Source organism: Nuphar pumila, chromosome 4 (assembly GCF_984573655.1).
Source record: "Nuphar pumila chromosome 4, dmNupPumi1.hap1.1, whole genome shotgun sequence".
In the NCBI taxonomy this organism is placed as follows: Eukaryota; Viridiplantae; Streptophyta; class Magnoliopsida; order Nymphaeales; family Nymphaeaceae; genus Nuphar; species Nuphar pumila.
In genome coordinates this window covers 139770670-139842758 of record NC_143252.1, presented here as the reverse complement: position 1 = coordinate 139842758, position 72089 = coordinate 139770670, and the positions used below count along the sequence as shown (strand labels likewise).

The 72089-nt window shown below is 39.6% G+C and overlaps 3 protein-coding genes across 3 annotated transcripts in view; 2 read left to right on the top strand and 1 right to left on the bottom strand.

Moving 5' to 3' along the window:
* Positions 1-320, top strand: part of LOC149841313 (transcription factor MYB92-like) — a 1369-nt gene extending 1049 nt beyond the window's left edge. Inside the window, exon 3 of the mRNA XM_090005242.1 lies at positions 1-320. This exon is cut by the window's left edge and continues 416 nt beyond it. Coding sequence (XP_089861368.1) covers positions 1-320 — 320 coding nt within the window.
* A 22231-nt stretch (positions 321-22551) lies between these two features.
* LOC149841312 (tobamovirus multiplication protein 1-like) lies at positions 22552-34208 on the bottom strand. Its single transcript, XM_090005241.1, has 11 exons — positions 34035-34208; positions 26785-26875; positions 26643-26695; positions 24282-24374; positions 24127-24198; positions 23969-24041; positions 23767-23812; positions 23607-23670; positions 22920-22973; positions 22753-22830; positions 22552-22644 (listed from the first exon to the last, which is right to left on the bottom strand). The coding sequence occupies exons 1-11, from the start codon at positions 34206-34208 to the stop codon at positions 22552-22554; spliced, it is 891 nt and encodes a 296-aa protein (XP_089861367.1).
* Positions 34209-52514: 18306 nt separating this feature from the next.
* Positions 52515-70843, top strand: LOC149841311 (putative RNA-dependent RNA polymerase 1). The gene is made up of 4 exons (XM_090005240.1): positions 52515-53063; positions 62312-64149; positions 68668-68818; positions 70025-70843. Exons 1-4 carry the CDS (start codon positions 52515-52517, stop codon positions 70841-70843), a joined length of 3357 nt encoding a protein of 1118 aa, XP_089861366.1.
* The last annotated feature ends 1246 nt before the right edge of the window (positions 70844-72089 follow it).

The following is a 72089-nucleotide window of genomic DNA, read 5'->3' as shown; positions in this document are numbered from 1 at the left end:
AATTGGATAATGCTGGTTCCTCTCTTGCACTTGCTCCCTCACAGAATCTTGCTGACCAAATAGCCCCCACCTCTGTACACAACCTAGAACTCCCACCTAATCTTGATTCCTTTAATCTCAATGATCAGGATTCAGGTTGCACACTCATTAACCAAGATGACACAACATCTAAATCCCCATTGTTGCCTCCTCTTCCCTTTGGCTCCGCCGAGAACACGATCGGCAACAAAGCCGACATCTCAGGCAATTCCGGATATGGATCTTCTGTGATCTGGCCTGAATTCTTCCTTGAAGACCCTTTCATTCATGAGATTGTTTGAAGGTGTAGTGTGAGGGATGCTTCCACTACAACATTTTTTTTTCACCTTTGGATCTCCCTTTTCTATTTAGCCTTTTGAGAGTGCACAGTTTGGTGGCTTTGCATTGATGATGATCATCTATATCTTTTACGTGTTGATACTGCATTCAGGAAAATCACTTGTATATACTGATAAAAGCAGACAAGATTATGTATAAATGGTCTGAGTTAGATTTGGTGCATGATTATTTTCACAATTTGTGTATTTATGATTCTAATGAGTGTTAGAGTATTGTTTCCTTATTTTCATCAACTAGAAGCATATGATAGAAGAAAGGGATAACCAAGAAAAAAAAGTAATATCCCAAACACAAAACAGTTGAATCCCTTGGTTAGGGCAGGGAAACGAGATGAGCTGCTCGTGGCTCGACTCGTAGAGAGCTCGTTCAAACTTGTGAAATAGGCTCGGCAAGCCAAACATGAACGACAAGTGTTTGTTGGCTCGTTAACTAATAATAAATATATTCTACATATATTTTTAACCATACAGTCTAGATGGTTGAAGCGTTTGGCTTACAAGTTCAAATTCTATTACTTACAGCCTTTGAAACAATACATTTATTTAAATGAGTCAGTTCGAGCTTGGCTCAGTAGGTTTAGAATCCAAATTCTATTATTTGTAGCATTAAAAAAATTTCTTTTTTTTATAAAACAAGCCAGCCTATACTCCCCTTATAAGTTCCACTTCGACTTACCATAAGTACAAGCCGAGCTTCAACAACCTTTGTTTGGTTAGACATTTTGTTTACCCTCCCCTATGTCACAGGAACTCACCATTTTGGTGGCATGCTCCTGATGATACGCTCAGACACATGGACACAAACAGTGGCACGAACGAACAATATTTTATTATTTTAAATGTTTTATTTCAATAAAAATACATTTTTAATATTAAAATATCGAAAATTAGTTTTATTGATTAAAAAAATCGTTTCCTTGTCTCTTGTTTTTCAAAACAAAAATTGAGCTTGCGAGTCGAATCCTCATCGTATCCACATGTATTTGTGACATAGACCATCCCAGTTCTTACTCTCTAAAATTAATTCATGGGACCAGGTGAAAAAGGAGTAAAAGACCAACTAAAAGGGGGTTCATTATTATGGTATGAGCAATAATTCAAGAAATTGGCCATAACTAGTGAAAACTCAACCAATTAAAAAGGGATGAGGGGTCTTACGGAGAGCACTAACAGCATGGTTTCATTGGAGATTAGTTAGTTGATGGGGAAAATTCGGTTGTGGTTGGCGAGGAAAAGGATCCGAGTTAGGAATGTGGGGGCGAGGGAGATGATTCTTGTTGGGACTTTTGGAGTTGACTTTTGCTGGTCATGTCAAAAGAGTAACGTAGAATGATGGAGCAATGATATATAAGGGAGGGTACCAAATATTATTTGGGAGTAGGGGATTCTCCTTTTTCTTTAATATTGCATTCGTATCTTTTACCCTTTGTGTTGGTCATTTTTCTATGGAGAAAGGGAAAGGAACAACGTTTATTTCCTCTTGAGCAGTTGAGACCCGTTGTTCCTTTTGAATCAATTAATTGACGAAAGTCTCTCTTTCTCTCTCTGCATGAGCCCAAATAATTTTTTTTGGCTTTCAAAATGGGATCTATCTGGGCTTCGATCCGTTAGTCGTCTACATTGCCCATCTCGTTCACCGGAAAATCTTTCGCTCCGTCAGTGGCGGCACCATCTCCGTCAACTTCAATTTTCGATGGCCGCTCTAGCTTGCCCGATGGTCCCCTCGTTTCCCGCTCCTCTCTGTCGCCATCGTCTTTGGTAGGTGCGTCCGAGGACATTGAAAATCCTCTCTCTGATGATTGCTCTTCTGGAAAGTTGTGTTCTATCCTTTCGTTTCCCCAGGCTCTCGGTTTCCAAGGGTTCTCTGAGCCTTTCTCTCCAGTCGCTCCTACCCGAGGTGCTTTGATGGCGCATGGTGATGTTGGTACTCTTCTCGAAAACCCTTTACCTTAGAATCCACCCTCCTTCATTTTCCCACGCAGGTAGCTTCTCGGCTCTCGATCCTTTCAGCTGCCAAGAGCCTCTTTGGTTGATGCTATCGAGGTTGTTGGGAATCCGACCCATAATGATGTCACTCCCGCCCAACAGTCTGCCTCCATCTCGTTTCCCCATGCTCACATTTCCTATATCTCTTCTGTCAAGCCGGTTGTGCCTTTTTCAGCCTGCGCCTCCACCCATGCTCTCATTTTGCACAATTTTATGGCAGCTCCTGAAGACGTGTGTGGTTCTCGTAAGCATCAGTTTTTTGGGAACCTTCACTACATCATTTTCCTATTCAGGCATTTTGATGGCCTGACAGTTCACGTTATGGTTTTCAATGCCCTATCCTATCGAGCTATCAACTGCTTGGTGATTCGCATGTAATCTCCTTTCATCCTATCTCCCACAAACTCCATGTGTCGTTAACCTTCTTCGCATCTGACGGTCAGCCACAGTTCTTCTTGGGAGTCGGTTACCTTTACCTCTGGAGACTCATCTCTTACGAGTGCTCTTCCTCCAGTAGGGCAGAGCCTTCTCTTTTCTCCGCTGAGTATCAAAGTTGATGAAGTTGCCCAGCTTCTCGATGTTTTTCTTTCCTCGCAACAGCTACTTCATATCTTAGGCATCATGCTCGCATTTGTTGCCGCAATCTCCAACCTTCTCCCTTCCTCTACGACACCCCAATCTGGGGTCGCTCTTGAGACACCGACTCTCTCTTCGTTTCCTTTACCTGGTGTTGGGGCGGTGTCCTCCCTGAGACACCATTGTTCTGCCCGTCGAGGGTGTCATTGCAACCCGCACCCCTCGACCCCCCTTACTGGTGGTTCTCCTCGGTGTTCAGCTAGAGCTCGCACCTCTTAGAGTTTTGCTAACTTCTAACCATGAAGGCTCTTTGCTAGAATATCAGAGGACTGAATTGTCCCGCCAAGCGTCTGTTTCTGGCAAACTGGATTCGCCAAGAAAAGTCAGATCTCATTGCCTTATGCAAAACAAAAATAGAAGCAGTCTCTCGCTTTGTCGTTTCTGAAATATGGAGAGGGGCAGACTTCTTCTTTAAGCTCGCAGTCCACTATGCTGGTGGTATTCTTATTCTCGAAAATCCTTCTTTGGGCATCTCCCAAGTCGACGATGGCTTGTTCTCTCTTTCAATTGCCCTTTCCTTGAATGTGGGGGCCTCTCCCTTGGTGGTCACTATTATCTATGGCCCCAATCGTCCTCCCATTCGTTCAACATTATGGCCAGATTTGAGCAAAATTATCAGTTTTTTGAGAAGTTGCACCTTCTTATGGGAGACTTTAACTGCTTGTTGTCTATTCATGACTCTAATTCTCCCATTTCTTCGCATACCTCTATGTGGGGTTTTCAGGATTTTGTCTAACATCACTAGCTTTACCCTGTTCCTTTTGTCGGCGAGCCTTTCTCGTGGTTGAATAGAAGGTTTCACCCGTGGTATAGGCTGTTCAACCGAGTGCTTGTTTCCCCCGATCTGCTGGAGATCCTCCAACTTGCTTCCTCCTTCTGTCTTGGACCATAGTCAGGTCGTCATTCATTGGGGGGAAGGCTTTACCACTGCTAGGTCTTTCATCTTTGAAAAGTGGTGGCTGAAGGAGCCGAACTTCGAATATGTGGTCTACCTTTTTTGAAACAAGCCTTCTACTGCGATCAGAGCTACCGTCCAGTGCCAAGAGAAGCTTTTTCGCTTGACCCGCGATATCAAAGCTTGGCTTCTAAATAATAATATCAGTAAATTTCAGCAAATGGACGCCTGAGAGCAAGAGTTGTCTGCCATTCATCATTCTATGTCTTTTCTAGAATCCCTTTCTGATTCGACCCTTCAAAGCTTAAAGGCTAGATCCACTGAGCTTTCTTTGCTTCTACAAACTTGGCGAATCAATGATGAAATTCGATGGAAACAACGGGCGAGGGTGCATTGGCTTGCGGCTGGTGACGACAATACTAGATTCTTCCACTCCTATGCTTCGCACTGCCACAAGAAGAACGTTATTCCCTCTATCTCCATTGGAGGAGTCAACTTCTCAGCCGACAATGTCTTACCAGCAGTTTCTCACTATTTAAAACCCTTTATACTGCCCAGACCTCTGCCGATGGCACTATTGGTCCTTGTATAGTCTGAGTTATTGATCAAGCTCAAGCCAGAGCTATGGAATTAATCTAAGTTTGCTGATGCTGAAATCATTTCGTCTATCAACAGTCTTTCAGGATGAAAAGCTCCTGGCTACGACGGCTTTCCCATGGATTTCTTCTGTATCTTTTGGTCTTGCATTCAGCATGATGTTATCAATGTCTTCGTTGAGTTCCATCGCAACTGTCGGCTGACAGTTCACATGCACTTAGCCATTGTCTCTCTCATCCCAAAGGACGTGGCAGTCTCTAAGATCTCGAGGTTTAGTCCGATTTTGATTTTAGGTGCACTCTACCGTATTATTGTTAAGATTTTAGCCAATAGGCTCAGAGTCATAGCTGCTCAAATCTTCTCAAACTCCCAGTTCGCTTTTATCCCCTATAGGCACGCAGATTCATCACTCATTCATCTTGACCTCAGAAGTTCTTTACTCTTTGCACATCAGTGGCCAACCTTTCTTTTCTCTCAAGCTCGACTTCCATAAAGCCTTTGACTCAATTTATTGGCCTTTCTTATTTCACATACTAGCTAACTTTGACATCGGTCATTGTTTCTCTAGATGGATGTGCGGGCTGGTTTTAAATGCTCACTCTTTGATTAAGCTTCACGGAGAAAGAGGTAGGCAGTTCAAGCTTGAGCACGGTATTTGGCAAGGCTGCCCTCTCTACACTTTGTTATTTAATGCCATTGCCAAGGGTCTCGTAGTATTGTTCAAGAGGACTGCAGATAAAGGCATAATTGATCCCATCAGCATCCAAGATTTTTTCCATCATATTCTCACCTATGCTGACGACATGATCTTTTTCAATCGCGCTTCCATACAACAGATGTTGAGATTTAAGTTCATCCTTCACCTTTTCCTCTCTCTTTCGGGTTTATCCTTTAATGACAGTAAATGTTGTCTCTCCATGTTCAATGCCCCCCCTTCATTGCTAGCCGCCGAAAAATTGATTTTTAGCTACGCAACTTCAGATTTACCTATTTCCTATCTGGGTCTCCCTTTGCAAATAAAGTGCATCCCCTCCGCCACTTGGACTGCTACTATCCAAAAAGTCCAGACCAAAATTTTTTCCTGGCAAACTTTCTACCTTTTCATCGTCGATCAACTTACCCTTATTAGGCACGTCTTGTCGATCTATCCCAGAATTTTTTATGTTCATGATTCTAATGCCCTTGGGTGTGGAGAAGAAGTTCTCTCGTTTGATGGCGGATTTTCTTTGGTCTGGCTGCCAACCTCGGACTAAGCGCCACCTGATTGGATGAAACTCGTTGGTGTTACCAAGGCATATAGCTGGTCTTGGGATCATTGCTCCCAGACTAAGAAGTATTGCTCTCATTTTGAAGCAATGCTGGATGACACATCGTCCAGGCAATCTGTGTGCTCCTCTGCTCCATGCTAAGTATGGTTCCCTTGAGTCGAGCCACTATAGTCGTCGTCCTAGCAGGATTCATATCTCGCATCTGCGTTGCATATGGCTTAAGGCCATGTCTTTCATCTTCACACAAGATGGTGATTTCGGACCTGACGCGCAACTTTTGCAATGGGCAATTGCGCCTAGCGATGCCTTTTGCACCCAAACTCTTTATCGGTCTCTTCTTCCTCCTGGGGTTGACTGGCTTCCTGAGTGCCTTTTATGGGCTAATGGCCCAACTCCTCGCTCTTGGTTCTTAGCCTGGTTAATTTTGCACGACAGAGTCTAGACGAACAACTTTCTAAAGAAGGTGGGTTTTCAATATCCGAATAGGTGCGTCTTTTGCCAAGTGACGAAAGAATCCACCTATCACCTCTTTTGGGCCTGCCCAATCTTTGTGGATCTCTTTAAAAGTACGTGGAATCAGTCTGAAGTCATCGTGAGACATGAATCCTTTGCACTCGACCTTCTGTGGGGCCCATCGCAGGTTCACAGTTGCAAGCGGTGGCGGCTGATCTGAAGAACTTGGCTTTTTACTTCCTGGTGGGCTGTGTGGATGACTCGCAACAATGCGATCTTTCATCAAATTTTGGTTGCCTTAAATAAGCTCATCCATTGCATCTTGGATGCAATTTTGCACCTTTCTTCCCATGTTATCCACCCCCTTCAGCCGCCCTCTCTTCCTCAAGACCATGGTTGATCTCTGTGTTCTTCTTTTTCTCTGTTTTGCCTTCATGTTGTCGGCCCTTTGTTTTGGGTCTGTTGTTTGCTTGCGGGCTCAACTCTTTGTTGATCCCCTGCCTTAGTAATGTTGATGTTTCTTTCGGCTCTTTCTCTCTCTCTCTCTTAAACATTACCTCTCTCTGGTAGGAGCAGCTGGTGCACGTCACCTTGTGTTGGGACGTTGCAAGTTCAAATTCCATTAGTATCCTTGTATAACTGGTAGGTGTCTGCCTAACCCTAGCTTGTCTTTCAAAAAAAAACTCTCTCCCATATGAGTGTGTGTCTTTGAAAACACACACAAAAAAAAAAAAAGAAGCAAGTGCACCTATGGAGCTACAAGTGTAGTCTAAACATGACTTTCACAGGCTCCGCTTATATGGTAGAGGCGACTTGTGAAAGTCATCAATTTGATGGGATGTCACGAGTTCAAACCTCATGGGGAGGCATTCTTTGCAACAATGCCGAAGCTTTGTGTACTCTCTAGTAGGCAGGGGAGACTTTCAGGGTTTACCAACATAAAGAATATAAATGTGTGGTTGGTGATGAGGGGTTTTCCCTTAGTCACATATACACAACAATTTTTTTTTTCTAAATAACAAGGAATGCACTTAGGATTGAATGGAACCGCATTGGGCTCATGCATCTTTGGTGGTAAAACCCAAGAGTGAAATTGGCCCTACAATTGGATTCCTGGTAAAGTCGTGGGTACACCCTCTCATGGTTCGATCTTCAAACATCCCGAGCCTCGGACTTTCGACCCCCTCCCCAAGCTAGGATGACCTATACCGCACCATGGGAACATATATATACAGAGCAACTCAAACAATTCTATATACAGTGATTAATGCCATACAATGTGGCCACTGGACCTGACATTAGCTTCAAATATTAAGCCATGTTTTAATGCAAAAAAAGAGGAAAATACTTGATGGACGTCCCCATCGACGACGGAAGCAGATCCAGTGTTCGGGGCAGAACATTTTATGAAGTGTTCTGCTCAAGTAGGGGGAGCCTCTAGGCTTGGAAAGAAGCTTGAAATTCTCAACCTGGTCTACTAAATCTAAGGCCATGGCCTCAAATAATTGGTGACTGGTCATGAAGTTTGTCTTTGGTAGACTTACTAGGAGTATACACGCGCACGTATGCATGCACACATGCATACATCATGTGCATGCACACGCACATAAATGTGTTTTGAGTATTCATATATTTAATTGCATGTATATAACGTATGGAGTATGGTTTAGTGATTGATGTGGGTGAATCCCAAATAAGGTTTTTTGTCGATCTTGGAAAGATGGGTTCAATTCAAATAGGTCATGCTCGTCAACACTGTAAAAGAAAACAAGATATTTGTTAGGTGCAGTCTTGCCAATTAGAGTAGGGAAGCAATTACCTAACCCTGCCCCATGGTTATGTCATCGAATCTTTATTAGGGTGATTAAATGGGTCGATACCTCTCACCAGCACCTTAGCTTAAATAAATATGTATGTGATGTCACAAGGATTGGAAAAGGGAGTATGGGTGATACAATTAGAAATATGACTATCAGCTTTCTTCCCGTCGAACACTTCTAACGATTAACAAAACCAAGCTACCTGCAAGTTGACCCATGATAATGGGTTTCTTTCTTGACTATATGCTACTATTTGATCCTGGGCCTTCAGCTTGATACATGACCCTGCTTACCACATGGGATACCGCCACGGTGGTGGTCACATCTAGACTTAATTGCTTAAAGGCTCGAAGTCTAGACTTTGAGCTGATTATGAGGGGATGGATGATTGAAAGCCACTGGGCAGAATTGGTTATCACCTTGAGAGTTTGGAGGTATCAACTCATGATAATAGGCCGTTTCTCTTTAAATTTCCCAAGCTTATCTAGGGTTAGGCAGAATCCCATCTGATTCATTGAACAAATGATAAACCTACAAGTCATGGACATTGAGATTCCAATGTTAAATTTTGTCTTTCCAAGTTTGATCAGATCCAAGCATGCCAAAAATAGCTGTTTTCCTACATTTTAAGTTCTTCCTCCAACTTCCCACAAGGGCTCTGCTCATCTGGTAGGGTTGGCTTATGTCAGCTGCCCTCTGACAAGCTTTCGCTAAAAGGCGCTGGGTGGCGGGACCCCTACCGGCTGCTGGCGAGGGCTGCCCTGTTCCCTACCCAGCCGGGTGGGGAGCTCCACCCGTGGGTTCCCAACACGGTTGAGGTCCCACTCGTAGGTTCTGGTTCACCCATAGAATCGGGTACTTGGGGTGTGGTTCACAGACCCAGAACCATATTCGGGTAATGTGGATTTGAGTTTGACCCAAGGCCCACTGATCCCTGCCCTGTTGGACCCTATTCACTATCCAGGTCCACCGGATTGAGTCCAACCTCTCAATTTTTGCTTAATTCTGGCCCAATACCCACTAGCTCAAACCTTACCTATCATATCCTATACTATTTTGGATCCAAGTCCAACCCAAGACCCTTTAGAACGACTCCAATTGAACCATTCAAACCCAAACACCACGCTAAACCCAAAACCCTTTGAAAAATCCTTGAAGTTCCCATTTGACACAGGTGAAATCAATTTGGATATGATATAACCTTAATTGGATCTAGAAGCATTTACAGTTGTACCTTTATACTTTGGCTCATATATTGCAAGAGAATTCATTTAGCATTGTTCTACACCAGCCACCACAGTGCAGCAGACTCTAGATATTCTCCCTATATATTTGGATCATTGTCAAAACGGGTCTTGCAACCATCGTCTTCTCTACAACACTGCCTAATAAATCCACATGTTGAGATTGCATCATCTTGGTGATTCTTATCAGTCGAGCAGAATTAAATGTATAAGTGGGATCCAGACTTGAGGAAAAGTCTTCCCTAACCTAAGAAAAAAATGATGCATGAGCGGAGCAAAATGCAACATCCATTTGGATGGATCTAGTTCTACTTTGTTTTTTATTTGAGTACTATTTATATTTGAATCTTTTAATGTAATGGATCCATCTCCAATCCAAAATAGACCTAGGGTTGTTTGTGTTTCCCTATAAATAATCATTATAGGGTTCTTTTAGGGAGGTTGATTGGATTGAGACTTGTTATTTCTTTAATTTTATGCATTAGTAATTATTTGTTTTTTACTAATCTTGCTTTGGTAGGGTAGAATTGTAAGAGTATCATAACTTAGTTATTTCTTCACAATTTTGGTATCGGTTTTACGTCAGAACGTCACCAAGTTGACAGTAGTAAGTCATGAGTTTGAAACCCACAAGGGGCATCCCTTACTACAAAATGAAACTGTGTGTACTCTTGGGCAGGGAGAACCTCAAGGGTTTCACCAACCGGAGGCCAGTCAATTTGTGGTCAGTGATTGGGGGTGGGGGTTCCCTTCTCCTGTCTTTGTGAAAAACCTTTCATGATGTCTCCCAAATTTTCAACTGCTAACCCGGCGAGGCCCAAGTACATTTATCAGCCTAATCAAGTCTAATAAATCCATCCATGCATGTCCAAAATATATACTTGATCATCATCTCTTGCACATTATTGAAAGTCCCATTGACCATATATACAAAACATAGATATTAACATCAACAATAATTAATTTGCTATGGGTTCTCATATTTCTTAATGACTTTAAACAGAAGTAGCTGTTCTATGCTTTGCAATTCTTACATTTGCAATAATCCCCATGGTAGCCTTCCTCCTTAACTCTCTCTCTCTCTCTCTCTCTCTCTCTCTCTCTCTCTCTCTCTCTCTCTCTCTCTCTCTCTCTCTCTCTCTCTCTCTGCAATATCAGCCATCTCACAATCATGTTCCAAATAGATTTAATGTCCTGAAAACATGGACTTGGATCTTTGGAAAACATATCTCACCTAGTTGTGATGTGGTAATCCAACCTACTCAGTCTATCATGATAGCCTTAATGTAGCAACAGCTCAACGAACATTTGCAAAATAGTCAAGAAAGCTTGAAAATGAACCCTAAAGCTGCCTTTTGCCCATTTTTTTTTAAAGGAAAGCTGGGGTTAGGCAGACCCCTACCAGATAATTAACTCTTAAGCCCCATGTGACAGAGGGATTCGAACCTGGGCGTTCAGCTTGGCACAGGACCCCGCTTACTACATGGGATAACACATCGGTGGTGTACTCCATGTGTTTTGCTTTAACATTTGCAACTTGCATTTGTTTAAGGTCACCATCATACATGTGACCGGATTTTTAATCATTTTTCAACTTTTTATTTTCAATAATTTCATTCAAAAATGCTTTTGACACAAATTAAAAAAGAAAACTTTGAAAAAAAATTATTAATGTTTTCAGCTCGAGCTGATCCCGGCATAGGCTGTTCAAGCTCAGCTCGAGCTCGAACCGAGCTTGAACAGCCAGTTTTTCTTCTCGAGCCGCGCAAGCTATCCGAGAAGCTTGGCTCAAACCTGGTTCGTGTACATCCCTAGTTGCATTTGTTTAATGTCACCACCTTTTCAACTTTTTATTTTCAATAATCTCATCCAAAAGGGGTTAGCGTAGTTGGAAAGGGCCTTGTCTGTAAGACAGGCAGTTGGGGCTGCAATCTCAGGGGCGCTGTGAGTCCGGATCGAGTGCAATATGATTGCACAAAAATGTGTGCATTAAGGACCCATCACCCTCCATCAGGTCTTGGGTCCCACACCTGACAGTTCCTGTCCTCAAGATGGAGGGTGATCAGGTGCTTAATGCACAAATATTTGTGCAATCATATTGCATCTGATCTTTTCACGGGGTGCTACTCCCCATGCATAAGCCTACGCCCATCATAGGCCCTTTAGGCGAGAATCCTAACCACAGAGTTTTACCCTTTGGAGGGTCGAGCTGAGCTCTACTTGCTACCCTTGCAGAGGTTTGTCCATGTAATAAATCAAAAACAAAAAAAAAGCAATTTCATCAAAAGGGCGTAGAATTAACAAATTGATCATGCATTTTGATAAGATTTTCTCTTTGAAAATATAATAATATGTCGTTAATTGGGTCAATGGTGGTTCTAGCAAAACTGGTACGAGTGTTGAGTAAATCGAAAGCAATATACTGTAAATTATTAAGTATAATCATCGTTTCAATAGTATAAATAAAAGATAATCAAGTATGATCACAAATTTCTGACGTCTTAACATTATGTTATAATGAAGTAATAGGTGATAACTACACAGGTAAGCTATGCTATCTTCTAGGTTTCAATGCAACCAGGGGCAAGAAACATAGACCTATACCACATGACACAGCATGACATGATCCACATTATTTTAATATTTTTAGTAGTATTTTCAGCAAATAAAAATGTATTTTTATTATAAAAACATCAAAAACATATAATTTTTGCTAAATAAGAATAAAAAAAAATCTCTGTCCTTGTGCCCTAGTTTTAAAAAAAATAGGACTCCGTCTGTTTGGTAGGAGCAGTTTGTGCAAGTCACCATGTGACTGGACGCTGCAAGTTTGAACCCTCCGTCTGTTTGGTAGGAGCAGTTTGTACAAGTTACCATGTGATGGGTCGCGTCCAAACCTAGCTGGTATAGCTCATCTACTGGAAAGGTGGCATCAATCCCCCTGCTTGATCATCAAGAGAAAAAAAAAAAGAGAGTCGCAGATCTGTGTCAAGCCAAGGGAAAACCTGATCATGAACCCTTGCGGCAACAACCAACAGGTACAACCCCCCCCCCCCCCCCCTTGCAGCAACAACCAACAAGGGGTGTTGCAGGTTCAAAACCCAAGTGGGTATGTTGAATAATAACTGGTGGAGGTCTGCATAACCCCATCTTGCCTTTGAAAAAAAAAAAACAGTAGAACTCTCAAGGCCATTCCCGACCCTAGGAGGTACACCTATCTTTGGTTTGCACACAAGTGAGTAGGCTGTGGTTGGAACTCAGAATGTGGGGTTAATTAGCACTATAGGGCGTTTTAGTCTCTTAGATACAAATGGGTTAATTCCACCCTATGCCATCCCTTATCTTCATAGTTCACACCTCTCTTTGAGATTTCATTGTTAGCAAGTTGTTTTGTTCAAACCATTGATCAAAATCATTTAGTGAAGATCAATATTTAAATAGCCGAAATCCCGCTTTTGTGCAGGATTTTTTTAGCAATTCAAAAATCAGTGGTTGACAAAACACAATATTTTGTGATTTCAAAAGTTTGTATTTTTCTATTGAATAAATATACGATCAAAGGGTTGATTCTTACTAAATCGGCTATGCTGAATCCATCTATAGAGTCGGATTTGATCAAAACAACTTGGATCATAAGATTTAAAGAGGTACAAAGATGAGGGATGACATAAGGGATGAGCGGAACCGAACTGGTCTTAGATGCCATAATGGAGTTTCAAAATATTGGGAATTGCTAGATCAGTATGGCTTAACCAGCTATTTTGGCTTTGACCACCTTGACCATTGACCAAAACTATTACAAAGCTAGCTGTTTTCTGGCTGTCAAAAGTGGTAAACAAGGCCAAGTAGCCTAATTATGTGCAACATATATAGGCCCTGGGGGCGAGGGTCCTAGCCTCATAGTTTTATGCCTCTGGGATGATGACCATAGGTATGGCAGCTGAGCTAGCGCTACCAGGTCTTTAATCACAGAAGTGGTTTCTTCCAGTGAAAAAATGGGGCATAGACCATACACCGTTGACTAGCGACCAGAACAGTTAAGGGCATTTCTATGGATCCTTAAACTCTTTTTTTTTTAATAAGGAAAACCCCTGGCTCAAGTGGTGGGACCGAATGAAAATGAAATCCTACTGTATAGCCCACCTGCAAGTGGCTAAAACCAATGTTGTCAGTATCGGTATCGGCTTGTTTGGCCACTGATTCAGCTGTATCCATCGATACTGATATTCAAGTGAATTGTTTTGTATTGGCCAATATATATATATATATATATATATATATATATATATATATATATATATATATATATATATATATATATATAGTAACTAGAATATGAAAACTAGAAATATGGGCATTTCCAACACTTTTTTTGCAAAACCAATCATGTGCTTGGCATGGTGAATTTGCTAGGAATCAACCATTGGATCATGTATTTTTGATGAAAAAATATGCTTTTGGAATGCTTGAATATTTATGAAAATCATGAGCCATTGATTTTAAAATCTTAAAACAATCATGTTTATGCATCAAAATCGGATGATTTAAGAGCGGGTTCTTATAAAACCATACATGTAGATCACATCTTGATGGTTAGATTCAAGAGATAAAAGAACAAAAAATCCATGAAAATAGTGGTTCACATTAGTTCTCATGTTTCCAGTTCATATATATATATATATATATATATATATATATATATATATATATATATATATATATATATATATATATATATATATATATATATATATATATATATATATATATATATATATATATATATATATATAGGATAACTTAAATAGGTTTACTAGTATGAACCAAGATTTTCATAGGTTTTTTATTTTTTTCAAAAATTTACTGTATGGATGTGATCTAGATGCTTGGTTTTACAGAAATTGAATCATCCAATTACGATGTATAAGAATGATCTTTTAAGGGTTGAAAAACAATGGCTTAGAATTTTCATAAATATTAAAGCATAAAAAATTATATTTCTTGATCCGATTACGATGATCTGATAGTCGATTCCTAGCAAATGGATCACGCTGAATGCATCTACAAGGTTAGATTTGCAAAAAAGACTATGAAAATCTTGATTCATACCAGCAAATATATTTGGTTGATAAACATATTTCAGTTTCCCTATATATATATATATATATATATATATATATATATATATATATATATATATATATATATATATATATATATATATATATATATATATATATATATATATATATATATATATATATATATATATATATATATATATATATATATATAACGTGACACATGTTAAAACAATTAAAACAATTTTAATATTTTTATATTTATTAAAAAATAATCGATTCAGGGTGAAGTGTATCGATTTTTTGCCTGATAACATTGGTTAAAAACCCCTGGCCAACCTCCTCACTCACTAGGGAGACCGCTGCTCGGTATAAAGCTTTAAGCTTAATCTAGCTAAAAACTGGCCAACTTTTATTTATTTTTCCTTTATCTGTTTTCTTCTTCTGAATTGTTGGTGTTCCTATGTTGCCGATCCTACTTTATTGTCCATTTTAGCTTAATAAAGTCCTGTTAGAATTGTGAAATAGTGGCTCTTATAGGTCTAACCTAATTGTATCTTGGGAAGTCAGTCATCAAGCATATTTTGCACCCTATTATATTCTAAAGAAGTATTTCACAATGTGCATCTTTGCCCTTTTCAATGTGTTATGTTGCAACAATTTTCTAACACATCCCTCACCAGAGATAAATATGGCATTGAAGGTACCGTGGACCTCATATGTAGTCACTGAAACCTCCTCGTCATTGATTGTAGATTGTCAGGTCCTTGAGGTTCCCCTGCTCAATAATAAGTACACCTACTTCAACCTTGTGGCAAGGGATGCTCTTTGTAGGTTTTAGACTGTGGTCATCCCATGCTAGGTGACAAACAATGGTTGCCCCTAGCCACGAAGGCAGAGCTTTTATGGTTAGGGGACCTTGGGGCAAGGGACCCTGAGATAGTTTTTCTGTTGTAGTTACAACTTTTGATTGCAAGAGAAAATCATGTTCACCCCAAGAGAGGTTGGCGCATTGGGTATGGGCCTTGGCTATCATACGGGTAGTTATGGTTCAATCCCTGTAGGCGTCACCTCTCTGCAGAAGCCCCTTGGGGCAAGGGTCCTAACCATAGAGTAAACCCTTGGGGAGGTCGATCTATGATCTACCCATTCCCAGGCCTTGGGTTTCTCCTTGTAACTAAATCAAGAGAGAGAGAGAGAACCATGTTCTTTTTTGCGTGTAAACATTGGCATTAGACAAAAACTTTGTTGTATTATTATAGCGACAAGGAAAACCAAGCAAACATACAAATATGATCATAGATATGTGAACATGTGATGTGCCATTGATCCTAGACCTTTGTCACATGAATTGTGCAACCACTATTTCCTTCCCGTCAATGAAAAAAGATGTCATTGGTGTATCTTTTAATAGGACATGTTTGATGGCGACGAAAAAAAAATGGCGATTGCCAAAAGGGATCAACTTTCTTTTACCAATTTCTCTTATCCTCATATGGGACATTTTGTCCGCGCAATCAAACACACCCTAAGGGCTATTTGCATTTCTGGATTTAGTCATTGTTGAAAACACTTGTCATACATATTATTGGAAAGTATGCAGATCTGTCAATATCACGTTTGATAAGTCCTCCTGGTAAGACCTTCACCAGAGCTCCTTGAGTTCGTTGAGCAGTTCTAGCCACATTGTGTGTGTACAGGAGGCTCAGTTCGTTGAGCAGTTCTCATCACATGCTGTGTGCACAGGAGGTCCGTATTGCAACCTGTTTGTTTGAATGAAATGCCTTTTAGAAGAGTTGGGATTAGGTTAGGGTTGCAATAGGTTCGGATTACTTTGGAGTCAAATTGGATTGGATCCGGGACAGCCAAAATTTGCAAAAACCTCATCCTGAATCCGACCCCGTTTGCAACCCTAGATCAGGTCACAAGTGAGCTCAGAAGGTAATCCAAGATACCATCAGTGCTCCTTTGGATGTCATTGATCTCAAGATGAACAGCATCCAAAACCTGCACGAATGAGAGATGCCCATCACTTGGATGGGTCTTGGTTTTTTCCAGATTTGTGTTTCGGATGAATGGCATCTGAATGGTTTAAAATGAACGGCTCATAGTGACCCTTATTCACTGTTTGATGGGTGTCGTTCATTTTAAGATGAACGGCATCCAAGGTGCCTCTGACTGGTGTGACTGTCAGCGGTGCCACTGACCTGATCTCCTTTCCTTTTAGAAGGTGATCCATGTTCACGGAGTTACCGGTACCACCTGACACAACACAAGTTCGACATGCAAGTTTGAATTGTTTTTTTTTTTTCAAAAAACAGGACATAAGGACACTTCCATGCATGTCATGCATATATGAACATGCGTGTATTTGCATGTATTTCCATGAATGCCCCCATGCATGTATGTTTACCTATGAATATATGTCGATGCAAATATTTGTCATGCATGTGTCCATGCATTGTGGTGTTGGGTTAGTCCATGCATTGAGGCAGGCGCCAAGGATAGTGTAAGAAATGCAAACTGATCAGAGCCAGATCAGCTAAATACAGTCAGGTCAGAACAGTCAAAAATCATAAAAGTGGCATAATCGATCTGGTCCATTTTTATCCCTAGACGGTGTTCATTGGTGGATTCCACAAAACCCACCTCAAGAGGTGGGTGTTCTATTTCTGTAAAACCCGGAAATTTTATAAAATTTTGCAAATTGGGCCCGGATCCAAATTACAGATCCAAGACCCATAAAGGGGTTTTTCGCATACATTTACCTCGTAAATTTGATATGTACGTATAAGTACAATAATTTTAATTAATAAAATAATTCGGAGAATAATCATTCAATAGGGGTGCGTAGATGGGTATGAGATCCATATACCGGATCCATATATATATATATATATTTATATATATCTAAATATATATATATGTGTGTATAATCATAAATAAATAATATTAATATTGGTAATACTATAGAAATATAATATACATATATATTAAGTGGACTCGAGGATCCACAGTTGGACCCACATGGATCCGACTTGCGGATCCATATTGATGGGGGTTAAAAAAATTTATGTATAATGTTAAATTCGGAATTTTATAAATAATTAATATTAATTATAAGAAAATTTTGGAACAAGGGGGTCGGACCCACAGTTGGATCCACCTGGATCCAGCTAAGGATCCGTTACTATTGACGAACCGGGTCCATTTTGATAATGGACCCAGCGTCGCGGGTACAGGCTGGGACCCGGACCCGACCCTCTTGATTTTAAAAGGGGGAAGGTAGGTTTTATTAAGGCAACCCGATAAGGGTTGCCCGATACCTTCAGCCAACGTTAGGGTTCTGGGAGAACCCTAACCCTGATCACAGAAACAGCAGGGGGGTTACGCAGGGCGTAACCGACCCCGCGCCCCTCGGCAAAGGGAGAGGGCTTGGGGCCGATAAAGGGGGGAGTGGAGAGGGGGTCTTGCCCCTCTTCACTCAGCCTTTTCTCTCGGGCTCTCTCTCGTTTCCCCCGTCTCTCTCTCTCTGTCAGTGTGCATCGAAGAGGAGGAGGTCGCCGACGAGCAACCAACAGCCATCAGCGACTGCAGCGAGCTCCCCGGTCACGGCAACAGCAAGAAGCGACGTCAGTCGGTCCTGTTTCACGTCCCCAGCCTACAATCACCGGAAGGATCGCCGGATAAGGTACGGTGCTCCTTGGAATCGGGGTGAGGAATCGAACATAGATTCGATTCCATGTGGGGGTTTGAGTGTAGGATTTGGGGTTATGTCAACCCAAAACCTAAAACCCCAAATCTATGATTTGGGGGTTTCGGATTTTTCCTGATGAGGGGTTCGAACACGTGTGTGTGTGTGGAGGGGTTACCGTCAGTAACAAAACAAAAATTTTGTTTTGGGGGTTTTTATCTTTGTTATTTCGGCTGAATGGTTGCTGGAAATCCACCGTGAGGGGAGGATCTGGGGTTTAGGTGCTTGGGGAGCCCCAAACCGTGAACCTTTGGTAGTAAGGTGGTTGTGCTTTTACATACATATCTATTTCAAGTATGCCTTGTGTGGTTCGAAATTTCTTTTGGGATTTTCGATTATAATGTAGGATCTGTTGGGATTTCTATGTAACTTTTATTTCCAGCCTGTTGTTATGCAAAAATCTATATCTCTTTAATGATTAATTCTCGATGTTTAGCATTTTTTTTGTGAGTTTATTACTTTTCTGTATTTCAATATGCTGTATGTCATAGTGTGGAAAGGGCTAAAGATATTTATGCTTTTTTTTTTTGGTTTTTGTATCAGATCCTTTGTTTTTAGTATAAAACTTATCCTTCATTTTGTGCATACAGATTTGATACATTCTTGTTTAACATATCAAATTTAAAAAGAAAATATTTGAATCTGTGTAATGTTCATCATTCAAAGATGATTGTTGTGATATTCTCTTTTGTTGGAATGATGTAAATGACTGTTGGATGTGGGAGATATTTTTCTGGAGGTTGATATTTTATGTAGGTAAGGGCGGGCTAAAAGATGAGATTAAATTTTAGAGTACAATGTAACATTGAGTCATAGACTTTGAAATTGGCAGCAGGTTTGTTGAAGCGTGTAATGTTGGAAGTCTTGATGGGTTAGGGGAACCCAGAACTCTTTTTAAGTGTTAATAGAAATAAGTCTGGTCCAGGTGTCGTGTGTGTGAATAAAGCAACAACTTGTTCTATATGTTGGCTATCTTGTGGAATCGTCAGTCGTATGGTGTAATAGGTATACTGATATATATACACGAGGATAAATGTAAATGATAACATATGAAGACTGAGATCTGGATTGACATCTTCAGGATTTGGAAACCAAATTTAGTTACTAGGAAACCTCTTTAACTTGGATGCAGCAAGGATGTTGGTTGCCGACTTATGCATTTACAATATCATTAATTAGGGTTATTATAAGATGAGAATTCATTGGTAAATTTGAAGTTAAATCATGCTACAATGAGCAATTGTATTTGATGTTTGGTCTTATTGGACATGCACAGGAATGTTCCAATTCTAGGTATGAGGTATTTATGTGGCTGGTCCTATTTGGGAACTAGCAATGCTGTAATATTCCTTAAGTCGAGGAAATGGATCATACACTATAGAGGTAAGGCTACAACTACAAGGTTGCGACAGTGCTAACAGCTGGGTTGTGATCAAAACATCTATTAACAGGATGTGTCTATGGCATATTTGTGGTGAGCCCAGAACTAAAGGACAATCACATGAATTAACCGCAACATTGAAGAGTGACTTTGGAGGGCTAGCATCCTTTTATCTAAAATTGGTGATGAATAAGCACATTACTTATGTGATGCAAATTGGTGCATCTAAATGGCAATGTCACTGTTGTGAAGAAGAATACCAATCAAATCCATAGTGTTGCTGTGTATATTTTTGTAAAGAAACTATAAGTCACTTTATGTACAGAAATTCTTTTATAAGTGTTCATTTGACTACAGTAGTCTTAATCAATGGCTTTATACTCAGTGTCAATATTAAAGAAAAACTATTATGCTTGCATTGCATTTTTGGCTGCTTGCAGTACTGTTTCCAACCATGCATCTCTTTCATAACAAATTAAGTAGTTGTAAAATACTCTCTTGGAACTTACTTGGAAGCATACCTCTTAGCACACTAAAGTCAAAGTTTTTAGAAATACTAGCTAATCGTGTTAGACCTGGCTCCTTGCATACAAGTGAATGAAAATGCTAATATGCTTAGACTTGATTTGTTATGCTCGATTTGGATATCGTTGTCTAGTTGTTTTCATGGGCATGAGCAATCATGAAACTAATGCTTTATTGCTTGAATCTACATGCATGGGTGTTCACATGATATAATAAAATTAATCAAGGGATGACAACATATATTTTGGTATAAATATGTGAATCCTTGCACATGAATCTTTGAAACCATGCTTGTGAGTGTTGTTGTTTCATGTCCATGGTTATATTGGCATATATGGATGTGCATTGGGATACACTTGTCGTGGAGATTTATGTTTTCACTTGACTGTTATGACTATGGTACGCATGAGTGTGAGCATGATTCAATTATTAGTAAGTCTTCTTGAACATGTACACTTGATTTATATGTGAAATGGTACATGTACACTCACACCCTTAAAGAAACCATGGATTGGTTAAGATCCATATGTGATGTAGGTAACATACACATATTGTAATTGCATATGAATGAATTATGACATGCATATGTTTGGGTTTATATTTGCATGAATATATATGCTTTTGGCATTTTGGCCAAGTGTTGTAAATGAGACACTACTTGGTTTTATTATGTGATGCACCGATGGCCTATGGGACCATCACCAGCCTGGAGAGCCGTGGGTTGGGTTTTCTTTTATATATGTTTTTAGATGCATCACTTAAACCACATAAGATCGTTTGCACTTTACTACACTGTTCTATGTGTTTACACAGGCTGGAGTCCCGAATGGGTCCCTGCAAGGGAGGATGCGGGGTTTTCACTTTACTTTTGCATATAGTGTTGCAAACTTAAAGAATGAACTTTAAATGAAAATATAAAGAATAAGAACAGTGTAATATACATTCTGGGATATCTCATCTGGAGTATGAGAATCTTAGATATCCGGTCTTGGAGAGACTGTGAAGATACAAAAACTCTATGTGCGTTGTTGCCCCTGAACCCGATATTGAGGTTCTTCTCCTGGTCACGGTTTTAGGGAGAACCTGCCACTTTACCCGGGAGTGGTGTGTTAGTCACAGCTGTGAGTTTATGGTACCAAGGAAGTGGCACTTGTGGGCGTGGGGTGTCCCTTGTGTCCCCGACATTAGATGTGGAGGTTTAATGTTCTGATGGATAGTGTTGTTTCCTGATATCGGTCGAGGGCTAAGTTGGAACCCAGTAATAAAATATAAATTGTGTGTTAAGCTACCCTGGGAACCTACTTGACCTCGGGGTTTGTACCCGTTTGGTGTATCCGCGGGCCACGGTAATTAAAAAGAGGAACTTAAGGATGTATGCATCTAATAGGGCATGCATATGGAAAGATGAAACTTAAATGAAAGATAACAGAAGAAATCATGCATTGCACATAATCATGCATTTTTCTGTTATGCATTAGATCATGCATGTTTGAATCATTCTTGATATCATGACATCATTTGGTGGTAGCATACGCTTTACTTTGTGAAATCATGCTGAAAGGTTGGTTATTTAGTTGTTGATATATGACACTGTTTACTGTTATTGATTGGTGAGTAAATGAAATCATTGGTAGTTATGGAAATTTAACTGTTGAAAATTTTATATCTGCACTCACTCAAATCACTGCATGAAATCTTATCCATGTTCTTTCTCTCATCTGGTTTCTTTAGAAGTAGCTGTGCTCAGAATTTCGGTTCTGACACCCTACTTTGTTGGTTTTTCACAGGAAATGGTGAACAGTGAAGTTGGACATGCATCTGGGGATGGATGAGTTATACTTGGACTTGTCAGCTTCAGTAGAGGATATTGTGGCTCTTTCTTTTGTCTTTCAGTTCCTTTAAATTCTGCAATTGTTACTTTACTTTCAGTTGAAGAAAACCTTGTCTTTGAAATTTTATTACTCATTAATAAAAGAGTTTTAGTTGGTTGATATGGATGATAATTGCAACTTCGTTTGTGGTGGATGGGCTATCCAATGGAAAGTGGAACTGTGAGGACCCCAGATCTCTGGGAAGGTTTCCGCAACTCTTTAGAAAAAAAAATTTCCGCATTTTTAAAAGGGTCTGGATGTCGTTACAATTTCTGTACTGGGGAGGGTGTTGGAGGTGCCAACACCCTTCCTATTGCTGTTGTTTGGGTAAAACATTGCTCCCAAACACAGCTGTGCATCACGGATTCCACAACCCAGATTCAATGCATAGCTCCCAAACACACCCTAAATGGTGATAGATGATCCACCAAATCATGGTGAAACCATGACACAGCTGCTACACCGAATGGAACGGGAACCATCAACACTTACAGAAACCAGATTCTTATTAATCGAACATTGCCTCCACCCAAATAATGTAGTATGACTTGTAACATCAGCTCAATCCTTGCACTGTATTCTGAACTTGAATGATACATTCAGGTACGAAAGAACAGATTACGGATGACCAGGATAAGATCACTCCCCTCTTAAAACTCTGATTCAATTGATAGGGTGATATCGATCAGAAACACGTTTTGGTGGCAGCTTCCGTAGGATGAAAAGAACTATAGCAGATGGAAGGATCTCCACCAACTGCCAAAAAAGCATTAACAAGGTGAAAACAAAAAGTGATGAAGATGCACAATTGTAGATGAAGATTTGCTAGTGTGCATGCCAGAGAGAGAGAGAGAGAGCAGCTACCATATAATAGACAAAATTGAGGATGGGATGGTTAAGCACATCAATTTCAGCATTTTTATCAAATGCAGAAAGTGCAACCTGCAAAGCAGAACATGGTTGTTAACCCATATGCTGTGGAGCATCTTATGCAGACTTTATAGACCCACAATAACTTAAAAAAGGCTTACCACAAAGCATCTTATCAAAAAACATGTGCAGCATATGCTCGTCACGAAACCAACCTGCATTTAACAATTTGGACAAGTTGGACATATGAAAACAAGAGAAAAGATGAAACAGTAAAAGAGCTAAATTTAAGCTTGTGGAAAATATATATAGTTCACTGTTCATGGTGAAGATAACATAATCCATATCCTTCCAATGGTTAGTAATCAAGTCAATTCTGATCACAATCAAGTATATAACCGATGAACAATCATCCTATCATCAAAATCATAACCACTGCAGTTGTACGGAATATAAGAATATTCTACATGATAATATATCAAGAGAAAGCTGGGGAGAAAATCCTGCAGTTAGATCCAAGAGCTGATGATACAGCTTTTATCTTTCATTTTATCTGGCATCCATGTGATCCACCACCAGCCAGCCAAAACCATTGACGACCATCAGTCAACTCATCATCATGCCCAAAGTGCACGTGTACACACACACACACACACACACACAGGGGGTGCCAGGAGCAGAAGTGTGGGAACAGAGGCTGAGAATAAATTCCAAACTGAATACTGCTTGTTTACAAAGCACTGACATTATCATCATATGCAGTGAATATGAGATATATAAAGTCCTTCCATTCCTTTAAAAGTGAAATGATTCAAGATATTCATTGGAGCAGGATCTTCAATCAAAACCTCATTCAGCTTCTTGCGACGCCCTTTAGATTCAATCGGAAAACGCCTCAGCATGATGAACAACCTAGATACCAAATTATTACATTGTAAATAATACGTGAAGACAGAACCTTGCATACTAACATATGGAGGCAACTAAGAATTTTGTTCATGGTAGTACCTTCCACCATATATCATGAATCCCACAGCAGCAAAGAAAGAAACAACTGTGATATATTATTCCATATCAGTTACAAAATCACTTAAACAGAACTACGGTGTTCCTCCCAAGGAGTACACGTTACATGTTCTCAAGGCAGAAAATTTGAATTGTAGGAACACGCCAACTTTACAAACTAACAGATTGAAGTTATAGTGATGACCTGCAAAGAATAGTTTTGTCATCTCCATAGCAAAAGCTTGCTGACTTAGTTGCACATATATCCATATTGAAACCTGCAAAAGAGACAACAAAGAAATAGCTTGCAAAAGCATTACAATAATAGACAAACAAAAGTAACCCTTCACATTTATGTCTAACCTGCATGGCATACATAAGTCCATTGATAATTAAATAAGCTGGTCTAAGACCATCTATTGGAAAGCCCCTTGCCTGAAATATTCAAACTGATGGCATCAGAGTTTTCAATTCATCATATGTAAAAAGGGGCCATTACAAATAGTGGTGAGTAATACCTGGTAATATATCTCTGCCCAAAATAGTACAAGTAATGTATATGTTGAGAAAAAAAGAAGAGCTGGAATATCTAGAAGAGCCATCTCAAGAACCTGCATGCCATAAATATTTTTTTTTAGAAGGAACAGAACTAAGTTCAGAGGAACCAAAAAAAAAAGAGAACAATCTCATGCATTTACTGATGCAATGCAATATGAATATTCAAAACCAGTCATGCTCAAATGTAATCTCATGCATCTACTGAAGCAATGCAATACGAACATTCAAAACCAGACATGCTCAAATATAATCTCATGCATCTACTGAGGCAATGCACATAAACATTCAAAATTAGTCATGCCCAACTGTGCATCCATTGTGTGCATGGGAGACACCCAATCTGACTTCCATGCATCAATGGCATACCCCGTTATGCTATGTCACATGGGTACGGGTATGGATGTGGGTACAGGTACGGAGGGTACAACACGACAATTTCAAAAAATGTGGGTAAGGAGACATTACTATATATATAAGAGATGGAAAGAGTTTGGGTTTGGATCCATATATGATCCAGACCCAAACTCTTTCCTCTCTTATAAGATATAGGAAAGAGTTTGGGTCTAGATCCACATACGATCCAGAATCCAGATTCAAACTCTTTCCTCTCTCCATAAAAGAGAGGAAAGAGTTTGGATCTGAATCCACATAGGATCCAGATCCAAACTCCATAAAAGGGGAAGGTGCCTTCCCCCCCCTCTCTCTCTCTCTCTCTGTGTGTGTGTGTGTGTGTGTGTGTGTGTGCATGCCCTTTCCCCCCCCCCCTCTCTCTCTCGTATTGTTGCAAGAAGAAGAAGAGGAAGAGCGCCCTAAGAGGTACTCTCTCTCTCTCTCTGGCAGATTGGAAGAAGGAGGTTGAAGAGGGTTTTCTCTCCCTCTCTCTCTCTCTCTCTTCCTCTTCCTCTTTTGTCTTCTTCTTCCTTTTCCTCCTCTTCCTGTTCCTCTTTCGTCTTCCGCTTTCTTCTTCTCTCTCTTCCTCTTTCTTCTTCCCTCTCTTCCTCTTTCATCTTCTTTTTCCTTCTCCTCTTCTTTCTTTTTTTTCTTCCTCTTCTTCCTTTCCTTCTCCTCCTCTTTCTTTTCTTCTTCAACTTTTCTTCTTCTTCTTCTTCTTCTTCCCTGCACCAACATCATTTTTTTTTGGTTTGGGTCAAGATTGGACCCAACTAGATCCGGACCAGCATGTACCTGTGCTGCGGCCGGTAAAGGGACCTGTGTCAAGCCGTGTCGACACGGGTACGGCTGCCTGATTGCCGTGTCTATGTGACATAGCCGTTATGACAGCATATAGTTATACAGAGCATCAATCTTCCAGTAGATTGGGATTCATTTTACATAAAGTACCAGCACATGGCCACACATCATAAACTTCTGATGAACTGCAATCTAATCCACAGGAAACCTTGCAGAAGAAGAGTGAACATCCAATGAACTAAGACAGAAATAGCCACTATAGCCTCTATTTTTAATTGCAGAGTCAGAAAACAATGTCCTCAGTTTTTCCCTTCCATAATCTACCAAAACAGACCAATGCACCTTTCCACTATCTTGTTTGTTATTCACGTAATTGGCTGTCTACACTTCGTTTTCTAGCAACAGAAAAGAAGGTTCTAGAGGGCACAGCATCTAACTTAGTACTAATATTGCTCTTAGCTAACTAAGTTATATTGTACAGGACATACATATTTCATATTTATAAATACATTATATACATTATGAATAATTGTTTTATTATTCATGCCTACCAACCTTTTTATTATAGTAACTTTCCATAGTCTTCAGTTTCATGTACTTAAGGTCTGCATGAATGAGCTTGCAGGGTATGCCTGCTACAAAACACTGATAAAGGGAACAAATTCAGCAAACCCCAGATTAATCCACCCAAACCCTGCACACACGACACCTCCAGCTTATGGCTGTTTAACAGAATATAGCCAACATTTGCATTATTACATTCAACTGCCTACTTTTTTCTAAAGGCTTCTAAATATCTGACTGAGGTATAAACTGACATTTTTGTCCTTTTTTTATAAAACAACTCATCTTGTGGTCTTCTTAAACAATTCAACAATGATGCATTTTAATCACTTTGTTTGACTACAAAGTCAACTGAGTGATTTTAGGACCAAGTGTGTATTGGATACATAAATTACAAAAGCAGGCTGCTAAATGTAACCCAAACATTAGACAGCTTTCTGTAACTAGCTCATAAGTTAGGTGGTATTTTGTAAATTACTCTTGAAATAGAATAGAATATATTTTTCAACACTAGCTCAGCATCTATATAAAGAAACTTACTTTCATATATACCTGGAGAGCCTTACCTTTGGTTTAAGTAGAAACACCCTTCTATGCAGTCCAAAAAGAATAGCACGCACTGCTCAAAACAAAATAGCACCATATAAAAATCAGAATAAATGAAAATAAGTTGGGAAGTGCAAAAAATATATTCTGAATTCTGCTTACTTCCATTCACAACGAAATTCATTAGGTGAAAAACTTTTTGTGTTGTCCACCCATACTCTGGAACCCTCATTTGAATGCGAAAGAGTTGTACCTGAGGAATGGAGCAGAGTACAAGCTTGATAAGCAGATTGCATGATAACAGCAATTCCAGGCAGAAAGTCTGCAAGATTATAAAACAGATCCTGCAAAAGTATTTCAACTACACTGCATTGTTTAAACATTGTTAAAAGACTAAGGTCACAATGCTATCAAGTTCATAAAGGCATACAAGTAAACAGTAAACAAATAAGGAATGGATGGCCATACATATCTTCACACATTCGAGCTAATTCAAGAGTCAAGACTGATTGCCAGACTACCTTACTTTTTTTCCAGAAGAGATTGGCAGGCTAACAAACTAATAAATGGTTTAATCAAATACTACCGTGTACTAATGTACACTAAACAAGTAGATCACTGACTTATTAGCATCCATGTTCCATTGAGGGTCGATGTTGACTGTTTTTGTGTTTGCCATAGGCCATGACTGTTGTCCAATGTTTCTGGTTTCATTCATATCTTCCTAATGAAGATTAAAAAGGAAAACATCTACTTCACCTTAGAAATAAAATGCAGTTGCCCAACTCCATATTAAAACATTTTCTTCACCTTAAAAATAAAATGTAGTTATCAAAGTCCATACAACAACTACGCCTTCATCCCAAAACAATTGGGGTCGGCGATATGAACCAAAAAAGAAAATCATTTTGGGTCTTCCACATGAATCCTTCTCCTCCAATCATTTCTAACCAATGCCATGTCCTCGGTGAGGTTCAAAGCATTCATATCCTTTCCTATCACCTCCATCCATGTCTTCCTAGGCCTACCCCGACCTCTTTTAACTAATATATTTTCCCATTTCTCCATCCTTCTAACTGGTGCATCATTAGGCCTTCGCCGAATATGTCCAAACCACCGTAAACGATTCTCTCTCATCTTATTTTCAATGGGTGCAACGCCTACCTTCTTACGTATCTCCTTGTTCCGAATCTTATCTTTTATTGTATTTCCACACATTCATCTCAGCATACGCATCTCAGCTACACTCATTTTTTGAATATGATGTCTCTTGGCAGCCCAACATTCCGTACCATATAGTAGAGCGGGCCTAATAGTTGTCCTATAAAACTTTCCCTTCAACCGCAATGGCATTTTACGATCGCACAACACTTCAGTTGCACTTTTCCATTTCATCCACCCAACCTTTATCCTATGATTTACATCTCCATCAATTTCTCTATACTTTTGAATGATAGATCCCAAATATTTGAAACAATCATCCACCGGTATTTCTTGCTCACCAAGCTTCACTACACTCCCATCACTACTTCGTTGCTTACTAAACCGACATTCCATGTATTTTGTCTTACTCTTACTCAACTTAAAACCTCTTGCTTCCAATGTCTGTCTCCATAATTCTAACTTAGCATTAACCCCAGCTCTAGACTCATCAATCAAAACAATATCATCAGCAAACAACATACACCACGTCACATTTTCTTGAATTGATCTCGTAAGCTCATCCATCACTATAGCAAATAGGAAAGGGCTTAAAGCAGATCCTTGATGTAACCCAACCGTTATAGGAAAATTGGTTGTTACCCCTCCACAAGTGCGGACATTGGTTACTACTCCTTCATACATATCTTTAATTATACTAATGTACTTAAGAGAAACACCTTTCTTCATCATTGTCCACCAGAGAACGTCCCTAGGTACTCTATCGTATGCTTTCTCCAAATCAATAAAAACCATATGCAAATCTTTGTTCCTCTCTCTATTTCTCTCAATAAGTTGTCTAAGAAGATGTATAGCTTCCATAGTTGATCTTCCAGGCATAAAACCAAATTGATTCTCCGATATCATGACAACCTTCCTCAACCTAGACTCAATCACCCTCTCCCAAAGTTTCATAGTATGACTCATGAATTTTATACCACGATAATTTGTGCAATCTTGTATATCACCTTTATTCTTATATAGAGGCACCAAAGTACTTTTCCTCCACTCATTAGGCATCTTATTTGTCCGCCAAATCTTATTAAAAAGATTTGTCCACCATTCTAAATCTTTCTCTCCCAAACATTTCCAAGCCTCGATAGGTATACCATCTGGGCCAACTGCCCTTCTTGATTTCATTTTCTTCAAAGCCTCTGCAATTTCTTTCTTTTGAATCTTGCGCATGAAGTCACGATTCATCTCATGAAAAGGAATGGACAAGTCTCCAAGATCCTGAGCATGCCTTTCATTAAATAGCTTATCAAAATAATCTTTCCATCTCTCCTTAATCTCCTCATCTTTGACTAAAACCCTTTGTGTTTCATCTTTGATACATCTAACCATACCCAGATCCTTCGATTTCCTATCTCTCATCTTTGCAAGCCTATAAATATCCTTCTCGCCCTCTTTGGTATCCAACTTATCATAAATCTCCTTATATACCTTATTCCTCGCGTTCCGAACTACAGTTATCAAAGTCCATATTCAAATAAAATCAAGGAGTGTTCAAAATTTACAGTGAGAACCCAGAAGTTTGATTATATCCTTCTCCCACATTGAAGGTTCATGATTTTAATTCATTCCTGTTTGAGCACTTTGATTGCACACTGTACATTCACATGCTTGCTCGACATGAAATACATAGATGTGTACTGCTTACTCTGACCATCATGGCCACTGACCAACTTGGGCTCAAGCTGGTGTGACCATCTGGCTCATAGAGGATTTTTTCTCCCCTTGAATGTGATTGAATGCTCAGGTGATTGGATGTTCGTATCCTAGCTATCTAACTGGCAAGGCAAAGTGGAACAGCCAGAAAGATCATTTTTATCAATAATGGGCATTGGCAACTAAAAGAGACCAGCTTTTGTCTTATTTCACCATTCTTTTCTATTTAAAGCAAAACTATCAATCACTCCACATTTATTTGTCACTGCTAAAGGGGTTACATCATTATCATCATCATGATCATCCCCTGCCCCATCCAAATGTTCCAGCTTTGTGAGTCGCATTCCTCCATTCATTCCTATGTGCTGTCAAACAAGATTGTTTCTCATTAATTCAGGCCACTTCTAACTACCTCTCTCCTGATCTTTACTGGCACTCAATCTCCCAAAACAAACAAAAAATTCACTAACTTTTTAATAATTTTACATTGATTGCAAAAATGAAATTGCACACCTAGTTGAGCTTCATAAGTAAAAAAATCTCTAGAGAAAGTTTGTATCTCAAAGAAAGAAGCACATTTTCTGTGAAGACCACCCACCTTGTGATACAAAGCCATAATGGAACCCTTCACCCTCTCAAAACACTTTCACGTAAGTATTACACATGCTTGCATAGATATTCATTTTGTTCCAGAATCGTATCCTTTCTATATAGTATTCTTAATGAAAAAACTCTCATAGAAATGTTGTTTATCTTCATCTTATTCACACTCCAGCAAAAATCTCCTTTGACAAACATTACCCAAGGATGACGAGTTCCTATGAGACATACATGTCTTATATAGGTTAAATCATACACAAAAGCAGGGCTGCACGTAGCAACTATTGCAAATTAAGTCCATGCAAAAGCTTTTTTGTAAATTCAGGTCATAGTTTTAAGAAATAGTCAAATCTGTCTGAGATCTTAATCTACAGTAAATTGATTGAAAAGATACTATTTTTAGCTTTTTAAACATATTTCCAACTTTGGTAACATGGAAATAAATACAGACACAAACACATATATGACACACAATTGTAAATTATATATAATGAGGACTGCCCAACCAAAGGAAGGTCCAAATTCTACAACCAATGATGATTGGATGGTTTTCCTTGTCAAACAAGGGATGCAACTAGATTCTACACACTTTTGGGGAATCCATGGGGCCCAAATTTGTTGTAGAATATAGGAAAATAGTTTACCACATCTCAAAATGGCAAAAGGGGGTTATTCCATAAGGACTCCTTTTTCGTCCTTGATCGGAGGAAATTTGTAGAAATATGCTGAACATAAATTTGAGTAAATATCTATCCCACACACTCAATTGGTGTGCCCTACACCAATTAGAATGAGGTTCCTCACCATTCTTGATAGAAAAGTCAAAGCAAACCTATCAAAGCTTTCACTAATTTTCTTATAAAATGCTTATGGTGCATTTGATTACCTTAGATGCCATGTTTACCCATGCACTTTAAAGCAAATGTGTCAGAGCTTTCACTTATTATCTTGTAAATTCTGCAAGCCACATTTGATTACCTCAGATGTCATGTTATGCGTTAAGCAAAATAAGATCAGATTCTTCAGATCTCAAATACATTTTCTGGGACAGAATTAGGGATTTTTGTCCCACCTACCAACATCAGAACTTTTTCTTTTGATATTTACAAGGAAAAACTGCCCCCAGGATCAGGACCTAATTGCGCTGGCGCTGTTTGTCATACATACGATCACTGTCCTGGCAGCGTAAAACTCTGTGGGCTTACCCCTTGCCACAAGGGAGTCGCCACGCTTCGGCTTGTGCAAGGGATGATATGCCCATGGAATTTGAATCTAGACCGCCTGCCTAGCGGGCTAGGTCCCATCCCACTACGCCAAACCCCTTTGGGGCACCAGCACCAGAACTTGAAACCATGGTTTAGAGTTCAAGGGTTCCAACTTCCAACTAGTGTTCCCTACTCTAGTGTAAATCAAATACCAGATTTCAATCCTAAAAAATCAAAGGTAGTAGAATGTTGGGTTTCCAAGTATGGCTGCTCAGTGTAGGCCATAAAACTCATAATGTTTGAGCAAGAGGATTCCAATTAATGTTCTCCTACACTAACGTGCACCAAGATCTAGGTTTCAAAGATCCCAGGATTAGGGATCCTAAGATGTCAAACCATAATGACTTAGGACCCATAGTAACTAAATGACCCCCTTAATTATGTCTTGGAAGTTTTAAAGGTAATAGCCAATTGCAAAGTTACCAAAAGCTTCTTAGATAGGTGGCAAGCGTGCTTCCCAAAAACTCATTTTAAAAGTGTGATACTCTCCGCTTCCAAAACCTAATGAGAATCAATTTTTTATGCTTCTCCTATGTTTCTCATACTCTTTGTCCATGCTTCTTACATGCTTCTCTCACATTTTTTGTTATGTTTTTTCATGTGAGCTTCTCACTTCCTTCTCATGTGCTTTCTCTAAATTGGTAACCATCATTTTGAGATTTTAATAAAATTTTAATTCTTACACTAAAAATCATGAAATTTAAAAAAAAATTGTTTTTATTTGTTTCCCATTTTATTCCTATTTTGTTTCCCACTTGATTTCCGTATCGCTTCCTTTTCGATTCATGTTTCTCTTTCAAATTGATCCCTTGCTTCTTGCTTCCTAGAAATTTTAAAATGCTTTGCTTCTTGCTTCCTATAAATTTTTAAATGTCTTGTTTGTCACTTATGCTTCCCGCATCGTTTCTCACTTATGCTTCTTAGTATGGCAACCTTGGCCAATTTGTATTACTAGAACAGAAGAATGTCAGCTTTATCAAGCAATTGCCTATTTAATCTTGTAAGGTTGGCAGTCAATGATGTTGTTTTTACAAAGAGAGCAAAATCTCTATATAGCTTAAATCGGTAGCTTTAACAAGGAATTGTCTCCATGTCCTAATTCTATTACACTAAATTACCCAAAGCTACTATTTTAAGTGCATATTTCCTTAAAGGAATTCATAAAGTAAGAAATAGTTGGTAACCTGTACTTGTTGAAATAATTTAAAAATAGTATTAACTTTCAGAAAACGCATTGGACATCTTTCACTACAGTAATACTAGTCATCAATATAACAAATCCCATTCATCATTGGATCTAGTCTTTGTAAGATATCCATCTATATCATGGATATCAACTTTTATGCATTTCCCTATTCATATTCCTTGTGAATTTTTCTGATCTGTATTTTCCAAGGCATGGTGAGTTATTGGCTTTTGTCTGACAAATACGTGGCCATTTTATTGATGTGTATAAACTCAGCTAGTTCTTATCTTGATAGAACTAACAACTATGTCTACAACAAACCTCAGTATCCAGGTCTCTCCTATATCAATTCTTTACCTTGAGAGGTGCACAATCTAAGTTGAAGTTAATGAATGCCAAATTGCTAAGCCATTGACTTGAGTCCTCCCTCCCCTCCTCTGAAGAAATTGTGCTGTGTTCTGTTGCTGAGATCAGAAACACACTTGAGAAATCCAAACACTTGGAGGGCAGAATGCATGATGTGAGCAAAAAATAAATATTCCTCCAAGATCATATCCTAGTTGCATGAGATCAACACAAAATCATCACGTTATTTGAAAATTAGAAGCTTAGATATTGCAATCTCACAGATAGTGGATTTCATGCATGCCATCAGATCTGGATTTACCTTTACTAACTCATGAATTCTGAAAAATGAAGGGATCAGAAACACAATTTCGAACTCAATAAATTAGAACCCGCAAATCAGAATGGGAACAAACTTCTAAAGAAGGCTGTTACTCCAGAAAACGGAATCATAATAATTTTGGGTGGATCCTATGAGTTCATTGAACCAGGCACCGAATGCCACTGATGCAATGCCTAAAGGAAAGCCTTGGTGACAGCAATATTCAGAACTCTGAAGAATTACAACCAGAGGGACCTCATCAAACACTTGTGCTCGAGTCCAGCAATACAGGACTTCGTCGTAAAACCCCAACCAAAAAACGCACCACTGCAACTCACACAACCAACAAAAGCCTCCACAATTCACGACAACAAACACCTCCAAGATTTTTTCAAGTTCCGAGATAAAATCCATAAAAATAGTACTACTCGGCACCAAAATCGTCCTCATTCAGAGGCCGTTGCTTCACCAAATTCTAAAACAAACAATACAACTCCGGAATCGTACTCGGTTTCCTCAAATCTCTTCAAGAAACTGCATAAAGCATCATGTTACAAACCCATGCAAGGAAATTGTCCAAGAAACAGCAGAAAAAACCCAAACTTAAACCACAGGGAAGCTCAACACGAACGGGCAAGCCTCGGCATTGTTCATCCAAAACAAAGTAACAGAAAAACTCCCAAAAAACAAATGAATGAGATACAATTTTGCGATACATAAACAAGAAACAAGAGAGAGAGAGAGAGAGAGGGAAGGGAAACTAAAGCCGCGAGGTGGCGGCAACGCCGCGAAAGAGAGAGGGAAAAAGGTTTTCGTTTTTCGTTACTAGGGCGACGAGGGAGACGAGGGCGTAGGCGACGCAGAGGGCGAAGAAGATGCCGTCCTGCCACTCCCTGGAGTTGTCGATCTCGTCCCACCAGTCGCTCCCTCCCCTGTAATAACTCCTCCCCGCGGGCACTCCGTACTCGCTCCATCGCCCCAGAACCCTCGAGAGCACCATTCTGAATCTGAAACCCTAGAAACGAAGAAGGCGAAGAAACCCTAGAAAGGGAGGAGAGGAGGGAGGAAGGGAAGGGAGGTGGGTCGCAGGAATGGTCCTCTGGGGAGAGGAGGAGGAGGAGGAGGAGGGGAGGGCGGGAAGTAAGGCGCGCTGTGACACTTGGTGACCGCGGGAACGAACTGTGCAGTCAAAGCCCTCTCGCCACGTGGCATAATGACACGTCATCATCTCACGTGGACATCCATACACTTTTTTTTCATGACTACGCTGATCGTGTCTTGGCAAGGCTGTCAACGTGTCTCGTATGTAAGGTGTACCCGACCCGAACCCGAATTGCCGAGTATAAGCGTGGAAAGTGTCGATCCGAATAATATTTGGATTGACCCGAACCATAACCAAGCAATATGTGAACTGGGTTTGGGCCATGAAATAATATTTGGATTGATCCGAACCATAACCAAGTAATATGTGGGCTGGGTTTGGGTCATGATACCTGACTCTGCTTTTTTCTGTAGATATCTGATCCAACTTGAGTATTTTATATATTTTTAATGAATATAAATCTTTAAAATTATGTGGGTCTGGGTTTGAGAATTCATTTTTATGACCCAACAAAGCCCGACTCAAACCCGACAATTTGTTATTGAGGCAGGATCATGTGCCATCACATGGCACACTTTGAAGTGTGTCGTTGCACCTGATGCCCTTCATTTTTTGACTGACAATCAAATGGAGGGCAGCTAAGTACCAGTCAAATAGAGTGTAATATGATTGTACAATTTTTTTTGCATTAAGCACCCCCATCACCTTAGGGGTGGCAAAATCTGACACGACCTGCCAACTAGCTTCTTAGCCGGGTTCGAGTTTGGCTTAAATGGGTTCGTATCATAAACGGGTTGACCCACCTAACCCATTTATTAAATGGGTCGACCCACCTAACCTGTTTATTAAACGGGTCGGGTTCATGTTAAGGGTATGCCAACCCGGCTGACCCATTTAATAAACTGGTTAGACGGGCGGGTCAACCCGAACCTGACCCGCCAACCCATTTATCCGACCCTGATCCGTCGAACCCGACCTGCCAACCCGCCCACCAACCTGTTTACCCGAACCCGACCCGCCAACCCATTTACCTGACCTGACATGTTTATTAAACGGGTTAACCGTGTCGTGTCGAGTTACCCGTTTAATAAATGAGTCGGGTTCATGTTTGCCACAGCCGACCCGTTTAATAAATGGGTCAGGTTCGTGTTGAGGTATGCTGACCCGCCAACCCACCGACCCGACCCGCCAAGCCGACCCGATTGCCACCCCTACATCACCCTTAGGAATGGCAGTGGACCGGGGGAAAGCGGGGCCCCGCCCCGTTTGGACCGGGGATGAAGGCGGGGATGAAGGTTAAAATCCATCCCCCTCTGGGGGTGGAGGCGGGGATGGACGTGCACTTTTCCCCGCCCCGCCCCGCCCCGTCCCCGCCACGATCCCCGCCCCGACCACTTTTCCCTGCAATATCCCCACCTCATCCTCGTTTGAACCGGGGCTGGAGGACATGAAACGGGGATGAAGGCGGGGGTGGAGGATAAAATCTTGAGGCGGGGTGGGGGTGGAGACCTTGTCCCCCGCCCCGCCCCGCCCCGCCCCGCCCCGCCCCGCCCCACTGCCATCCCTAATCACCCTCTATCTTGGGTCCCACACATGACAGGGCCTGTCCTCAAGATGGAGGGTGATGGGGGTGCTTAATGCACAAATATTTGTGCAATCATATTGCACCTGATCTTTTCACCCCAGGGTACTTGATCCTGGCTCTTTGTTATTTGGGTGAGTTCAGTGTATCCTGATTGGTGAAGTACCTGACCTGTTGACAGCCCGATGTTTTTCAAGTTGCCAGCTTTACATGATGTTCCGTTTGAAACGCAGGATAAAAGTAAAACCTCTTTGAGACAAAGTGGTGCCAACGAGAGGTTGTCCAATGTTTGATAAGCATATGAGTGAATTCGGTTTCGCTCATCTCTCATGTCATCCCTATTTTCATATTCTTCTTGCTGCTTCGTTGATTCAAGTTGTTTTGATCAATCCAGACTCCACAAACATCGTGAAGATCGACATTTAAATCACTGAAATCTGACTTGGGTGCAAGATTTTTTGGCGATCCAAAAATCAATGCAGAACACAAAATTTTGTGATTTAAAAAAATTACATTTTTCAGTAAAAAATAATCCAATGGTAGACTCTTAATAAATTGGCCATGTTGAAATCATTCACAGGGTCAGATATAATCAAAACAACCTGCATCATAAGATTTAAAAGGGATATGAAGATGGGGGATAACAATAGGGGATGAGTGAAAACGATTTGCATATGAGTGGGGGTATAGAATGGCAGTTTGGTTTTTGTTCATCTCGTGTCATCCCACATCTTCATGTCCCCCCTTAATCTTATTGATTCAAGTTGTTTTGATCAAATCTGGTCCTATAGATGGATTCTTCATGGTTGATTTTAGTAAGAACTGACCTTTGGATCATGGCTTTTCGATGAAAAAGTATTATTTTTTAAATCACAAAATTCTATGTTTTGTCAACCGTTAATTTTTTTAATCACCAGAAAATCATGCATACAAGTTGGATTATGGCGATTTAAATGTTGATCTTTACTAAATGAATCATGAAGATTATATTTGTGGAGTCAGATTTGATCAAAACAACCTGCATCAATGAAATCCCCATGGAAGGTTATGTTTAATCTCCAATACTCTATCTGGGCGTTTGTGCAGGCGGTTCCCAAGCAGGTTGCAGGTGACTGTAACATCATTGTCGCTTACCGCCACCCGTTCATCCAAATCCATGACGGTTGCTCAACCTCGACCAGTGTCGGGAAGTTGCATCATCGCCACCAACGGGGGCTCCCCATGGTTGGTAGGAGTTGTCAGTGCATGTCTCCATGTGGTGGGACGTTGCAGGTTCAAACCCCAACGGTACGTTGAATAGTAACTGGTAGGGGTCTGCCTAACCCTAGATTGCATTTCAAAAAAAAAAAGTTGCATCATCACCGAAGCGCCATCCTACGTGTCGTGTGAGGTCACGTGCCAGCCTCCCTTCATTATGGACGCTCCATCTCCATCGCCATGCTATTCTTGGTGCATATATATGGGTGTAAAAATTGCAATGTATCACTTCATATGATGCATAGTTGTAGGATTTAAATTTTGTTGAAGAACTTGTAGATATGTAATTGTTGTTTGGTGTAGTAAAATTGAATATAGAACCATGCATCACAACCTGGATGCCAATATTATTTTAAGTTATAACATTTTCTTACAACTTTGCAGTGAAGGTTTATCATGATATCTCATGTTAATCAAACTGAAATCTCGACATCCATTTGTAGTAGAGCAAGTTACATATTTTTAATCAACCAATATTTTATATAAGATTGAAGTATAAGAAATTAAAAACCCCTTAATTATGTGTTGAATATCGAGGTGATTGTATTTTGATTGAAGCGACTCTTTTTTACCAGGTTTTAAGTACATTGTTTAGGGCCGTTATCAAAACTTTCTTCTTCCATATGTTTTGTTACATTGCTTCAGTCTTATACTTGTGTTCTCTATTTGAAGGCTAAAAATTACATATATAGATGAATGCAAAACGAGATAACTATTTATGGTCTTGGGGATGCCATTTCATAAGGGTGGTAGTGCAACAACAATTGCAAGAAAGAAGAAAAGAAAAAGCAACTCATTTTGGTTCACAAATCTCTAGGAAAGAAGCAATGGGACATGAGATTGTGAAGGGAACTGAACAAGGTTGATAATGGCATATGAGCTACATCTTCTTTTCTTTTGCATCTTCATGAACTATAGAAGAGTGCTTCCTATGTATTGTCAAGTTTCATGTATTCTTTGTTGGAACCTTAGTGAATGCTGGTTTGGTTTGTATAGATGCTCCTAGACAATAGATTTTGACCTTCTTTAATTTCATATGATTTCTTGGCTAATTTTATCAATGTTTCTGATTTCTTGGCTAATTTGTATGTCTGGAATCATTTATGCTTTTTTTATGTATTTTATTTTTTATAATTTTTATTTTTAGTTTTAGGTGCCGGATTCTACGAATCTGGATAGTTCTAATGCACTATAGGATTGTTTTGCGGCACTAGAGGGTGTGTGGGGTACTCAGGATAGTTTTTTTTTGGATTTAAAAAAACCAATATCGTGAAGGGTTTTTGAAGCAAAAACATCATTTGGATCGATCTTGGATCTTATCCAAGATCCAAATCAACCCAAACCCTAATTGGCACTACTTTGGGTTGGATGCATATAGCCCTTTTTTGAATCAGTTTGACCGTAGGAGGTCAAAAGGGGTTGTTGGAGAAGCAATGATAGCCATTTTTGAAAAGAACCCATGCATTGAGCAAGTGAGCGGCGACTTGGGGAAGTCCACCTCCCTTTGTGCATGATTCAAGCAAGTGGGGGGCAGAATTATGACACTTTTTTGAAGGCTTAAGAGCCTCATGATGGTCGACCATGGGCTGGTGGCTTTTGTTTTGAGAAAGAAAAAAAAAAAGAATTCGAAAATGGAGTGGAGATGAGAGGTTTGAAGGTTGAAAGCAGTCTCAGTATTTTAGCCGTATCTTCCACGATACTGGTCCAAATTGCATGATCTTTAGCTTTTTCGAAAGCTAAGATCCTGATCTACAAGTTTGGTTTTTACCACTTGGCTTGATTCGACTCGGTTAAACCGGTAAAGTTCATGAGAATTTACCTACTAACGACATCCAGGATTTTTGTCAGGAGAGTGATCTTTTGATAAGTCATTCTTGTAGTGGTTGTGACAACTTGTTCGTGGTGGCTGAGATTTTGGCACTTTTGTTTGTGGTTCATTTTGTGGCATCGGTTGCTTCCCAACGATGGTCATTCCAACTTCAAACCGGATACTTGCGGGTTCTTCATTTTGCTTGTCTATTTTTTTTATCGCATGTAACGTGTGTTGGTCATTTCATCTTGTTGTAAGTGTGACTAGTTCATTGTCTCTTTTGAATGCATGATTAGATCATTTTTATGTTAAAAATTAGATTATTCAATCAAGCTAATTCCCAGAATATTCAGTGTGATTTGGAATTCATTGTTACAACAAATTTTGTGAAATGTTGTCTCAGTTTGTCAGCAACCCCTTCAAAGAAATGATCGTATCAACCTCGATTCAAATCTGATTTGGACATTCTTTAGCTTCTCAAAAACCTAAAAAGATTGTATCCAACTTTGTAGTTGAAACTTTTATGAGATTTATCCATTTGAACCTTTGAAATTGACTGTCAAGGCGTCAAACTGTCAGAAGTCCATTATTTCATTTCTGTTACAAAACTTTTGAAATAGTGTTCGGTATTTTGCCGTTATCTTAAGATTCTCTGCATGAAATTTAGATTTTTTAATTATGTAAAAAGCTATGATCTAAATCTACATCTTTCATGTTTGGATATCTCGTTGAATCATTGTATTTGTGCTCCGAAAATATTGATTTCTGCTATTGTTATTTTGCTTAGAACTTTTGGTTTCATGCTCGTTAACTATTACTATTTTATAACTTCAAAAATTCATAACGGGTTGTAGGAATATCAAAACATTATGATTTTTAGTGTTCTGAAAAGGTTTAGATCTGACCTTTGTTTCGTCAGTTGTGAGTTTTCACAAACTCTAAGGTTTGAAGGGTCAAAAATTCATTCAAATAGTCTGTCCCTGGAATTCAATAATCTGTGTTGGACTTGTTTAGCAGTCCCGGTTCTGAGTTCGTGGAACTGACATTCCTGCTCTGAATATAGTGTTTTTGGATTAGTTGGAAAGTTGTGCGAGTCGCGCACGACTTTCATTTGAATTGCCTCTATCGAATCAGAGTGCACAGGTCCCTAAAATCTGTTTTTCAAAGTTCTGTTCAAACTCTGCATCATATAAGCTTCCGCGTGCGTTTAGATCCTGGATCGTGGATCGGTGTGTACCGAGTCTACACTGTATCATTGCATCACCCTTCCTTGCGTCTGTAAACAAGCATTCTTGTCAACAGGTCCCATCATCCTATAAATATCTTTAATTTTCCAACCCTCAAGAATACATCCACCTGCAATAACAAAACAACACCTTAATTCTTTACATCTAATACAACGACCTCCGATGCGCACAATGTTCTGAAAAATCCGCTCAACTCAGACAATACCCCCCATATAGGTTTGTCTAACATATCATGGAATGCTAGGGGTATCAATCGTTGCATAAAGATATAACAATCATGGCTCTTCAACCCATATAACTGTCCATCGTCAATCTTCACAGCCCGAGCAATGTTAGAGACATATCCATATGGAAATCTCAGTTGTCTCAACCATTGACATACATGTTTTATTTGATCAGATCCGAGCACGTACTTCACCTTTGGTTTCAGTACTTTTCCATTATACTCTTTGAGTTCCAATTCTGGTCTTTTACATATTAATTTTAAATCCATACGGGCCTTCGGATTATCCTTCGTTTTTCCTTTAATATTCATTACTGTATTGAACACATTATCAAACACATTTTTCTCTATATGCATCGCATCCAAATTATGTCGTATCAATAGGGTCGGCCAATACGGTAGTTCCCAAAAAATAGATTTTTTCGTCCAATTGTGATCCTTCCCAAATCCACGGAAGGGTGTAGGACTGCGGGCATCTGTTAATACATCTGGAAAGTATCGCAATCTTCTTAGAATCTCTATGCCGGACAATCTTGAGGATGGACCTTCCGTTTCAGTTGTGCCTGCTTTAAATGCATTCTTTTGACGTCGGAACAGATGATCGCTGGGTAGAAATCGACGATGGCACTCAAACCAGCAAGGCTTCCTTCCATGCCTCAATCTAAAAGCTTTGGAATCCTCCATGCAGTACGGACAAGCCAACCTTCCATGTGTGCTCCAACCAGATAACATACCATATGCAGGGAAGTCACTGATTGTCCATAGAACAACGACCTTCATGTTGAAATTTTGTTTTTTTTGGGCATCATACGTGGTAACACCGTCATCCCACAGTACTTTTAATTCATCAATCAATGGCCTTAGATATACATCAAGATTTTGGCCAGGTGAGGTCGGACCAGGGATCAACAGAGACAAGAAAAGATTTGGACGTTTCATACACAAGCTTGGTGGAAGGTTGTATGGAGTTACAAATACTGGCCAGCATGAGTATGGAGTTGATCTACCCCCAAATGGATTAAATCCATCTGTACATAGACCGAGTCTAACATTTCGCACTTCCATTGCGAAGTTCTGATGAGTACGATCAAAGTGCTTCCAAGCTTCAGCGTCAACAGGATGCGTGATCTTGTTTTCATCGTGTCGAACTTTATTTGCATGTCATCTCATGTGATTAGCTGTCCTTGAAGACATATACAATCGCTGCAATCTACGAGTGATAGGAAAGTAGCGGAGCGACTTGTATGAAACTTCCTTTGATCTCGTGCTACCATTGCCTCTTGTCTTTGGCTTGAACCGAGGATGCCCACATGACGGGCATGATATGTCGTTTTCCTGCTCTTTGAAATACAACATGCAGTGATTTAGACAAACATTAATCTTTTTGTAACCCATACCTAGAGCGTTGACCATAACTTTCGCACGATAGAAATTTTGTGGCAATTTCTCATCTTTAGGCAACATACTCTTCACAATCATGCACAAACGGTCAAAACATGATTGACTCAAATTATACTCGGACTTCAAATTCATTAGTTGAAGAACTGCAGACAAGATAGTGTGACTCTCACAACCGTTCCAAAGTGGCTCATCAGCATCTCTAAGTAAATCATAAAATCTACTAGCTGCATCGTTTGGTGATTCTTCATCTATGGCAGTTCTTACATCACTAGAACTCATAGCAGAACCCAGTTCTGTTCCTGCGGCATCAAATATCAAATTCGTATATGGATTATCGTGCACCACATTCACCCGTGCATCAAAATCGTTTCTAAATTCTTCTCCATGAAACGTCCAGTTTTGATAATCACTCACAAAACCCTTCCTGTATAGGTGATGTCTAACGCCATGAGGTTCTACAAATCGATTATTCTTACAAATCTTGCAGGGACACCTAATTCGACCTGTGGGATCTACTGTACTGACATTTGCCGTTGCAAATTCAATAAAACTGTCAACACCATCCATATATTCATGCGATAACTCATTGTCCACTATCCTACTGTACATCCATTCACGGTTTGTAGTCATTTTGTCGTATGATGTTGCGAATAGTATCCTAATCAGTTAAAAGAGAACCATCAGAATGCTATGATGAAGAAAATATCAAATTTATCATGCAATATATGATGTCATACAATCACAAGAATTATGATGCATGCATTGATAACTTAATATTTTCATGTGCAAACTATTCATGACACGATACATTCATTTGAAGCAGGCTTTCAGTATACAATTTCACATGGTAGACATAATCAAATTGAAAGTAACTACATATAAGCATGGATACAATCACATCAAACATTGCAATACATCGAAATAATTCATATCAAACAAATCTCAAATATGTACCTGCAGCAAACACACTTCAATATCCCACTAACTACTACCATGCCTAGCATGGACTCCGTACTTCAAAAATAAGAACACTTCCATATTCATACATTAAAATCATGCTCAGCATGATCTCCGAACTCCAACAAAGCAGTCCTAGATATCAACAACTAAGTGAGTGTGTGAACAATAAAGTGTTACATTCAATAAATTAAATAACATGTGATGCGCTTGCATCACTTACTCACCACGGGTATTTACCCGATTTGCATTGTTTTTGTCACTTACTTACCACGGGTGGCGGGGCACAAGCGAGTTCCGTTGAGAAATCTGCACAAAAAAATGATGTTTTAAAATGAAGTCACCATGAAAAAAAACCCTTTCAAACTTAGGACAATAGGATTCTACCAACTCATCCTTGGGCGGATATGGATCCACGAATATCATATTTGTAGGAATTATGACTAAATTTGCTAATGGGCAGCGCCGTTTGAAAAATGAGGTGTGGAGGGGCCCCACTGAGCATTCAACGGGGCTCAGCTCTTGTGGAAGATTAGTTGAGGTGGCTCTGGCGATTGGAGGCACATGTAGGTGACTCTGATGAGGCTCCGACGGACATGGGAGAGGCTCAGAAGGCTGTGGATGGAGATGTGTGAGGGTTGAACTCAAGCGCAACGAAGGAGAGGGTGCAATGGGAAAGGGCTTTTCCTTGCCGGGGTCGACCCCCTCACGGGGTCGAGCGCCTGCCGGGGTCGACCCCCTGCCGGACATGACAAGGGGTTGACCCCCTGCCGGACAAGGCAGGGGGTTGACCCCCGGCCGGACACGGCAGGCGGTCGACCCCCTACCGGGGTCGACCCCCTGCCGGGGTTGACCCTGGCCGGACATGGCAGGGGGTCGACCCCCTGCCGGACATCAAAAGGGGTTGACCCCCTGCCGGGGTTGACCCCCGGCCGGACATGGCGGGGGGTCGACCCCCCCTCCCCCCGGCCGGACACGGTAGGGGGTCGACCCCCTACCAGGGTTGACCCCCGGCCGAACACGGCAGGGGGTCGACCCCCTACCGGGGTCGACCGCCTGGCGGAGTCGACCCCCTGCCGGAAAACGCAGGGGGTCGACCCCCAATCCATTTAACGGTGGGGGCCCGGAAATACCTGCGGTTGCTCCGGGCGGCGGCGGCGGCAGCGGAAGGTTGACGGAGATCGACTTCCGACGAACGGTGGGGGCCGGCAGAGAGGTCGACGGGATGGATAGGGCGGCCGAAGGAAGAGGGCGGCAGGAGGGAGAGGGCGGCGGGCGGGAGCAGCGAAAGGAGAAAGGAAAAAGAGGGCTGGGATTAGGGGTAATGCGACATTTCGCGACGGCTTAGCGACGGATTAATTCCGTCGCTAAGCCATCGTAATTCAAAAAATGAAAAAGGCGACAGAAAATATTCCGTCGCCTAGGCCATCGCTCTTTTGCGACGGAATTTTAGCCGTCGCAATTCCGTCGCTAACTTCCGTATTTATTGCGACAAAATATTCTCTCGCACAATTCGTCGCTACGTAGCGACGGATTTTGCGAGGGAATATAATCTGTCGTTAGTTTCGTAAAATTTTTCAAATATAGCGACGGATTCATTTCTCTCGTTAATCCGTCTTTAAGTAGCGACGATATAACTCCGTCGCTAAATTCCGTCGCTAATCAACTATTTTTTTGTAGTGTTGAGCTGAGTTAAATTGTAAATGAGCCGAGCTTGAACAAGGTGGGCTCGGCTCGTTTACCAGCGCTGCGTGGGCCCTATCCAGTTTTTGGTATAGCCAGCTCCACTTGGAGTCCAAGAACTGATCAATGGGATTAACCATAATTTACAAGATGATGCCAAAAGTTAGACCTTTAGTACTGTTGATTCGCGGAACCCTTAGCACTATGGGTGTAAATGTATCAGACGTGGGCAGATTATTATCCAAATCTAATATTATACAACAATTAAGCTTGATTTCTTATCTAGATTAAATCAGATGCAGTAGAGTTGAATCGAAGTCGCAATTTTAATTGATAATAGTTGATGCGGAGAAAGATGGGAAAACAGGTTTTTCTCACGTAAAAAGTGCAAAAATGAACAGATTTGACCTGGATCCAAACACCGATCCCCTAGGTTGTCTGACTGAACCCTATCCATTTGCATCTCTACTTACCATATTCAATTGGATACGATGTTAGAGGTACGTACTAGGCCTGGATATCCAACCCAAATGCTATCCATTTACCTTCTTATAAATTGGTAGGGATGAAGAAGGAAATAAGGAGTTACTTAATTGCTAAGGTATGCACTTTGGTCCCGGGCCCATAATATATTTGCACTGGGCCACAATTCAGTCATCACAAGTAGAGTATCTTTCTTTGTCGTGTGTAGCTATGAGTACTCTTTTTCTCTTTTGAGAGATCCGTTTATCGGACCAAGTACCTTGCAAGATATTCCACCCATTTATGGGAGGGGGCGTGCGAGGGAGGAATTGAGATTACGTGCAATGTGACTGTACATTTTAAGTATGCTGCTGCACTTGATCTACCGCAAAATGTTGTGGGACCCACACCTGACAGTTTGTATTTCAAAGATAAAAAGAGGACCAAGAAAGGCCGTACATTAAAAGTGTGCCGTCACATTTCACCCAAAGGAGAGGGATGTGTGGCATCCCTTCACTAAAGCTGAGTACTCTGCTTTCCTCTTTGTTTTTTTAAGCCTTCCTCATGTTGTGACATGACTGTCCTTGTTTGGGAAACTTTATGTACCATGATAAGGGATCCCATCATTTGAAATAGGATGGATTTAATCTTAACCATCCAATCAATGGAAATGATGGGATCTGTGCGTGATTGGATGGTTAGGATTAAATGTATGATAGATCACATCCTATTTCAAATGATGGGATCCTCTAAGGGAAACTGCTTGGAAGCAGGCTTCTGTACCACCACAGTTCAAAACCCACGGGAGCATCCTCTGTCCCAAAATCAATGCTACAGTACAGCGCAAGGGTTTTACCAAGTAGAGGTCTGCTAACTAGGGGTGCAAACGGGTCGGATTCATGCTGGATCCTATCATATCCGAATCTGAATTTGAAATGCAAACAGTAGTTTCGAATCTGGATCCCAATCAGATCAGATGAGGTTAGATTGAATATGAATATGAAATTTATGTGGTAATACTGGATCCCGGGGGAAAATATGTAAAAAATGTGTTGGGGTCCGATTTTGATTCGGATCAACTCCATATCCGACTTACAATGCTGATCCGAATCTGACCCAAATTCGAAAGGGGAGCTTTTCCCTGGACCTAGCTTAAACGAAAAAAAAAGGTCGCTTGTCTGCAAAACCTGTAGGCGATTTAATCATAAGCTAAAAAGTGTTTGGATACACTTGAAGTCAAGAACTATACGTTCTTTTCTTAACCAAACATCTATAAGTTGATTTATGTTCCTACTTATCCAAAAATGTTCAAGCAAACTTTTCATTGTGGAGAGTGTTGCACCAGGCAGCAGTTCGAGACTTCGAGTCATGAATTTTGGCATTCGAAATGCTGCACCAAGCATAACCAAGTTCCCGAACATGACCGCAGTTTCTACCGTTAGATGACACCAAAATCATGAATTTCAACATTTCTACAGCTAGGAGATTCAAGTTTCATGAACTTGTTCGTGTCATTAAGATGCCACCCAATCACGATTCCTTTTCCAATGTATATAGTGTCAAAGAGAATTTAACCTGGACCATATCACAAATATATACAATTTTTTTGGAAATATCGTGATTTTATGGTGATATTTAAAATAAACAATTAAAACCCTTAAAATACCTTGTAATTTTTAAATATCATGACTTTATTGCTATATTTTTGCCATAGTAAATTAGTAACGCTTTTTAAACAACATATATTTGCTATAGTTGTTTAGACATATAATACATCAGAACATTTTCTTTTTACATTTTTTTCAATTTTTTGTGAATCTAACCTTACAGATGTGATCTACAAAATTTGTTTAGTGGAAACATGTTTTAGAGCATCTTTTAACATGCAAGCAAGTTCTTTAAGGGTTGCCCCGAGGGGGTTGGCGTAATGGAAGGCTCAATTCCCATGGACGTCATCTCTCTGCGTAAGTCAATGCATGGCATAGGCCCTTGGGGCAGGGGATGACTGTAGGTATGTCTGGCTGAGCCAGCGTGACCAGGTCTTCGTGTCTGTCAGGTGCGGTTTCTTTGGATTATAAATAATAATAAAAAAGATTCTTTAAGGGCTTGAAAAATCAACAGCCGATAATGTACTGAAATATCATATTTTTTTGTCAAAAAATGTGATTCAAGGTGCTATCCCTAGCATACAAGCCATGTCGAATTAGTCAGATTGAGTGAATAAAACTTGCATGTATGATTCTCTCTCTCTCTCTCTCTCTCTCTCTATATATATATATATATATATATATATATAGGGGTGGCAATCGTGTCGGGTTGGCGGGTCGACCCGACGGGTTGGCGTACCTCAACCCGAACCCGACCCATTTATTAAACGGGTCGGCTGTGGCAAACACGAACCCGACCCGTTTAATAAACGGGTAACCCGACACAACCCGCCAACCCATTTAATAAATGGGTTGGGTCGGGTAAACGGGTTCTCAGGTTTGTGGGTCAGGTTGGCGGGTCGGGTTGGCGGGTTGGCAGACGGGTTGGCGGGTTGACCCACCCGCCTAACCCATTTATTAAACGGGTCAGCCGGGTTGGCGGGTTGGCATACCCCCAACCCGAACCCGACCTGTTTAATAAACGGGTTACGCGGGTCGACCCGTTTATTAAACGGGTTGGCTTAAGCCCAACCCGAACCCGCCTAAGAGGCGGGTTGGCGGGTCGTGTCAGGTTTTGCCACCCCTATATATATATATATATATATATGCTTGTTCTGCCCACTTTCTTGTTCGGTCACCTCATAATCACATTTTTTTGGTTTTTTTTTCACATCTAACACCATAGATGTGATCTATAAGTTTTGTTTAGTGAGAACCAGCTTTTGGATCACCGGAATATGACCTGTATACAGGTTTTTTTGGTGATCCAAAATCAATGGCTATGAAGGTATCAGCTTTTTCTGACTCATCAAAATATATTTGTTATCAAGAAAACATCATCCAAGAGTCTATTCTCACTAAATTGAGCATGCTAAACGCGTCTAACGGTTCAGATCTATCATAAAATACTTCAAAACTATGAGGTAGAATGAAAAATTGGCTCTATATATATATATTTTTAAAATCTTCTATTTTTATAAATTTTAATTATATTTCTGTACTTTTAAATTATATATGTTGATTTCTTTTATAATTTTTGTTTCTATTTTTGTATAGTTTATTATATTTTAAATTATATATTCTGATAATTTTCAAGACTTTAAGAAAAAAAAAGTTTTAATTTATTGCGAGATATTTTTCTTACCAAAAAAAAATCCCAAATAACAAGATGTGTGACATTGGCCGGCACTCAATTGCTTGCGAAAGAGGCAAGTTCCGATAAAAAAAAAACCGACTTGAAATGAAGGGAAAGGTGAAAAGATTCCCAGGGTTCTGAAAAGTAACTCCAATGGGGAAGGGATTCTCTTAACATGAGAAAAAGCACAGGGGATGTTCGAAAAAGCAACACGGCAGGTTCATATTCCAAGCTTTCCGTACATGCCGTTGGGGCGAACACACGGCAATGATGATTGGCCTGGGACTTAACAGTAACCACTTCTTTACATGAAAATTACGATATTGCCATGTCATGTGCTTCGGTGCACGCGGTGTAATATGACTGAAAACCTGTTACATTAAAAACAGTTTTATCAGAATGCCAGGGTTAACCTTTTTTTTTTTTGTATTTACATGAAGAATTAGGTTCAGAGACCTAGCTGTGCTGGTTCTGACTGCCGTACTTACCGTCACCAGACTCACCACGCTTGGAATTGCACAATAAGTGACGCCTATGGGATTTGAACCTAGACCACCTGTCAAGCAGCATAGGTCTCACGCCACTATATATGCCAAACCCCTTTGAAGTTTGCCATGTCTGACCTTACATAGGACTGCTAAACAAGATCAACTAACCGAGCAAGGGCTGTTCATGCTCAGCTTGTCTACTAACCGAGCAAGGGCTGTTCATGCTCAGCTTGTCTACGGTTAGGAGATGTTCAGACTGCGCTTATTTGGGTTGTGTGAACCGAACTGAGCTCGAATTGACTCGTTCATTTATTTATTTATTTATTTATTTAATCAGGGTGTCAATAGTGTGGTTATAGGTATATATATTCATCCAACCAGTTGATCTTCCATGGACACTAGCTCACCATGAGTGAAAGTGGAACAAACACCCAGCCCAGACCAAAGGGAGGGAGAAGTCCCTTTTGTATTGTTTTTCGATAATGGTAACATGAGGTACAAACACTTATTATTATTATTAAGAAATTTTTTAAATACATATCAAGCTTTTGGCTCTAATTCATATGTCCAACAAAGTTTTGGAGGTTTTCAATTAGGCACCAAAGGTTTCTCACTGTTAATCAAATGCCCTCATTTCTAAACTGCCTGTTAGCTTGCCCTTGAGTTAGCACTAACTACTGTTTTAAAGTTACTATTTTGTCCTTGCAGAAATTGAACTGTACGTCTGGTTTTTTTTTATGATTATGCTAACTCAATCCAACTTAAAAAAAAAGGTATTTGGTTACTGAATCCGACTAATAGTAAGCATTTTTATTTTTACCATTGGATTTGGTTTATAGTTTAGGTAGTTATATTTTCTTATGCACTTTTTTCAAGCATCTTATTTTAAATGTATACTGAATTTTATGTCTTCATTGATTTTTATTTTTGTGATAATCAAAATTTTATTTTAAACCTCATTTATCTATGGCTGGGCCGTTGCACCATCCTAACCTTAATGTGGATAAAATCAGTTTGGATATTAATTAGGTTTGGGTTGGTAAGAAAAACCCTGGCGTTAAGGGCAAAATAGTAACTTAAAATAATAATTAGTATTAACTCAAGGGCAAGGCAAGCTGACGGCAGTTTAGGAACGAGGGCCTGACAAACCTTTGGCGCTTAATTAAAAACATGGTGGACATATGAATTAGAGCCAAAAGTTTGGTGTGTATTTAAAAAAATTTCTTATTATTATTTTAGTTTTTGACTCTTGAATTATTCAATTATGACACGTGTACATGCTTAGCAAATTAACAGCATAGTCAGTGTGACAAATATCGCGAGATTTAAAATCTCGCGATAATATCGCGAGAAATTGTCTGAACGTTTAAAACGGCAATTTCTTGCGAGATTTACAAGATATCGTGAGATTTATAAAAAAATATAAATACCGCAATTTAAATGTGATATTTTACGTTTTAAACGGTTATTTATCACAAAAAAAACATGTATTTTTATTTTTAAATATTTTTCTTAATATTTTCTTATAAAAAATATTTTTATATTTTTTAATTAATTTTTTTATTGCCAAGATTTTGCCGAAAAAATGTGAGATTTATGGATTTTTTTCAATTTCTCACGAGTTTTTTAAAAATAAGAAATTGCCAATAAAAACGTTTGTCACTATGATCATAGTACGATTGTGCTTTTCATCGAAAGCCAATTCCTCTTATTTAACTAACATGACGTTTGTACCTCATGGCCATATGATAGAAACCGTAATTTGAATCCAACCAACAATTATTTGTGTTTCGGTTGGGTTGGATGCCAAACACAGACCCGAGCGTAAGGGTATCAACGGGTCAGGTTTGACCCAGACCTGACCCTATAGGGTCAGGGTTTGGTGATAAATAATAAGACCTGGGTCGGACCCTTCGGATAGGATTAATACATGAAGCCGGGTATGGTTTGTGAAATTTTATACCAGATCTGAGCTTGACCGGAGTTTCGATTAAGATGGTAATTTTTCAATGTAAAAATGATAAAAAAAATTACTTTACCGGGTCTGGATCATGTCATCCTTATAGGATCCAGGTATGGTTTCTCTTATGATAGGTCTGATTAGACCTGGGTCCGGACCCGCTATCATCATCTCAAATCTGGTTTGAGTCTTGTTCAACCTGGTCCGAACCAAACCCTACCGGTCATTTCACCCGAGATGTGAGAGTGAGGCCACACCCACCGACCCTATAAATAGATAGGGTGTTCGTTTCCTTCCTTACCTCAAGAGTTCGTTTAGTTTACTCTGGTTGCCTGTTGTTTGGGCTTAGCTTCTCCAGTAAGCAACCGATCCCTGGACATTTTTCGTATGACTTTCTCTCGTAGATAGTCTTTGAGTTTTTGATAGTTTGGTGCTTCTGCAACGTAACTCTTTCTCTTCTTTTTGTTGTTGTTGTTTTTCTTCGTATTTTAATTTTGCTTTGCTTTCAGAGAGAGATAAGTTCAGTTTCTTCGTCATCTTAATAGTGGTTTCTGAGCACTTGAGTTTCTTTTTAGATGTGATTTCGCATTTAGACTATGGTGTCGCAGCCCAGGAGCGGTTCACTATTCTTTTTTGTTAGGGGTGACTGTGGTTTGTCAACTGACATGACACGACCACAGTTCGAAACCCACGGGAGGGAGGCGTTCGAAACAGCCGAAAATTGCAAAACCCCTCATCCTAGATCAGACCCATTTGCATTCATAGTGCTGAGACTTGAACCATGCTTTTATCTTTCTTAGCAATAGTTACTCTCTCAAATTCTTTGCCTTGTCATATTTTAGTGTTGCAGAGCTTGAAGTAATTATTCATTTATTTCGCACTTAAAATGTTTATCCGGGTATATTTGGTGCACTTTACCGATCCTAGTCAGCAATATATTCATTTCCTATGGTAAATAAATTTTCTACGGTGCATTTGTTTCACACTGTTTTCATGCAAAAGATCCTTTTGGATTGAAAGTGGTGCTCTTTCTGGCCTAACATGGATCCCATCATTTGAAATAGGATGGGTTTCATGGTACATTCAATCCTAACCATCCAATCAATGGCTAGATGGCTCTGCTGGATGGCTAAGAATATTGAATATGTGATGGAGCTCATATATCCTTTTTCAAATGATGGGATCCGTGTTCTCACCTGGGTTGAAACAAACACCAAGCAGGAAAGAGTGAGTGGGGCCTCCTGCATTCATCCAAATCAGACCTGTGTGGTGACTCCATGGGAGCAAGGGTAAGCCCACAGGAGTTTACGCTGCTAAGACAGTGACCGTCCAGTGGTTTCTTAGTTTAAATATCAAAAAAAACAAAAAAACTCTCACCTCACCCCCCACAGGAAACCTTTCGGCAACTCGTTTATATAGCACAAAACAAACACACCCTTAGTAGGAATGCAAACAGTTAGAGTTGGGATCAGAAAATACATTGGGGAGTCATATATATCGGTTCGGATCTAGGACACCCAAAATTTGCAAAAAAAAAACTTCCTAAATCCGACCCATTTGCATCCCTAACCCTTAGTTTTCTTTCATTTGCCTATTGTGTTTCACATACTTGTTGGTTGATCTTTTTGTGTAAATGTGTTGGCTCAATTCATGATATGAATGACCTATCAGTGACCCATGTTGAGCCTGTTTTTAGCAGTTGCTTGTAGCAGCTGAAGCTAAAGCGTAATTTGGTGCTGGGCATTTACTTGGGAATAATAGCCATTTGGTGCAACTCTTGAGATCGAATATGGGAGGACTTTTTTCAAAAGATGAGAACAACAATTATAATATTACTGTAGAAAACGAGAACATGGAAGGCCTTCCTTCACAAAATGAGTACACAGGAGGGGGGACCGTTGAGGTCTCTAATTTTCCCGTGGGTCTTAGTGCGAAGGACGTGAAAAACTTCCTTGAGGAACATACAGGCGAGGGGAGTGTTTATGCTTGCAGGCTCAGGAATCATCGACGAAGCTCAACAACTTATGCAATCGTTCAGTTTGCGACGACCGAAGACGCCCAACGCTTAGGTTCTCTTGCACGAGCTCGTCGCCTCTTTTACGAGAGGTCTCGACTTTGGGTTCGGGAACTTGAGAAAGATATCGTTGCGCAGCCGAGAACTCCATTTTTTGCGATGGAAGAAGTGCTGCTGCACTTTGGATGCCTCGTTTCGCCGAATACGTTCCATCGTTTCTACTCCATGTCAAACGCGAAAGTTGATTTCGGGATCGGGTTTCGTCGAACCTGCATGTTCCTGTCTCACAAAAACATTGAATACAAGCTTGATCTCAGCTACGAGAACATTTGGAAGGTTCAGCTGCATCACCAAGAAGGTCATCGCACAAAGCATTTGCTATTTCAGGTATGTCTGTTTTCATTGATGGCAATCTTAATTGTGTTGTATCTGTGCTTTTTTGTTGACATTTACATCGAGAAACTACACTCAGGATCTTAGACGTAGCCGCGTGTGAACTTCTGCCTGCTGTTACTTGCGGTCGCTGTCCTGCAGGTAGAATTTTACCTTTTGCCCCACACAGAGTCGCCGCGCTTCGGCTTGCACAAAAAGTGACGCCCATGGGATTTGAACCTAGACCATTTTTCTAGCTGCCTAGGTCCCATCCTACTATGCCAAACCCTTTTGGGGGCTTGTATCTATGCTTTTTTCACTGCAATATTTATGTTCCTTTAGGATTTGAAATGGATATGATACTGTCAGATATCCAATCCAAATCCAGCATATTATTTATGGATTTGAGTGCTTAAATGATACATGCTTTGGCATCTGCTTCAAACCATTCGAACACGAGAAGGGGCAAGTCTAAAATGTCAAACAGAGAGGTGGGGTTTAGACAAGATCTAAGAGAAAATTCAATTCTCCCAAACAGTACAGCACAAAAATCTTTAATTTTATGGGATTATTTCAGACACCTTAAAGTCGGTTTGATTCAAAATTTAAATCAAGAGGACACGGGAATAGAGAGCTACAAATTTTTTAAGTTGCTGAAAAATTCAAGACAAAACAATGGCAAGCATGTTAAGGTTTAGACAGTCCAACTTGTAAAATTTAGTTATGGGCACTAGGAACTCATTTGGCAATGAAAAATGGAGGGTTGACTAAGAATACACTAACGTACCTTTGGTCTAAAAATCAAGGCCAAATCCTTCACGGTTTGAGCTAAGAGATTTTTTAAAGTTTAACGAGTTTTACAAGGACTTTAGGGTTGAGATAAACCCAACTAAGTAACAATTGGTTCAAACTAGGTTTAGGGAATTAAGGAAGGAGACTCAGTCCTACATAGACCACTTAAACTACATGAAGGTCTTTTCAAAACGGTTGAATATGCTAGATGGGGTTCACAACATCAGAAAAGGCTTGGGATAACTGGATCACACCAACACTACAAGCTTGGGGTGCATAGACTTGGCTGGACCTTAGGCAGCACCCGAAGTCTTAAGATAAGCTTCAAAACAACCTGCAGGAGGTCAGGTAACGAGACAGAGGAAGAGAAGGACGAGCCGTAGAGACAGATATATGAGATAGAGAAAACTTTTTTTTTATTCATGCTCAATAAGGGAAAATACAAGCCCTTATATAGGCATGTGAGGTCCTCATATATTCTTTACACAAATTTTAAAAATTATTAAAATTGTTCCTAATTTTAATTAAGTCTCTTTGGACTCCAAGTTAACAAAGTTATTTCTTAAATTCTGACATCCAAAAATAAGTCGGCCTCTTTCCCATTCTTAAAACTCATCTTCAAGAGGGTTTGTCTCTCTAGTCTCGCTAAAAATAGGAAGATGCCCTCTGAGTGGGCCCCACCAAGCCCAACTACTGATACCTTGCATTTGGTTCAACCTGATCTATATCATCCCCTCACCCTTGAGTTTTGCCTAGTCAACTAAGCAATAATAAGCGATAATGCTTCTAGAGGTTATAGTCAAACTCCGAAGTTGATGCTCTATCATTAAAAGTTATAACAGAAAAAAACATTCGATTTTGTTTCCTTCATTCGCCAAGATAAGTCATCAGCGACACAAATTTTCAAACCCTTCATTGAAGTTCAAAATCACACTTCATTATTTTGGTGACCCATTTTTGCTAAAGTGGGGTCGAGACGCATTATTCCATGAGGTACTTATGGTCGGTGCAGATCACGAAGTGCCTCTCAAGTAAACAAGATCTTTATTTCTCAAGCACCAATATGATGGCGAACATTTACTTCTCGTATGTTGACAAGGCCTTGGCACGATTTGTGAGACTTTTACTTGTGAAAGTCATTGGGAGGCCTTCTTGCATCAATACTGCACCAATTTTGATGTCACATGCATTGGTCTCCATAATTAACTTTTTGAAAAGTTCTAGTAACGCTATTACGGGAGCCCCGCATATGGCCCGCTTGAGCATCTCAAAAGCGAGTTAAAACCTTTTCGACCATGCAAATGCATTCTTCAACATTTATGTTAACAGATAAACAATAATATCATAGTTTCTTACGAACCTTCGAAACTACTCGGTAAGTCTAAAGAATTTTCTCAAGGCTTTGATGGATATGGACTTATGCCAAGAGAGCATGACCTAGATCTTCTTGGGATCAGTGCTTACACCTTGTTCGTTCATAATATGGCCAAGGTAGGACACTACAGGGTGTTCAAAGCTGTACTTGGACCTTCTGGCTACTAATTTGTGTTCCCTTAAACCACCTTCACATGCTCCAAGTAATCTTCCCAAGTTCAGCCATAAATCAAGTTATTGAAAAATACAAGAACAAACTTGTGAAACATTGAACGAAATGCATCATTCATGACTCTTTGGAATGTAGCTGAGGTATTTGTCAATCCAAAGAGAATTACTAGGAATCCAAACTTTCAATCATGAGTCTTAAATGTCAGCTTTGGGATATCTTTATTAGCCATCTAGATTTTGTGATATCCAGCTCGAAGATTGATCTTGGTGATGACTCGAGCCCCATGCAATTCATCCAACAATTTGTCTATAACTAGAATTGAATGTTTATTCTTCATGGTCACAACACTTAAGGCCTTATAGTCAACACAAAAACACCATGTATGGTCTTTCTTTCGCACCAATAATATCGGCATAGAATAGGAGCTCAAACTTGACCAGATCAACCTGCTATCAAGCATCTCCTGGATAAGTCTTTTGATCTCATCCTTTTGGGAATGCACATATTGGTATGTCCTAACACTCAACAGTCCAACACCCAGAGTAAAGTTGATGTGGTGGTTATGGGATCTTTGAGAAAGTAGGGAAGTTGGTTCAATGAACATATCCTCGAATTCGATAAGAATCTCCTTTATTTTAGGGAGAACCTTCTTTGCTTCTTCATCACTCATTTGATCTTTTGTATGGATTATGCAAAGTAAGGCGTCTTGAATAGCTCTATAAATTTTGAGAGTTTTATCTAAGCCTACTTTATATCCTCCCTTAAGCCTATGGGCTTTTTCGGCATATCATTTTTTTGACCTTGTCAAAACACATCTCAATTTTGCAAAAAATTAACTTAAGGTTTTCAAGGTTACAGAGCCAACTCATTCCTATTACCGCATTGACGTCTTTCATGGGCTACACGTAAAGATCCAATTTGAATTTGGGTCCTTAAATATTCAACTCCATATCAAGAAACACACTTGGACATTTGAGATTACTCTCATCTCCAACCATAGCATCGAAAAGGGGTTTATCCTAAGCATAGCAACCCATACCTTGTATGAGGTCTTTCCACACTAAGTTGTGGGTCGACTCGGTGTCGATGAGTTCTTTTACTTGTTGGTTATGCATACGTCATTTTATCCTCATGAAGTTTGGAATAGAGACACCAGCAAGGGCATGGCAAGAGTTTTCATATTCTTATTTGTCTTCCTTGTTTGGTTTACTATTGTCATACTTTTGGTCTTCTTTAGGGATGGCAATGGAGCGGGAGACAACGGGGTTCCACCCCGTCTCGCCCTGTTTGGACCGGGGATGAAGGGCATGAAACAAGGATGGAGGCGGGGATGAAGGTTAAAATCTATCCTTGTGTGGGGATGGAGGTGGGGATGGACTTAAGCTTTTTCCCGCCCCACCCCGTCCCTGTCCCAACCCCGCCCCATCCTCAATCCTTTAAGGGATGACTATAGACTAAGGGAAAATGGGAACCCGCCTCGCTCCCGTTTGGACCGGGGATGGAGGACATGAAATGGGGATGAAGGCAGGGGTGGAGGTTGAAATCCATCTCCGTGTGGGGATGGAGGCAGAGATGAAGGTTTAGATTTTGAAACGGGGAGGGGTGGAGGTTGAAATCCATCCCCGAGCGGGGATGGAGGCAGGGATGAAGGTTCAGATTTTGAAACGGGACGGGGGTAGAGACCTTGTCCTCTGCCTCCGCTCCGGTCCACTGCCATCCCTAGCCTTCTTCGCTCTCGCCCTATCTTTCAGACACCATATACATTTGTAGTGATTTATATTTGTGCCCGAGAGTCAATTTTTCATTATAATGATAGCATATACCTTTGTTGTGCCTATCTGCCATTTGGGTCTTACTAATCATCTTCACATTTGAATTAAATTTTGTTTTGGATCCCTCCTCGCTTGGTTTGTGATTTTTTGGCCCATCGAAAGTCGATTAAGTCTTTTTATAAAAGATGACTTCTTTAATCTTTCTTCCACCACCTTAACCTTCATGACACATTCATCTAAGGTTTGGGGTCCAAAGCTATAAGCACAACCCTATGTCATCCTTATGTCATCTCACGAATACACCTATCAAGGCAGTTTAAGACCAATCTTTGCACATGGTATATAAGTCCTCAAATTCCGCTTGATATTCATAGACGGACCCCTTTTGCATGATATTTTTTTTATTTCTACATCATGATTCATATAGGGAAAGGGTCCAAACCTCCTTAGGAGTTTTGTTTCGAACTCAAACCAGGTAGGTGTCCCATGTCATTTCTCACACCACCAGAACCATCTTAAAGCCTCATAATCAAGGTGAGCTATAGCACATCCTAATTGTGTTTTGGTTTGAATTGTTTGGCTTATAAAGTATTGTTGGGCTTATACATCAAGTCTTGTGGGTTCTTTCTCGTAAAATTAAGAAATATATTTTTTACTGGCAGCAAAAGTGAAACGCTAAATTTTTGCATTTTTGAACTCGTTTCATGCTCTTTCGGGTGTGGTCCAAGAATAGATTTTTGTGCATCCTCATCTTATGAATCGACATGCTCCTCACAAAAACCTCCTCCATGGTTAGTCGATAGGAATTGTTGTTGCGCGACTTAGAAGCCCTCTTGAAGTTTTTTCAGCATGTTCATGATTTGTTGGAGGTTGGCCTCGAGATCAATCATGCGGTTTTCAACGTCATCAAAACATAGTGTTGATCTCTTCAGTGAACTTGGGATTCATCTCTAGTGTTTGGTCCTGGGTTTTCTTAGGTGGTATGGGAGTTTTTTCTGATACTAGTTGATGCATGCTTGGACTGAGGGTTCAAACGATTTAGACGTGAGAAGGGGTGAGTCAAAGATAGGTCAACTCAGGTAGACAAGGTGGTTGGGTTCACACAAGGTCTAAGAAAAGATTAAGTTCTTCCAAACGGTGCAGTAGAAAAAATCTCAATTTTTGTGGAATGGTTTCAGACACCATAAGCTAGGTTCAATTCAAATTTCAAGTCAAGAGAACACAAAAACAGAAGTTACATACTTTTTAAGGTGCTGAAAATTTTAAGATAAGACAAAGGCATGCAAGTTATGGTTCAAGTAGTCCGGCTTGTAAAATTTGAGTCTGAATATTGAAGACTCATTTGACTCTGAAAATTATAGGGTTGACAAAGGGCATACTGAAGTACCTTAGGTTCAAAAATTAGGACTAGAACCTTCACGGTTTGGGTTAGGAGATTTTTTAAAATCTGACATGTTTTACACAGACTGGAGGGTTGAGGGAAACCTAACTAAGTTATAACGGGTTCAAACTAGGTTTGTAGATTTAAGGAAGGGAACTCAGACCTACACGACCATATGATGGGTTTCTCAAAAGAGTTGAATATACTGGATGGGGTTCACAACACCAGGAAAAGGTTGGGATGACTGGATCACACCAACACTATGAGATTGAGTCACACAGACATGGTTGGACCTTGAGCATCACCCAAAGTCCCAAGCTAAGCTTCATATGAACTACGAGAGATCAAGTAACCGTAGAGAGCCTTATATAAGCATAGGAGGCCCTCGTAAGTTCTTTACAGAAATTCTAAAAAATATTAAAATTGCTCCTAATTTTAGTTAAGCCTTCTTGGACTCCAATTTGACTAGGCTATTTCTGAAATTTTGGTCTCCAAAAATAGCCCAACGTCTTTTCTCTTATTTCTCATTCTTATAACCATTTTAAGAGGGTTTCACACCTCTCGAGTCTAGCTAAAAATAGTGAGACGCCCCTTGGGTGGGCTCCACCAAGCCAGATACTCTAGCTTCTAGAACCCTAGATTTGGTTCAACTTAATCTATATCATTAAGTAAGATTTGAATCTATATTTGGATCATACTCTAATTCACTTGATCAGATAAATGTTTCAAGTCAGATCTAATTCAAATCCAGTTTTTTTATAAGGTGCATATTTTGGATATGGTTTTACTAAATCAAGTATTACCCCATGTACTTTTTTGGATTATCTTAGATCGTAAGATCTTTTTTGGATTCGAACACAGGTTCGGATCAAATGCACAAATTTTGTTTTAGGATCAGGCAAGATTCATATTCAGCCTATATCCAATCTATTTGCATACCTAGTTCTTTGTTGTAAGTTATGGCTTCCTCTGGCTCTACTTGTGTTTCATGTCAATTATGTTGTATTCCACATTTTGAATGCTTATAATTGCCATAAATTAGTTTTTTTGGATACATCTTTGTTGTATATTTATGGTATGTTTCAAGTGTTTTATTTATTTATTTATTTATTTTTTGTTCATATTTTTGTTTGCCTTGCCCTTGTCTTCTATTATAGTGACCTAAATACTCTGACAAATATCACAATATTTATAAAAATATCGCTAATATATCGTGAGAAATTGCCTGAAAGTCAAAACCGGTAATTTCTCACAAGATTTTCAAAATATGACAAATATCGAAATATTTATATATTTTAAAAGATATTTATTGTGAAACCCCCCAATATTTTTATTTTTAAATATGTTTTTATATATTTTTATAAAAATTATTTTATATAATTTTTAATTTGTTTTTTATTCTTGAGATTTTGCCGAGATTTATGAAACATTTCAAAATCTTTTGAGTTTTTTCCATTTTTAACTTTTGTCACTATGCCTAAATAGAAAGGGACATTTTTAGATACCCCAAAACTTTTAAGTTTGATTCATGGGCACACCAAATGTTTGAGAGTTTGCAAATGCCTACCAAAGTTTTTATCTGGGTTAATCAAATGTCCCCCAATCTAGCTACTTCTAATAAATTCTTTTATAATTGATTAAAATGACCATGCTACTCATATGCATGCCTTGACCATCTGAGTCCAAGTTTTTAGGAAACTTTCTTTTTTTTTTAGTAATATAGAATTTGTTGAAAGCTATATCTCATACTAATGGACAACAAAGGTGTAAATATTATGCAAAAATAGATACATCATGCAAAAAAAAGAAGGCATTTTGTTGTATATTATTGTAAGTTTTGCATATTAAATAAAAGAACTTTTCAAGTACTACCACTTATAAGATATTTATTACTAAGTAGTAGTGTACTAAAAAGAAACTATAAATTATTGATTTAAGTAAATACATGATGCAAAAAACTAATAACCCAAGAAATAAATAGGGCAAGTGGCTAAAAATATGAAATAAGGCATCTTATAGTGTATCAATGTAATTTTTTAAACACTAATTAAACTATTTCATTACACATTGCGTATGAATAATTTAGTATTAATAAATTATATACATTACCAATGCTTTTTGGCCTTTTACAAAAGTAAAGGTACAATTATTGCACATGAAAACAACTTCAAAAGTAAAAGCACAATTTCTGTCAACAAACAGTGATTCAATTCAAATAATTTCTTATACTTTTAATAAGTATCTAATTTTTAATTTTGCAATACATAATAAAAAACAATTTTCAACACTTGTAAATGATTATGAAAATAATTAAAGATTATATATATAGGGCAAGAGGTAGACGGATAGAATATTTTGTGTTTTACATGGTTTTAAATGGAATTGTAATGGCGGTAATACATTGCAAGTAATTTTTGATGAGGCCCTTCATCTGTGAAACAATATTGTATACCACCATGAGATATCTTGTACATGGGTGCAGATCAGGTCATGCTGAACATGAGCGTTTTTGCTCATGCTGACATCGTGGCCGTCTGTTACCATTTTGGATGAATGCCACGTGGTTTTGTTGACTTTTGAGCTTTTTAAAATGCTTGCGAGAGAGTAGAGCGTAGCTGCTTAATCGTGCTGACCGTCCATCACCCAAGTTGTGGACGGGTCATGCGCAAAAAAAAAACAAAAACCATAAAAAAATGCCAAAAAATGCTAAAATGATTAAAAAAAAAGGCTTTAGCGCAGTTGGAGTGCCTCTAAAGCCTTTTCCCGTCGTTTTAGCATTTTTTGATGTTTTTTTTTTGCGCATGACTGTCCATCAAGATGGACGCAGCGTGATTAAGCTGCGGTTAACAGCTATGTATTAAGAGAGAGATCCGAACGGTCTAAAATCTACAGCGACATCCAAACCGTCCGATTAAACATAATCGGATGGTTTTCTCGCGCACGCGCACCGTTTTCCCAGTTAATCCTCCCTAGCCCTTCGTCACCCACCACCAGTCTGTCATACCCAGCCCGATCCCACCCTCCCAACTCGGTTGCAGGTCCTCGATGGCCGGAGATCAGTCGGCGACTATCGGATGGTAGCTGCCGGCGAGCTGACAGCATTCTAACGAACCCACGTTTCTTTTTTTTTCCTGCTCGACGGTGGCTGCTCACCAATTTTTTCTATGTTATTGGTGGGCATCCGCCTGATAGGCAGACGATCACCAGAGTGTTGGCCGCCTGGTGAATTACCGGCGACCCGATCGCCGGATGTGGTAGATATAGAGAGGATGGCAGTCGGTGTGTGGATCAGCCAAAAACCATCGGACGGCCGTCGTTGACCGTGGGGTTGCTATCCAGCAGGATGTGCTAAGAGAAAAGATGGTTGTGGGTGGACTGGGGACTTGGTTGGAGAGAGAACCGTCCGATTATGTTTAATTGGACGGTCTGGATGTAGTTGTAGATTTTCCTATATATATATATATATATATTCTTGATTTACAAAAATCTAATGTCCAAATGCAAAATTTAACCTTTTTTGGATGATGTTTAGCATGTTCAATTTACTGTGTTCATGTATTAAAATTGTTATACTATTTTTACACCACCCTTATAGGTGAGAGCAGTTGATTTTTCACCCTCTCAAAAAATGAATCTTATAGTGTATTTGACATGAGAAAACCTCATACATACAATGTTAAAACACATATGCATAGTAACATCTATCATTTGGTAGCTACATCCATACAAACAAGAATGTGAACCATACTAAGTGTATGCTCTTGATCTGCAGTTGCAAGGTGCGCCACGCATTTTTAAGAAGCCATTGTCGAGCTCAGAAGACCGGCGTCTGAACTTTTATCAGTATCTCCCAGATGAACAATTTGTCCGAACAACAGATTTTACGCCGAAGTGTTTCATAGGGCAGTCATCAACACTCTGCCTGGAAGTCCCAAGTGGGGCTCCCTTACCAGATATCCATGCCTTTGCTTACTACAGAGAGATACCAAGTAAATTATACTCTAGACAAGGGTTTTCTTATTCACAAGGCCTGGAATTGGTTCCCATTGTTCGTCCTCTTCCGCAGTCCGGGATAAAGTTGCCGTTCAAGGTATTGTTTAAGATAAATTGTTTGGTTCAATCCGGATATCTTGCTGGTCCGACGCTTAGAGATGAATTCTACCGCTTGCTGAGTCCTTCGGAAGTGCCTATTCAATACATAGAGCTTGCATTAGAGAAGCTTTCGCAATTAAAAGATTGCTGCTTCGAACCCGAGAAGTGGCTTAAAGCACAGTTCAGAGAATTAAAGTCGGCTAGCCATGTTCCGACTGCAGCCATTTCATTGGCACGAGGCTTGGTTTATGTTCACAGGGTTCAAGTCACCCCTGCAAAAGTGTTATTCTATGGGCCGGAGATCAACATCTCCAACCGTGTGATACGTCAGTATCCCGATGAGATAGACAACTTTTTGCGAGTCTCGTTTATCGATGAGGATATGGAGAAGATCCGATCGATGGACTTGATTCAGCGAGTAGCGTCCGAGGGCGGCAGCAACCGGACTCTTATCTACCGTAGGATACTCTCCACCTTGAGAAAAGGCATAGTGATCGATGATAAGAAATATGAATTCCTCGCTTTCTCATCGAGCCAGCTGAGGGAGAATTCTGTTTGGATGTTTGCTTCGAGCTCTAGAGTCAGTGCAGCTGATATCAGAGAATGGATGAGAGACTTTAGTGGCATAAGGAACGTGGCAAAATATGCTGCCAGATTGGGTCAGTCATTAAGCTCATCAACAGAGACTCTGAATGTGAGTGCACATGAAATTGAAAGCATTCCTGACGTAGAAAAAGGTCAGTACAATTTTTCTGATGGGATAGGGAAGATTTCTCATGAATTTGCACAAAAGGTGGCAGAAAAATGTGGATGCAGGATGAGGACACCTTCTGCCTTCCAAATAAGATATGGGGGCTACAAAGGTGTTGTTGCTGTTGATCTTAGCTCATCAAACTTTAAGCTGTCCTTGAGAAAGAGCATGTGCAAGTACAGGTCAAACAACACCCAGCTGGATGTATTGGCTTGGAGCAAGTACCAGCCTTGTTACCTGAACCGTCAGATAATCAATCTCTTGTCAACTCTGGGGATTGAAGATACCGTCTTTGAAATGAAGCAGAAGCAAGTTGTGTGCAAGCTTAATGAGGTTTTGAAAGATGGAGAGAGTGCACTGGAGACCCTTGAGTTCATGTCTACAGGAGAAAACGTTAAGGTTCTTAAAGATATGATGCGTTGCGGTTACAAGCCGGACTCCGAGCCTTTTCTCTCGATGATGTTGCGAACTTTTCGGGCGTCTGAATTGATGGAACTTAGGAGAAAGGCAAGGATATTTGTCCGAAAGGGAAGAACACTGATGGGTTGCATGGATGAAACTAGGAGTCTGGAATATGGTCAAGTTTTTGTACAGTTCTCCGGTGTTGGCGATGCAGATTGTCGTCGCATTTACAGTGTTGAGGGAGAGGTGGTGGTCGCCAAGAACCCTTGCCTGCACCCTGGTGATGTGCGGGTCTTGCAGGCTGTCGACGTCCCGGATTTGCATCATATGGTTGATTGTGTTGTCTTCCCACAAAAGGGGGAAAGGTACGGTGGTCTATCTGTTATTGATATTCATCAGTTTAATTTTGTGCCAGTTCCTTAATTTCTGACATGCATTTTTACCTGGTTACCTGTTTACTACTTGCAAGCACTGGCATGTGAAATGTTCACCCCCATGACTTGAATTTATTTTTACGGGCAATCCAAAGGAAAACTCCCCTATCACTAACTACACATTGGTTGGCCTCCGATTGGTAGGTCTCTCCCTACCCACCAGCTTCAACCTTGTGACAAGGGACGCCACCTGTGGGTTTTGCACTTGTGACTTTCTGTCAACTTGGTGACATTCACAAGTCGCCCCTACCAGATGAGTAGAGCCCTTTTAGGTGTCATAACCTAATAATCACATTTACAGAAATCAATGAACAGTCCTTTACCGATACTAATTTGATGCCCAGAAGGGCTTAACATGACTGGTTAGATGGTTCGGCTTAATACGTACCATCAAGATGAAGGACATCAAGAGTTTGAGTAGGGGTGCACGTCCCTTGCCTTTAAGAAGGTGAGACTTATATACTGTGGAGCTCTCAAACCCCACCACCCGAACCAAGGCTTCCTTAGATAAATAAATCCTTCTTTGAGCCTAGTCGGTCAGGCTTGGTTTGGATGTGGGCTTTACCAAATCATGACATAACCAGATATACATTAATCAATTCCAATTCAGATTCAATATCAAATTGGACATTGCTAAGAAGAATCTGAATTCATATAACTAAAAACCGAGTTTGACATGCACTTTATTAACTATATATACTCAATACACAAAAGCCAGTATTATGAGGTGTTCTGATACGACTTGTCAAACCATCTAAATGGACTCGGGTTGGTCAGATGTTTGACTTGAACCCATACTGTCGGCATCCCTGCATGTGAGACTTAATCTGATATGGTCTTTTGTGATGAGACTGGCTTGGATATAGGTATATATTTAGAGACCATAGCTAGATTTATGGAGACTATGTAGCTAATATCTTTATGCATGTAAGCATCCTCTGTCTCTGGTGGCTACAATGTGGGGCTACAAAAATTACTTTCAACTTGTTCTTGTCATCGTATAGTTATTTTGAGCCAAGTTTATTTTTTGGATAGTCCAACGAAAAAACCCCATCACCGACAGCATATTGCCTGGTGATGCATGAGTGGAGCAAAAGAACCGGGTTTGCAAAGGTCCATTAGAATTCATTTTTATATTTACATTTTCTCTGGTTTGTATTTGGATATTGAATCCAAGTGATAGAAACCATATTCAATAGAAAGTTAAATAGATTTAAGAAACTATCTTAGATTGGCTTTGTCGACCTTGGGTATAGAGGTGACCATGGTTGGGATTCTAAACCCTAGCCATCACTGCCCCCTTTCCCAACCCATTGAGGGTGAAAGTGGGGGCTATGGAACTAGTTTAGTTTTGAACCAGTTTCCCTTCCCTACTTTTCCCTCTCTCCCTGTTATCTCAAGTAATAAAATTGGTTCTAATGCACATAATTGGTTCTCAGCCCAAACTAATACCCCCCTCCTTGTATTGAGCCCAGAATTAACACGTAAATTCCCAAATCTCAACCCAAGGCCCCAAAATCCCCCAAACCCCTGCTCAAAGCCCACCTTGACCCATTCCAACTCCAACTCAGAACCTTACCCACTTCAAAACCCACTACAACTGACCCAGTGTGATTCAAACACTCATTCACACCCATATTCAAACCAAACTCAAACTCTGGACCCTAACCCACTAGATCAAGACCATACTTAGACTTTAACCAAGCACCCAAAAATATGTACAATGCTCAAGATCCAAATTAACATCTACCAAGAACTATAGAGAAATGGGTTGAATATTGGTTTCATGCTGAGTATAGTGATGAGTTGGATGCTCTAAGTTCACAGACCAAGACAGAAGTGTATTATTGGATTGGGTTTATGCAATAGAGTGTACCTTTGAACTTCACAAGTCTGAGAACACAAAAAAGCCTTCTTAGCAATTATTGAATTTTGAGATGCAGCTGGGCTCCTATGGATCAGCATAGAATTCAATCATAGATGCAAAGGACTAGTAGGAGTGTCAATCTGGATCAAATTGAAGAAGTTGATGCTTATTAATTTCATAAAAGATCCAATTTATATATCTGACTTAGAAAACACCAAAACCATGTTAGATAATACCTTGTTAGAGCCTACCCCAAATGAACTTTCATTTAAATCCATTCATGACCTATCTGAAGTTCTAGAACCAATTCATGATGATTTAAATCCAAAATCACATCATGGATCCAAACATGTTTAGTAGATTTGCTTGAATCCACCTTAGGTCCCAAAGATCCAACCCTAGACATACTTGACTCAATTAAGAGTAACCTTCTACAAACTCTACTCATATCTAAATATATTCAAGATCTAAACCCTAATAACCAAATCCAAGATTGTCCTATATCTATATTTTACAACCCAAAACAATTTAAGACTTTGGACTTCCTCAAACCAAATCAATATAGGATTCCACAAATATCTATGGTTGAGATTCCTTCAGAGTGTATCTAAGTTTTGTTTCAACCATATGCTTTAGATTCGTTTGACTCATTTCACTTTTGAGGCATCTCATTTGACTTTGGATGGTTTTGAATGAATATTCTTGATTTCAATATGCATATTTGGGTAGATTTTGCTTGGTTCATTCATTCTAGAAAGCAGCATCGAGATCCAGTTCAATATTGTGAGCCCATAACCCACAAGGTGGAATGTAATTGAAAAAAGTACAAACGGCATCCAGACTTGAGAGAAAACCTTCTTCAACCCAAGAAAAATGATGCACAAGGGGTCCATTATGATTCATTATTAAATTTGAATTTTGTCTAGTTTGTAATTGGATATTGAGTCCAAATGATGGATCGATATTCAATAAGAAGTTAAATAGATTTAGGAAACGGTCTTAGATAGGCTTAATGAAGATTGAAAGTTGTGTTTATCAAGATTATAAAAATTTCATCTATAAATAAAGGGAAAATCTTGGGGTTTAGGAGATCAGAGTTAAATTTCAGAAATTGTTATTTTTAGTTTATTTCAGTTATTTCCTGTTTTGGTTAATTAATTTTCTGCATTTTCCATTATTTTTTAGTAGTTTCTTGAATTTCTTGCTATTTTTAGATTTATTTTTTTGTTTCCCTAGATAATTTGTAGTTTGGGTAGATTTCTTCATAAATCGCCCTCCCGGTTTACATCAGTTGGTAAAACCCTTGAGGTCCTCTATGTTCATCAGGAAGTACACCCAGCTTCGACCTTGCGGCAAGCATAGGCAGAGCTGGGGGGGGGGGGGGGGGGCAGGACTGGGCTGTAGCCCAGTCCTGCCTCCCGAAACAGTTAATTTTTTGTTTTTTTTGTAAAAACCCAGTCCTAGCCCAGCCCCTATTCCATATGAAATAGATTTTTATCCATTTTTGTAGCCCAGTCCTAGCCCAGCCCTGACTGCAGCAAATAGTTTGATTTGTCCATATGAAATAAATTTTTATTAATAATTGTAGCCATTTTTTATTTTATCTCAAAAAAAAAAAAACGGGGGCGCTGCCCCCGAACCCCCGCCTATCAAACCAGTTTTTTTTTCCTACAACCATGTTTGCCCCCCTCACATGAATCCTAGCTACGCCACTGGCGGCAAGGGATGCCACCTGTGTGTTTTGAACTTGTGACATCTCATCAACTTGGTGACATTCACAAGTCTCTCCTACCAGATGAGTGGAGTGCTATTTTAAGCTCAGTTATTCACTTTACATCTGCAATTATGCATGAACAATAATGTTCTGAAGTTTGGATCGTGTAGTATGGTTTGGTCAACTATTCGGCTCTGTCACACAGATACTCCATTTTCACTCCAATACCATATCACTGATATCGGTGGGTATCACAGAAATTCGATAAGCTGCAGGTTTGAATAGGCTATTTTTTAATAAATGTAAAAAATACAAAAAGATAATTTTTAAATATTATTTTAATGATTTTAACATGTGTCATGTTATGATTGACACGTAATAAAAAAAAATTGGGCCAATACAGCACGATTGATCAGTTGAGTATTGGTATCGGCCCGATACAGCTGAATCGATGGCCCAACGATTCAGGGCCGATACTGGTACTGACAGCATTGGTTTTTCACAATTAGCCAAAAAAGAAAAATCATGCCATATAAGAATCAAAGGGTGGGGAATATGCAATGCCACCCTTGTCTATGTAAAACTTGCAATGCATGCAAGAAACAAACAGCACATATAGAATTTTGGTCACCTTGATCCTATATGCTACAAAGTAATGAGATGCAATGCTTAAATGATATTCACAAATATGTTCATTACTTTAAAATATAATAACATCGATGTGATGTTTCTTATAACAATATGAAACGAAGTCTGTCTTGATGTTTTGGAAATACTATCATTTTCAAGTACATTGCATAGTTTTTTCTTTTAGTTTTAATCTGAACCGAGTCGTACATCACACTGGTACTGGTGTATCAAATGAAAGGCCACATCCAAATGAGTGTTCCGGGAGTGATTTGGATGGAGATCTGTACTTTGTGAGTTGGGATCGTGAACTTATTCCACCTCGGCAAATCGATCCTATGGAGTATAACCCTGCACCACCAAAAGATCTGGATCGTGATGTTTCAATGGAGGTATTTATCTTGTAAACCAGTTGTTCTAAATGGTCATTTTTCTTGCTCAGTTGACCCTGGATATGCTGATCTTGTAAGATTTTTGGGCAATGGGAATTGTTATTTTCCTATCTTCTGATACTGGTCATAATTAACTCCCTTTTTGTTATGGGTGTTTTGAATTCTTAACCCGCTTGGATACATGACCCCATCTGACAAATTTTTTGTACATCGTGAAGTTTGTGGTAGTACCGCAGTAGTGGACGGCCGGACCTGCCCTGTTTTTGTAATTTTTTTCCCATGTCATTTTAGCATTTCTTCCTTTGTAATGGAGAACCACCTCTGACTTCTGAGAGTTTTGAGTGCAGTATGTTTTGGGGCTTTGATAGTTCTTGTGTCATCATTATATTTCTCACATTTGCTAGTGGATTTTTTACTCCGCCTATTATGGACCTATGCCTAATACCGAAACATGTAACTCTTGTGCCTTCTCTCCTTTGTCTCCTCTTCATCTTGTTTTGAGCTCATTTTGCTTGTGGTTCCATAACGTTCTTGATAGCATTGCACAAAGTATAGGTTATGAGAATCATTGTGCCCCCTTCAGGACATGATAAATATTGATCTTGGGAAAAGACTGCCAGGTAAACAAGAAGAATATAGTGAAAGAAATGAAATGGCTTTCTTTAATAAAACTAGGATGAATCTTGTCAAGTATAGACAATCTGCATGTAAAAAGCAGCTAAGAGTCTTGGTTTCTGTATTTATGAAATGATTAAGATCCCATAAAGATAATGCAATCATACAAAAGGATAATTCTATCATAAAGTAAAAGGCAAATGCATGACATTATTGTTGGTTCTTTAATTTCTTAACCATCATTGTGGACTCTGGCAGATTCAGGGACTCGTTGAATTGTGTGACAGATGCTCTTCTGCCATTTATCTCATGTAAATTGTGTTCACATACATCTTCTGTCGCCTAGAATTGAAAAACTCGTGAGACTAACAGCAAAAGACTGTTGGTTATGCCTTGAGGTGGATTGCTTACTGTATTTCAGTTCTTGAACAGGATTTAGTTTTTCTAATGTTTGTGCTTCTGCTCTAGGATTTTTCTGTTAGTGTAAATTATTTGTATTCATTTTGTCCTTCGACAGATTTTGTATTGTTAATCTCCAGCAAAGTAGCCAATCAACCTTGCACTGCTGACATGCGTTCTCTAAATTCACAGGACATTCAAGAGTACTTCGTCAATTATATGATCAACGACACCTTAGACATAATTTCCAATGCCCACACCGTCTTTGCTGACAAGGTACCTGAGAAGGCACTGAGTGAACCTTGCTTACAGCTTGCCAAGCTGTTCTCAGTCGCCGTCGACTTTCCCAAGACCGGAATTCCTGCTGAGATCCCATCTTACCTTCGCGTCAAAGAGTACCCAGACTTCTTGGAAAAACCAGGCAATCCCACATATGAATCCAAAGGAGTAATTGGAAAACTTTTCAGGGCTGTCAAGGATATTCCACAGACTGCCGTCGTAGGGCCATTCACGGAGAAGGTTGCCCAACAGGCATATGATCGAGACATGGAAGTTGATGGATACAAGGACTACTTGGATGGTGCATATAATTACAAATGTGAGTATGATCTCAAATTAGGTGGCCTCATGCAGTATTATGGGTTCGAAACAGAGGCTGAAGTCCTCTTTGGTAGTGTAATGACCCCCTCAAAATCTTTTAGAAGGAACAGAGATTCTGAAGCCATCCAATTGGCTGTAAAGTCTCTTAAAAATGAAGCAAAAGGCTGGTTTGCTAAAAGGTCTAGCAAGTCTAAGCAGTATGGTCCTGATTATGAGGATTGTCCATATGCAAAAGCATCAGCTTGGTATCATGTCACATATCATCCAAAATACTGGGAAGCCTACAGAGAGGAAAACCAACCGCATTTCATCAGCTTCCCTTGGTGTGTCTCTGACAAGCTCCTAACTATCAAGAAAGAGAAGACGAAACTTGCGAGAGGTAGGGGTACTGAAATAAAGAGCCGCGCATGAGCTCACTGAAGTTGATGTGATCACTGCTAGGATCATAGTTACAGAAGCCTTTAAATCTTAGAAAATTTGGTTCTCATAAAACTTGCTTTGGAAGTTCGAAACTGCACTATTATTGTAGATAATGGGAAGTCCTGCTTTGCTCATGAAAATGAACTTCTGTAATATTGCAAATATCTTTCTTATGTTGAAAGATATGTAAAACCTATTTTAAATAAAAAACACGTTTTTAAATATTTCTGCTCATTTCTATTATTGTTTCTTGCTTATGCTCCTTGAATGCTTTGCAGGCCACGTATCCAAGCATCTCTTAAATGCTCGTTTCTCACTTTGTGCTTTATGTGTCCCTTGTTGCACTCTTTTCTTGCTTTTTGGTAATTATGGTTGAAATCTCATTTGACTAATCAGTAGGTTCACCATGGTTCATTCATTAAAGTTTTCTTGTGATCTCAAGTTATGTAGTTTGAGAAGTGGATATTATTTAAGAAAAGAAAAAAATGAATGAAATTTAACATTTTCTTTCCTTATCTTTTTCACTTATCTCTAAACTTTATTTTTGTTCTAAAATATGCCTTCTTTTTCTCTTTTGAGGCAGTACAAGAAATCTGACCTTTACTGGTGCTAAATTAACGCCATTAAAAGTCTGACTATAGTTTTGCCAGTAAAAGTATAATGCATTTATTGACACAAATGCATAGCACCACAAAAGGCATTTTTATTGGCGCTAAAATAATGTCATAAAATTTCTTTTTTCTGGCACTAAAAATGTGTTAAAAAAATTCCTTTTCTGGCTCTAAAATAGCATTAGAAAAACTCTCTTTTTTGGCACTATTTTAGTGCCAGAAAAAATGCCTTTATCGAGAAAAACACCTTTTCGTCCCTAAAAATGCCTTTCTGGCAAAAACCTTATCCATTTATGGTTTTCTTACGTGAAAAGTTTTCAAGTAAGAAGCCAAAATTTTTATCTAAATTTCAAATTCAGTTCATTCGTTTGTAAATCCCACACACACCAACGTTTGGGATCTTTTGGAGAAATGAGGACTTGGAGTATGGTAGACCAGTGTTTTAAAACTCGTCCAGTCAACTTGCCGACTCAGCTTGACTCCTTTGTTCACTGAGTCAAATTATTGAATGATCCGGAACTCAACAAAACTCTGTCAAGTCATGGTGTTACTTGGCTGAGTCATATATATATATATATATATATATATACACGTTAAATTAATTGTGTTTAACATTAAATGAATTC

Excerpts from the sequence above, each read along its gene's own strand:
- LOC149841312 (XM_090005241.1), bottom strand. The coding sequence starts at position 34,208 with ATGGTGCTCTCGAGGGTTCTGGGGCGATGGAGCGAGTACGGAGTGCCC. Across the intron at positions 24,199-24,281 it reads GGGCAGAGATATATTACCAG|GCAAGGGGCTTTCCAATAGA; the intron begins GTATTACTCACC and ends TGAATATTTCAG. Across the intron at positions 22,645-22,752 it reads TCAATTTTGTCTATTATATG|TTGGTGGAGATCCTTCCATC; the intron begins GTAGCTGCTCTC and ends CTTTTTTGGCAG.
- LOC149841311 (XM_090005240.1), top strand. The coding sequence starts at position 52,515 with ATGGAAGGCCTTCCTTCACAAAATGAGTACACAGGAGGGGGGACCGTT. Across the intron at positions 53,064-62,311 it reads CAAAGCATTTGCTATTTCAG|TTGCAAGGTGCGCCACGCAT; the intron begins GTATGTCTGTTT and ends CTTGATCTGCAG. Across the intron at positions 64,150-68,667 it reads TTCCCACAAAAGGGGGAAAG|GCCACATCCAAATGAGTGTT; the intron begins GTACGGTGGTCT and ends ATCAAATGAAAG.